The 72089-nt window shown below is 43.8% G+C and overlaps 4 protein-coding genes across 5 annotated transcripts; 2 read left to right on the top strand and 2 right to left on the bottom strand.

Annotated features, from left to right (window-relative positions):
- Positions 1-1880: 1880 nt before the first annotated feature.
- Positions 1881-7962, bottom strand: LOC124683378 (exonuclease 1). The gene is made up of 11 exons (XM_047217899.1): positions 7793-7962; positions 7491-7702; positions 6879-6957; positions 5762-5806; positions 5539-5688; positions 5352-5466; positions 5011-5111; positions 3554-3651; positions 3362-3454; positions 2728-2945; positions 1881-2510 (listed from the first exon to the last, which is right to left on the bottom strand). The coding sequence occupies exons 1-11, from the start codon at positions 7868-7870 to the stop codon at positions 2041-2043; spliced, it is 1659 nt and encodes a 552-aa protein (XP_047073855.1). The 5' UTR covers positions 7871-7962; the 3' UTR covers positions 1881-2040.
- Positions 7963-20620: 12658 nt separating this feature from the next.
- On the top strand, positions 20621-32562 carry LOC124691772 (mitogen-activated protein kinase 11). The gene is made up of 9 exons (XM_047225047.1): positions 20621-20932; positions 23708-24116; positions 24625-24752; positions 25597-25656; positions 28008-28157; positions 28248-28403; positions 28500-28711; positions 28789-28890; positions 31608-32562. The coding sequence occupies exons 1-9, from the start codon at positions 20906-20908 to the stop codon at positions 31627-31629; spliced, it is 1266 nt and encodes a 421-aa protein (XP_047081003.1). The 5' UTR covers positions 20621-20905; the 3' UTR covers positions 31630-32562.
- An 8239-nt stretch (positions 32563-40801) lies between these two features.
- Positions 40802-42694, top strand: LOC124691758 (copper transport protein ATX1-like). Of its 2 annotated transcripts, none has more exons than XM_047225040.1 (3): positions 40802-40840; positions 41499-41574; positions 42343-42694. In XM_047225040.1, the coding sequence occupies exons 1-3, from the start codon at positions 40814-40816 to the stop codon at positions 42507-42509; spliced, it is 270 nt and encodes an 89-aa protein (XP_047080996.1). In that variant the 5' UTR covers positions 40802-40813; the 3' UTR covers positions 42510-42694. The 2 variants fall into 2 exon arrangements, with proteins under 2 accessions (XP_047080996.1, XP_047080991.1); XM_047225035.1 differs by having other exon boundaries at positions 40822-40840; positions 41496-41574.
- A 6392-nt stretch (positions 42695-49086) lies between these two features.
- On the bottom strand, positions 49087-49794 carry LOC124656583 (protein MAIN-LIKE 1-like; the record flags this gene model as incomplete). The annotated part of the gene is made up of 1 exon (XM_047195302.1): positions 49087-49794. A coding segment is annotated over one exon (708 nt), but the record flags the coding sequence as incomplete, so codon positions are not given.
- Between the last annotated feature and the right edge of the window lie 22295 nt (positions 49795-72089).

Below are 72089 nucleotides of genomic sequence, written 5' to 3'. Positions count from 1 at the left end.
AGCTTGTTTGTGACAAACCCCAAAATGTTTTAAGAGTAGAAATCCTTAACATATACTCTGTATATATGTTGATGGACTTGATTTGTCTTTTTACTGATGTACATTAAATGAGAACGTGAATACCTTTTAGGGAATTAAACCATGTATGCACTTATTATGGTGTGCTAGCCTCTACAAATTAGCATCAGAAAAAGGGATGAAACCTGACTGCCTTCCATAACATTAGGAGGGAAAAATAAACCTCCATTCAAGCACCAGGTGTAATCAAAACAATAGTTTCCATATAAAAAATTATATGTTCGGAATTAAATTCCATACAAATCCACCACAATTATAGGTTATTTTCATTACTACTGCTAAAAACACGAGGTATACCAAAGAAGAAGGAAAATGATGTGTTTAACAGAGTGATATACCAAGAAAGATTTAATGTGGTTGGTCATGCCGCTCTCCCTCCTTTGAAGCCATCCAACACGATGCAAGTCATGGATGCACCAGAAATACTTATTCTGTAGGCAATACCTGCAATAAGAACTCGGTAAGGTTATGCATCAAATTGTCAAGGAAAATCCAGAAGGGAGATGTCCAAATTATCAGAAGCTCGCAACAACCTATACAAAATTCTAGAGCATCAATCCCATATCTTCTCTCCGTCCCCAAGGAGGTGCAACGCCACGTGCTGAAGTGTGTTCTGACCAAGAACTGTGAGGCCTTCCGCGGAAGCTCCTACCATGGCACAGAGGAGGGAAATACGGAGCGTGGATGATGCGAGCAGCAGCCTAGATACCTTCTTGTGCGGTGAGGACATCAGGAGAGCAAGATATTTGGGGCCACTAGGAACCAATTCGACACCCTCACATGCTGCCTTCTCGTGTCGTGCGACAGCAGCCCTTGCTCCCATGATGCACCTGCCGAGCAGCGGAGATGAACGAGGAAGCTGTTGGACGGAAGAGATGCTCGTCGAAAGGCACCACCATAGACGCTCCTCCTTCATGTGCAGCCGACGATGCTGGGGAGGTGGAGGCCCGCACGCTGAAGGCGAAGACGACGACGGCTTCAATGGATCTATGGCTCGAGCGCAAAGGGACAAGGACAACGGCCTTCTCCTCAATCCCGCTAGGGTTCCCTCCATGGATCCCCTTGCGCCGGCGAGCTAGGATGGCGAGGAGAAACGGCGGAGGTCGCCGATGATGGTCGGGCCGGCCGATTGGAGGTAGGATGAGAAGGAGATGAATGGAATTGGGGAGAGAACGCCAAGGATTGGGTGACCGCGGCTCGGCAGGGGATTGGAGAGAGGCGGCTAGGTTTCCCTCCGCCGGATCCCCTTTTATACTGCTACGGTAATAAATTGACGGACGAGATTCATGGATGTAAGATCCTAGGGACAGTCAGATCTGATTTACCGGATAGCTCGGTGAGGATGCGTCTATTATACTTTTAGATGGCAATAGAAGCATAGTTGACATTATCCACCTCTCAAAAAAAAAAGGTTGACACTATCCAACTGTACACGTACTTGGTGATTTTTTGTCAATTTTACCCTTCAAACTTTGAAGTTCAAATTATCAGATTGCATGTGCAGATCGGTAGATTAAAATCTCAAAACCATGTGAAAAGACAGACCCTTCAAAACTCCGCCTCGTAATTATGTTAGCCAGTCTCATGTTGTAAAAACGAATTTTTAGCCAGTCTCATTATCTACCTCTGGAGTTTAGACATTTATCTCAAGAAGAGCTTGGCTTCAAATAAATGAAACCAAAAAGCGAGGTTAACACCGCTCACCTTTGGATTTCAAATGTTGATTTGGATGATTTTTTGCAGGATCACATGGTATATCACGCAGGACCACCATGTTTATTGCAAAATTACTTGTACAACTTTATGCAGTGAATATCTGTTTGAAATAAAACCATATCTGATTCAATTTTGAGCAATGAACTCGTGCTTTGATACATTCAAAACTTTTTCCCACTACAATGTGCTAATTAATTTCTCAACAAAATGGAATTGGAGAAGGGGAAGATGGAACTTGGATCAGAATTACAGCGGCATGAAAAATTTCAATATTCCGCTCCTCTCGGTAACCTTCTTGTTAGTTTTATCCCTGAAAGCCTTCAGGTGATTTTCCCTCTTAGACGATCTCCCATTCGGCCCAGATTCCACACTTCCTTGTGACAATGGCCGGCACAATCCAGCTGAAACTTCATTTCTATCTTGAGATTCTGCTCGGCCAACACTCTCTGGTGACAATGATGAACATAATACAACTGGTTCTTCATCATCCAGATCGATCAGCAACTCGCTTTGATCTGGTGCTTGACCTCTATCAGTGGGTAATTTCCTCTTCTTGAATGGGTTGTTCTCAGGGGTGTTTTTCTGCTCCACTTTGTTGCGTTCCAACGCCGGAGAGGAATGCTTCTTTGTTGCACTTGGCAATAGAAATTTGCCAAGGGCAAGGGCTCCTTTGTTGCCCTTCCTTTCACCACTAGTAATCTTATCAGTAGCAAATCCTGTTGAAGAAAGCAAGAAACAGTTCTGAGAAATCCTGGAGTAGAGTTATTTCATTGCAGTACAGAGCAGCAAAGTAAAGGGCAAAAACGCCACTCCTTTTTTCAATAAAAATAAGGAAAAACTAGTAAAACCCCTTGAGCAACAAAGTAACTAATGCATAGCTTAACAGTGGTTTAGACTTGGCATACATTTTAGAGCGTAAAATAGAACACTTGCCTACGGTGTCATCTTTGCTTTCCTGGGATGAGCAGATTGTGATAGAACTCTCTTGTGTCAAAATTTCCTGAGAGCCATACTGATTAATAACACTGAGATTCGATGTATCAATAAACTCGATGGGGCTAATGGTTCTGGAGAATTTATCAAATGTCTCCATTGTAACAGGATTCAAGCGTCCCTCTGCAATCGCTCTTGCCATTGATGGGGCTAGCTCTCTTTAGATGGTCAAGGAATGCGCACTGGTAAGATAAGGAAATATACAATAGTTCTATGAAACAATATTTGAAACTGTGTTAATGTCACATTTGCCAATTACCACATTTCTGTAAATAAAAGACATCATCCCTAATTCTATGAAACTGTCCTTGGTAATAACTTGTGTCCTGTCTAATTCTGGTTTTGTTTGTGTACCCTTTGCGTCATATTGATGCCTTTTAGTACATAAAGGCACGCATTTGGGTGCATGTTCGAGAGAAAAGGTACCACTAAATGCATGTCTTGAAAATTGGTTGTGCCAAAATCATGTTCCACATTGATGCCATTACTGTCAGAGAAGCATTAGTGCATTAAATTTTTACAGACAGATATCACATGCTCCAGCTCATGAATAAAATGGAACTTTTAAGGATACGGTCCAAGAATATCCAGATCTCCAGCCAAATAGTGAAGATACTGTTCCTCCAAAGGTTTCAAGTGTTTGAGTGACTTGCTTTTGACATCATATCTGGGACAATTAAAGGAAAGCGACTTATCAGATTTGTACAACACAATGTCTATTTAAAATACATAAAGATACACATAGCTAACATAAAGACAATCTTACACTCTAGCATGATTGAATACTGCAAGAGTTTTCCAGAAGGAATCAGTGTAATCATCCGGCACAGAATACCGCTTATCAAGCGTCAAGGTTGATAATACCTGGCAATAATTATATCAGAGATGCTAGAGGGCGTGTTTGTTCACAAGAATGGATAAATTTTGAAAACTTCTACCAGAGGGCACGATTTAATCACTGAGATTGCATTCTGTCGAGAAATTAATTACAGCATGCATCATAATGAATATCGTATAATGATGGAGATTGCACAGTTTATGTATTTAGATGTAATGAGATATCTTGGTAGAAAACTCCAGCAATTGAGGTCATCTTACAGAATGAAAATGCTGCCTATCAGATGCCATGTTATTATATAAAAATATGAGTTCGCCGCAGTTCAATCAGCATATTGCAATTGTTGTAAGAAAAGGTACTGCAACAAAAAAAACTGTGCTAAATGGTTTTCACAAAGATCCCGCTCTCAAATAGGGCCATCTATCTTATTGGACTCGGAATTTACTTCCTAACCTGGCCGGCTGGACTAATAACAGCCAATCTCCATCCAACACCCCTAAATAAACTGAACTGGTCTGCCAGTACTACACGCCGTCAGACTAGTGCTGTGCTGCCACAGCCTTACAACCAGCCACTCTTTTTTTCCCTGACTAGCTGAAAAAGTTGCACATTGCTATCGAACTAATAAAAATAAAACCAATTGTGTGGCATATGAGTCTATATACAAATCTATATCTATGACCACACAAACTTGACTTGGAGTTGGAAAAAAAGGCAATTTAGAAATATCAAACAGTACACTGGTGGAAATCATGGAGAAGAGAGGTGGGATGGCAGCAGTGTTCAATTAACTGGCCGATTAATCCCTGCTTGGAGGGTCACCGAGCAGCCAATTAACTGATTAATTGGCAAATTAACTGGCCGATGTACCTACTAATCCTCTACTCACCAGCTTAACAGTTAACGATTGCCTCAACATTGGATGGCAGACAAACCATCACCAAGTCCAATGTTTATAGAAGTAAGATCAAGTAAGTCTTGCCAAAATAGAAGTCCACAACAGTGTTGCGTTGTAAATATATAGTTAGCAAACAGGATGCATCTCAAAATCCTGATACTGTACTACATCATATAATTCCCAGCCTCCTTTCTCTGATTCATCTTGCCCCAATATGAGTTTACGACAATGCTGCATTCTAGATATAAAATTCGCTGATAGTACATATCTCAAATTACCCAATAGTGTACTGTGCCACTTCAATGAGCAAATAGCCCTTGTGAAATTACACCCAATAGTGTACTGCACCACTTTGATGAGAAAATAGCCCGTGGTCTCTAGTTTAGTAAGTAATGAAAAATTTGCAAATAATATCCACAGAGTACTTGATATTTTCTTTTCTGAACAGCATGAGATCAATAGAGAGTAGTCATTCTTAGTTTCTTACACTGTCTATATTTTTATGTTTTGAGATGAGAGAATATGCTCTTTTAGTACCAATGCCAGAAATTGAGGGAAGAAAATCGCATCCTGCAAGGACACACATACCTGTCCAAATAAAATTTAAAATTCAATAGAAGGAAATACTTCAGTGCATAGTGCATACAGCTGGGAAAATATTGAAAAAGGGAGGCCAAAATATGAACAGAGGCAAAGTTAGACTAGCAACTCCACAATATGAACAGAAGCAAGAAAAAAAAAGGTGATTCTTCAACAAGTGTCCAAATCAGTCAACTTTGCATCATGGTGCTTTAGTTCAAATCTTCAAGATGTAGAAATGACATTTACCAGTAAATAGGTTTTTATCAAAATCCTGAAAGGAAAGACCATCTTTGACAGTCATCAAGGTTTTATCCATTATGAATTCTTCGCCCTTCCCGAAGCGATCCATCTTAAATATAATCTACAACTTAACGTGTGTTAGAGAAAATAGAGGAATAAAAAACATTAAATTTAGACCAAAGTGAATTCTCACGGCGGTGCAACCATATGCTATTAAGTCACTGTCTTCTGTTATAACTGCAGCTATGCCCCCTTGATCAGCATCTAGAGTAGCTAGATATGCCAGCTGTGCATCTGCTTCATATGGAGCAACCACGAACTCAACATTTTCTGACCTTAAAAGCTGGGTTTAGAAACATTAGATTTCGCTACATCAGGTGAAGAATGGTTACATGGAATAACTTTCAAAGAAGCACCTGAATCAGTTGATAAGCCATTGATGGAGTAATTTGCACAGCTTTCTGCAGATGAATAAATATTAGGATGCTTTTGTAACAAACATAATGAAATCTGCACTCAAAATTTAGAAACATCAAAGCATATTTCCTTTAAGATGCAAGAAAATCAAGTCACTGGCTCAAGGAAATTTTGTGCTGATTTTTTTATATTGTTAAACACAGTGCAAAGGGTCTAGATGGCAAGGGTTGACTGAAGGATACTAAGAGAATAAAAACGTTGAACAACAGGGGAAGGGTCCCTCCCTTGGCTATACGCTGTTGGATACTAAGAGAATGATGAGGCCATTGACTGAAATTGTGAAATTTAAGAGATAAAAACAGTTCATCCTTCTTGCTAAATCAAGAAAGATAAAACTGTCTCGTTATTTACAATAAGCTCCTAACAAGTTAGATCAAGAGACTTATTTATGCCACTAGGCTGAACACATGAATTTATGGGCAAGCATAGTTCCACGTTTCTACTTCAACCTATTGAAATCAATATGATAAAAGGAAAGAGAATCTGATGAAAATGTATTGAAACAAAAGGGCAAAACTCCAAAGATCAAGTGCATGTTAAATTCTTAACCACTTCCTCCATTCTCTTTACTTGACACCCTACAATGCGTATACTCAACTTCTATTGACCACATATGTGTGTACCACATGGAAATGATATTAGTCGATTTTTTATTCAAAAGTATTTCCATCTCATTATAATCTAACATTTTTTTCTGACATCAGTCACATTTAAAACCTTGGACAAGGAATATACATAAAGATATTATATTTCTCTCAAAAAAATATATTAGATTTTTCCTTAAAAAAATTCTACTCCGTTATATTTTTTAAGGGTCCTCTCTAACATACTTCTAGCAAAGAACTAACATAGTCAAAGTAGTATATGGAAGATCATGTGAATATCCAAAATGACAAGTAAAAGAGAACAGGGACTGTACTGGTTCAATGTTCAAAATGATGAAGCGAAGAGAATGGAGGTGGTCATTCTTATGTGCACTGAGTGACAGACTACATCCGATGTTCAGCAATTTTCTTGGTCTGGTAAATACTACAAGAAGGAAAATTAGATGCTTACCCGGAAAAAGTCAATGGCAGCAGCTGTATTTCCTTGCTTAAGCTTTTCTTTCCCCAATACCAAACTGAGCTCCCTCTTCCTGAATTTTAGTAACCAAGTGACTTATAAAGTTATATAATTTTTACGTATTAGGAAATGGGCAGTAACAGTATTATCATTGCAACTGAATCCATTAAAGAAATATCTACAACAGGGCAATATTGTATTGCTATCACTGGATGAGCTGTGAATATAACGATGTTTTGTTAAGAGGTACTTTGGTAAAGTTTTTTTTCAACAACCAGAACCAATCTTCAAGGAACATATATAACAATCGTTAATGGTAAATTGTGCTTTCTAAACATTACTCCCTCCGTCCCAAATAGGTGGAGTATAAATTAACTCAAAAGTCAATCTTTATAAGTACTCCCAGCTCCATTGGTGACTTTAAATCAAAGCTGTAATGGAGCTAGACATAATGCTAACGCTGCAGAGACTTAACATACTAACAAACCGTGCAATCTCAAATCATCGTGCCAAGTTAGTACCCAACAGGTGCAACTACACATAAAGAAGGGGCGAAAAGGAACTGCATTTCTTAGCCAAGTGGTCTGACAGTTGGAAGTGGCGTACTTGTGCCGGTCTTTATCCGTGGCGGCCTTGCAAGGCATGCTGCCGCCGTCAAAGACGACGACGGGCACGACCTTGTGGTGGCGCAGGAGGTTGACATGGTGCATGAAGTAGCTGATGTAGCGCCTGGCGCCGGCGCTCTTGGGGTTCATGCACAGCTCCATGCTGCAGGAGTAGGCCCCTTTGTGGAGCCACGAGTAGGCGTCGATGCCGACCTGCCAGAGCGATGGACAGATTCCAGTAAGGAAGAAACATAGCAGGAACTGCAGGCGCAAGGTGGGGTATTGGGGATCTGTTCAATTTACCCGTTGGCCGGCGTACTTCTTGATGTGCACGGGCTCGATGAATGGCTTCATGAAGCGGAGAAGGTTGGGGATTCCCATCAGTGCGGTGCGCCGCCACAAACCAGCTGGTTTCGGGGAGGATTGGATTGGGAAGTTGGGATTCGGAAGAGAGCAGGGAGATGACGCTCAAAGCTCCGAGTGGGCGAGACGGGCTGCCAGGTCACTGACAGATCTAGCGGGATGTGGGTCCCAGGATTAGTTAGGTCAGTGTTGGACTGGGAACTTGACTAGCGAACATCTCTGTTTCGCGCGCACCGGATTACTTTCCCGCGCTTCCCCGCGTCTCAATTCTCAAATCTACTCAGCGCCGAGTTACAATTTCCAAGGTTTTCACTGTGGAGATACTAGCCAATACTCCCTCTGTTCCTTTCTATAATGCCTATTGTTTTTTCACTTTTGTTTCAGAATATAAGGGTAAAGCTAAGTTTTTTTGCAAAGAACCCCTTCCACCGATCTGTTCCCGTCCAGAAAATCTGGAAACGAATCTGTTCCGTCGAGAAAATCTGGAAACTAATCTATTCCTGTCCACAAAATATGGAAACCAATCTATTCCCGTCCAGAAAATGTGGAAACCAATCTGATTATGGAAAGAATAGCGGGAGAGAGGGAGTACATGATGCGATCGGTTATGGAAACAGGATTATTTTCTGAGATCTGATTTCAGTTTTCTATTTTGTCTCTAAGATCGCTAGGGGGTTTTGTGTCAAAAAATGGCTTGCGCTAATTTCCGTGCCAAAATACAATAGGCACTATATAAAGGAACGGAGGGAGTATTGTTTTTCCATTAACAATATCGTATCGTAGGATCGTGCCGTAATATCACGATACTATGAGATCTATATTTTTCAAAGAGTAAAGTCTGTTATAAGGACCAAAATGACATCTTAGACCGGGAATACGAAGTTCAGTGTGCTGATTTCCAGGATTAGAAGTTGAGGGTTAGACGCCTACTATGAATTTTAAGGTTTATTTCAGACTTTATTTTTTTCTAAAAAAAAATTTAATTTTGTGCTAAATAAAATTGTTACCTAGCATATATTTCTGAAAAAACATAGTGCTATATCATATTGTTCTTGTAAGTGAGTGGTATATCATATTCTAGACTTGGAGCATGTAGGCCAACAACACATGAGGGATGCAGAGGCGGTAAATAATATGTTTAGTCCACTACATGAAACCAATGAAGCAATTATTTGCTTATAAGACTCGTTAATGTTAGAATGTGAACTAATTCTTTGATTAGTTTTGATGTGTGGTATCACCTGTTGTACAAGTATCGGGATAGTGCCGATTCAAGGCATGGTATCACATCTCGACGACAACGATACCACCCGATTAGGATGCACAGTGTGATATGTATCGTTTCAGTTCAGTAGTATCTTAGTATCGTAAGATACTAGGATCTGTATAGCTAATAACCATGATAATTTCCCCTCTCTTGCATTCTCTCTTGGCTCACTCGGGCCCGAGAAGGTAGGAGACGTCGGCAGATATAGGAATTTATCCATGCATATGTAAACCATAAATACAAACGTATAGCGTGTACACTTTGACAAATCTCTACTATATAAAAAGGAGGAACGTGTTCTGTTTCCTCCGCTAAAAGGTTTCGTCAAGCATATTTTCGATAAGACATTTTTACCCTCCCACCGAGGTAAATAAGGCATATCTCCACGTTCCGTGTTCCGCCTCTCTCCCTATGTTCCGCTCGTCTCTTCGTCCACCCCTACCGAGAATATACTCCGCACTGACAGGCGGGGCCATTCTCCCAGCAGCCGTCGCCTCCAATGCACCCTCTCACCTCTCGACAGGAAACGGATCTGGCGCATGCCAATACCGCCGTCGCCCTATGCCTGCTGAGCTCGAGCACCGAATCCGCCATTGTCCTCCGCCGCCATCTTGCATCGCGGAGCCCCCTAAAATATCATGGACGTTGATCCCTCCTCTCACTCGGGCCCTTCGTCGCCCTTTCCGTGCCGAGATCCTCCCCCCTCCTTCCCAGAACGCCGGTGGCCTCCCCCTTTCTCTGCCGTAGGAAGGGCAACCCAGAGGAGGGCGGGCAAGATGATCGGCGTGGGGAAGGCGAAGTAGTACGCAAACGTACTCGACAAGCCCCTCAGCCATGGCATACAGTAGGTACGTGTCTTCCCCACAGCAAAATCCCTTCAGACCTGCACGCACACACGTCATTTGGGATCTGCACGCACACACGTCATTTGGGGCGTGCTAATTTCTTAAGAGATTTGTTGCTTGATGGCCTCTGTTAGTAAGGTACATGTTTAGGTAACTGAGGCAGGTTCGCAGGTGGAGAGTAGTTCGACGGTTGAGGACAAATTGATGAACTTTTTGTTGCCTGTAGTATACAGTTGGTGGTTTGAATTTAGTTGAAACTGACTGTATGGTGGTAGTGGTAGCTTTCATGAAATCTAAGCGCATTATTCTAGCCTTTTAGAAATTAAACTGAATCTTTTAATATCAGCTACCTGTATTTGTGTCAATGTCTTTTGTATCATACTATAACCATCACAGAAGTACAAATCCTAAAATCAAGCACCCACCCTTGCATGCACATTAGTATAAGCTAGGATCATGAACAATGGCCTAATACATTTGACAACTGTGTCTCTTCCATTAGTTCAAGTGGTTAAATAAATGACTATGTTTTAGGGGATCCAATCCACACACTCTTGGAGAATGAGGGTCAATTGGATTTCTTTTCTACGTTAAGAAATGGTAGACAGAGGGAACTGAAGCACATACTTTGTTGAGTTTGATGGACTGGTGGAGATATTAGGAGACAAGGAAAATGGATAAGTAAAGGTGTTAGATTTCAATGTCTTCTGTTCGATAGATCTTGTGTGATGTCATCTTTGATTGGTTCAGTAGTGGATGAAATTCTGCTATGTGTGGGACTGTGCAGTGTCTTTCTTGATTTGGTGGATAGTGCAGATTAAGGATTAGCCGGTTCTGCAAATTTAATTTCGGTATATAGATATACACCACAAGTGAAAGTTAGAGAATTAACAAAACAGTAACTTTTTAGGAGATAATGTTGAAATATTATTGGAAAAATATTTTGTAAAAGGTAACACATTTTCGGTTTCTTAGGATGCACACTAATACAACTCACCTTCGATTTCTAAAGTCTGTCCATTCTATTTATTTTTACTGATGCTTTATGGGATAAACATGGATTTTTGGCGCCTTTTAATTTACAAGTTATACTAATGATACTTTCTTTTATCATAATACATGCTAATCGATTTTGCAGTGCGTGGAATCGGCACCGCTACCATCAGCCATCAGCCTGACTACACCATCAGAGGCAGCACGATGGTACAGTGGTGGGAGATGTCAGTCGTCGCCGGATTTATCAGCAACGGATTTCACAGTGGCGCGGTCCATCTCTCCAAACAACTTTTGCCATGGATGCCCCACCTATGGGTTTGACAGATCAAAACATCACATATTTTTCAACAAACCTTACTAGCCTGTTTGTATTGCTGCCTCTCTAGATATGGGTCGTTCTAAGGTAAGCCTCTGTTTTTTCGAACATTATTTCGGATTAATTTTCTTAATGTGTGCCTATGATTTTTGTGTATGCTAAAATGCTGAATGTAGACTTATGAGATCTACGTACATGTGATGCCCTGTGTGCAAATAAAAGGCATTTCTGAGACATGAAATGCAGCAGCAAAAACCAGTTAGAGTGAACAGGAATAAGGACCATATAGAACACATGTATATGTACATCTATGAGCACATATAGAACCCAAAGGTGGGGCATCCATGGCAGTATCAGATTTAAGTGACAGTCTTAACATTACTATCCTGCAACTGATCAATGTTCAGGGCTACTGTTAAGGGCTTTTAGTATTTGGACGGAGGAGGACAAAATGTGGGGCGGCTGGGAAGGATGGAGGAGGAGAAGCCGGACTGAGAACAGGCCAAGATGCAGGCGGGTGACCAGGTCCTTCTCTACATTTTTTTTCAATTTAGATTTTCTCATCCTAGATGTTCACACCTGATTGTATTCTGTAGATGTTTTCACCTGAGATTGTGTATTAGAAATTTCACACGTTTCCCGCCCTCCGCCTCGCCCTGCAAGCCGCCCCTCCTCGCACCTGCCTGCACGCCTGCTGTCATGGGATCGTGAGGCTCCCACCATGGGAACCTGCACCCGGTTGTCATGAGATCCTGAGGCCACCGCCACGGGAGCCTGCACGCCGCCGACACTGCAGCCTGAGGCCGCCCATCCCCTTGTTCGGCTGTTCCCTTGTGCATCATCCGCCCCTGCTATCTTGTGCACCGCAACACCGTCTACTTCATGGGAGGAGCATGCCACCGTTGAGACCTTCCTCGCACCTGAAGATGCCACCGAGTCCAGAGCCATGGACATCGATGTTGTGTCGCCGCAGATGCTGTCGGGGACGGAGCCGCTGCTGACAACACATACTCACAAAAAGTTTCTGCCCAACGCTTAGCTTCATTCAATCCGAGACGATTCAGTGGTAATTTTCTCAATGCATCTGCTTGTTCACTTTTCTTGTTTGGTTATGGTCTTTCTGTCTTGCAAGAAGGAGAGGATCATAACACTCAGGAGGCGTGAGATGAGGGGATAAGTTCCACTGAATTCCGCATACCCGCTTTCAATTCGTCTGATATATGTCAAATCAATTTTCTGTGTGTAGCTTTTGTTCATCTTCTCTTTTTTCAGAGTAAATTTCTCACTGGTTGTCTAAATCCATATTTTGCGGCAACATAAACCTGATGACGACTCAGAGAAGGAAGGGCATCGAAATGAGAGGTACGTTAGCTCGTAAGTATATCAGAATACAATCATCCGAGTGTGTAATTTGTCAATTATGTATGCTATCCATTGCCCAGTTTCTGGAAACTTTGAGTTCATTATTTAAGGTACCACATTGGTTTTCTTATGCTGATTGTGCATGCGTGTCATTAGCTTCTCTTTCACTTCAATTCTTCAATTGGCTATAAATAAAAATACAACATTTCCCTTTTTTGTGTCAAAAATATGGTAGAACAATGAACAGCTGACTCCATTTATCTTTTAATCTTCTTTTTCTGGTAATATGGCTAGATTGTTTCATCTTGAATTACACTTAACTCCAAACTATGGCACCAAATACTAATAGTGCTCTTGTATTATCTTGGAAGTCAGACTCCAGTGTTTTTTGGCTACTGGCAACTACTATTTCTAGGCCTGCTTAATTTCTTCTTTTCCTGTTTCTGCATATTAGAAGTTGAGGACCGTGATAATCAATCTTTTCGAAAACCATCACAAGAGGTTCCGATGTTCTCAAAAGGAGACACCTCAACACTGGCTAGGTGTTCAGCTGTCCCCCACACATTTATGTTAAAGAAGTAACGTCTTAAATTTTGTGTTGTTACATGTTAGAGAGAGAAAATTGTGTTTCAACCAAAATATCAGGGATTTCAATTGAACCTCAATTCTTATAAAAAACAATTAGTAAGATATGTTGAGTTGCATTGTTACACCAACACTGTACCTGCAAGCTGATTCAAGTTGTTCTTTTTATAACATAGCAATTTTTGTGTTGTAGATTTAGCCTAATATGTGTAGTGATTGCTTGAGGTTTGCATAACTTAAGTTGGGTGAATTTACTCATTACAACCACTTCGCCAGGCCAAAGACCCACATCCTGGCATCAGTTGATGATCTATAAATTTTGTAGGTGGGGATGCCACACTTTTCTTCTTCTTTAATTATCTTGAAATCAAGTACCTGCATTTTTACATATTAACCGTGTATAGTTTTACATTAATTAAAAATAAAAAAATCTAGCTCGAAATTTGAAGTATAGAAAATGTGAATTCCATCTTGATATATGGTTCCACAATATGGCCCAGTTAGAAAATATGGTTCATGTTGTTGTAGCAGGTTGGATACATTGTTCATGTATGATCACTTATAGGTCATGCACTGCACTACATCAAATCATTTACAAAAGATAAACATTTCTGGTTGTTACTTTACAACGATAAACATATTACTAGGAGCTGCACATAATCGTTTTTAGGAAGCATTTTTAAGGAGTGCTCATTTACTATTTGTGCATGTATGGTTCCCTCATCAATACAGACTACAGAGATTTATATAAGCCCTTCATACTTATGGCGCACACAATGCTATCAAGATAATTAATGGTTGTTTACATATACAACAACAAAAAAAATTAACTTCTTTTGACTCAAGTTACATTCTTCAGCGTGTCAGTTTAACACATGTGCATATCAGACCCATGTAGCTACAGATTTGCATACCCATGCTTTCAGTTGTATAGATGAAGTTGTCTCACTAGCTATGAGATATATATACTTTACTCTGCATGATATCTTTTATATCTAACCAATTTTCTTCATACGTAAATCTTCCTTTCAGTGATTAATGCTTAGAGACAATTTTGTTCATGCCCGTAATGTATGTACTGCATATATTTTTAGGAAATAGTTATTGTCAACTCAATTCTCCAACTGTGGTAAATTCTTTGTGGAAAATCATGGTGTGAATCAATTTCTTAATAGTTAATTTGAGGCTCCAAGTGATGGAGAGTTGTATGCTGAGGAAGTAGAATAAAACCTTGACCTGACTGAAATTTGTGCATAGTGTATTTAATAAATCTTAGGTCTTAAATGCCTTTGAGTAGTACAATTATTTGATGGGTGTACCATTGGCTGAGAAGCATTATATGATTTTAATTTGGTTCAGTTAGTTGCCGGGATCATCTGATTTATTTGTAGACTTGCTCTATCCTGGTGTTTGATCAATGACTAAAAGGTATATAGGAATTCGCCCGTTTGAGATACATGGGATATTTTGAAGTTGCATTTGTATTATTTCAGTTTTATAAACTTGGGATATTTTGAAGTTGCACTTGTATTATTTCAGTTTTATAATAGTTGGTGAAGTTTTTGGACGTATACATTAGTGCGACGTGTCTTGCATGTAGCTGGTGGAGCTACCGTCATAGTGGTGACATGGAGGGTGAGGGCTCGATAAAGTGTTGAAGATTGTTTGTGGTCATCAAGGAGTGCCATGTTTGATTCGAGCTGCTCGAGAAGGTCCTCACCATGTGACTGGGGTGTTAATTGTAGTTTCGAATGATATTACACATATATTTGTTATGGTTATGTCAATGTACACTTATTTTCACCGGCAAATGTGTGTTTCTTGATTCCTTGGTTTGATAAAAGGAAAGATATTCTCGGGTTATTCAAAATTGTTGCATGTGACTTAGTAGCATCATAACAATAGAAAAATAATAATCTGACTAACGTATGATTAAAGAGACATTCATTCTTGGTGCTTTTATAGGCGGTCACAATTTGAAGAGGATAAATCATGGGATGAGCTCTACAGTTTAACTCATGGACACAATTTAAATTTTACGGTTGCAATGTATTTGGCATATTAGACGTACATCTTTACTCAGCCTCAACCTAAATGTGCATGTGTTATGGTCATCCTCTTTTGAAGTGGTCAAAGAATCGATGTCTAAAAAAATTAGCACCCGCACCACCATCCTGCCGATGGAGTTTTTTTTACCCCAACCATTATTGAAGATTTACAAAGCTCATTTTGTATGTTTGACACAGAAGGTTATGATCCAAAGTTGTCTCCTGATATTTATGAATATCAAAGTGATGTTTGGACTAATCAGAAAAGAAGTATTCTTTCAGTTGTACCTATGTTAGTAGCACATATGTTTTGTGAGACAATAACACATCCAAAAAGAGAGGTTGTTAAGCTGACAGTTATAATAGCTCAAAACACAAGTGTGAAACTTACCGCGGAAGAGACAGATGCACAACAATACTGTTTGTTATTGTGTTCGGTATTATCACACGGTAGTACATTATGATATCCCTGATTTATTTTAAAAAATTATAGTGAGTTGTGAATTATGTATATCTACTGAGAAATGAAATTTGAGTACCCGTTGCAACGCACGGGCATTTGTACTAGTATAAGTATCAGGTAAAAACCTTTGTTTTGAAACGTGATCCTTTTTGAAAAGCAAATAGACCGTAAATGCAACTTATATCGTACACTTATCTTCCCAGCAACCATGAGAAAAAAAACAAAATCAATCTAATGAAGCACGATCTGAAAAAGCATATCTATAGAAACTCAATCATTCAACACCATTATTGATGTTGAAAAGAAATTTTTGTCATATAACGAAGGGCCAAATAGCAGTTATTGAAAAATCTACCGTCTTCATTGACATAATGTTTAGTAGGAATGACCAATGAATGGAAGAGATCAAGGGGGTGGTGGATCTTTCTCGAATAGTTATACAACAATAGTTTTTCTCGTTCTTCCGGGATGCAACATAATGGTTAACGAATTAGCTAAAGGAAAATGATCTGGGTAGCGGTTGGCTCTCCCTCATTTGTTCGCTCCTTTCATTTTGGGCCATCCCTTTTTTGCTCCCCCATTATGGTCCAACTAGGCACGAGCGTGAGCCTAGTAGCCCAACATGCATGGGTTTGGAGCCCACCTTCTACTTGCCAGCAGGCATATGTATGTTTCTACAAAAAAAAATCTTAACACGAGATCTTGCATACGTCTTCGTGACAAAGTCGCACAAGTTTTATTGAGAAAGCACACAAAAGATATTGCAATATTTCCTAGGTGTTCAACAGCAAGTTCATTTTTTTCTAGGATTTTTTTCAAATGTTGCTCCCGTGCTTCCAAATTGTAACAAAAGCATTTGCAATTTTTAGAAAATAGTTGGTGGTTTTTGTTGCAAATCAATATGTAGCAAAATATTTGTTGCTTACATAGTTTTTAATTTGCTACAAAGACATGGTTTTTGTTGTAATTGTTTGTGTTCTTTTGTTAAAATTGTTGGCAATTTTTATTGTCAATCAGTTTACGGCAAAAAGAAGTATTACTTAACCACTTCTGTGACATAATTTTTTTAAAGATGTTGCGACATTTTTGTTGTAAAAGTATATGTTTTTTTTTGTTTGGGAGAGAGATAATATTTGTTGCAATACTATCAACCTTATGGTTAAATCAACATAGTGACATATTTTTTTTGTAAATATCGCGAAGATCGAGGCCAAAGCGACATACCGTTTTGTTTATAATGGATAAGCCCAATACCGCATGGTGATTCATACAAATCAAGAGGTAAATGAAAAACTACATTTTACTCCCTCAATGTTAGTTTATGAGCCTGTTACGTTTTTTCATATAAAATTGTGCAACTAGTTTGATCAAATATATCTAATATTTTGTTTAAATATGTTTCTTGAAATATGTAATGCTCTTGCATACCGATATCGAGTGAGAGCTAGAATGACTGAATTACACCCGATTTTTTGGCCGATCGACGCCTAACACGCCCCGAAGTTAACATCTCAGTTGCGTCCAACCCACGAGATAATAGTAATGTCGGATTTCAAAGAATGTTTGGTTCCTAGCCATAATTTATACCAAGCTAAAGTGTGGTTAGCTATAAAAGTGTGGCTTAAAATAATGAAAATAAACTTTAGCAAGAGTTGATAAAATAGTTGAGTCTACGACAATAAAACGTCGAAAATGCTTCACACACGACAATCTTTATCCGATCTACGTACGATACTCCTATCTCCTGGTGCTAATTATTTCTGTCCTAGTGAACAAGTCCAACTCAAACCCAAACCGCAGTAAGGCCATCTCATCTCGCGTTTGTGTGTCCGGATGGGTCGTGGTGGACAAAAACGCGGCTCAATGCAGCGACGCATTCCAAATGCGGACGTCCGCGGTGTCCGGGACAACCGAAACCCGGCCCAAATCTGGGCCAGATTTGCGTGGTCGCGGATGGCACGCGTTGTCCTCACGCGTTCGCCTGGTCCGCGTGTCTGGCCCACCTGTCGGTGCCCGCGAGTCCTATTAAATGTGGACTGGGGAGGGGGATTGTCCCTATCCAGTCCTCACTCCCCAATCCACTCCACACGCACGAGCTCGAGCTCGAGCTTCCGCGCCGCCATGGCCCCGAAGCGCGAGTTCTCACCATCGGCGAACGACCACGAGGCCGGCAGCAGCCGGCGAGCCGCGCCAACGGCTTTTGACATGGGGCTGCCGGCGGCCATCCTCGACCGGATCTACGTCACCTTCGTGGTGGTGTAGATCTTCTGGGAGGCCGGCGCCCCAATGCCGTGGGGCGACGTGCATCTCCCCTACAGCGACACGAGTCACTACTGGGACTTGTGGTTCGAGGAGGCGACGCGGCTGGCACGCTTGCGCAGGCCAGCGAGCCCTCCGGACTCGCACTCCGCCAACGCATCCGATTTGGGTCATAGCGTTGGAGATGCCCTAATACCTTTGGCTCCGACAATGGTACAAGCAACGGAGGGGTGGCAAGGGACGAAGCTCGCAACGACGACAACATGGAGGTTGCGTTGTTGGCGGAGAGAGCCCGCTGGCACGCCGCCATGTCGAAGTGGCAGGCGTGCCTGGGGTGGGAGGAGGGGCGCCAGTTTCCAGCGCCGCACGCGCATTAGGAGCTCGAGGTCACGCTAGGTCTGGACTAGCCGCCTTCGTTGCTGCCTCTGCCCTCGTGGGCACCAGCGACCGCTCCACCTCCACCACCGGTCGCAGCGACATATGCTCCGCTGCATCTGAACGGCCATTAGCGATCCCAGACGTTGTCGACCTGATCCAACTGCCCAGCGACGGTGAGGAGTAGGCTAGGCTTACGGTTTTAGCAGGCCATAGTCTTTTTATGTATTTATGTTTTATACTTTTAACGCTATGTAAATTATTTTATTTAAATGAAAAAATGTGGGAAGTGTGAAATGCATCTTGCCGTTGGGGTCACCTCTAGGCGCAAATGGTCAGTCCTAGTCCAAAGGCCAATTTCGCGTCCACGGGCGATGCAAATGGACACGCGCGGCCCCTTTTGCATCCGAAATGCGTCGAGCCGCTGAAGATGTCTTTATAGTGTCGTTTGCATATTTTGTCAGTTTTACATAAGTCAGATACAATGGTATGTTTTCTGGGGAATTGGCACTAAGTATCAAGTTAATATGTACATGCAAATATTTTTTTCAAAAAAATTAAAAACTTTTAAATAACATTTTTTCAAATTTTAAATAAACGGATAAGAATACACCTATTTTTACTAGCTCTTTCCGGAAAGCCTAGGGCTATTTGAGATATGTTTATACGCGGAGTGGAGGGGGTCTATCTTGCCGATCCAATCTCACAGTTCCAGTTCAAAACCAAACCGGTCATTGCTCTGCGTGTGATAAATTCGATCGTACAGAGATCGGATGAATTTTGTCGTGTGTATAGCAGCACTCATAAAACGTGGCAAGGAAAAGTGTAGGAAAAACCACTATGGTAGCACGCCCCCGGAGTTAGAGCATCCCCAGCCGTTGGGGCTCCCCAGGCCGAAATCCGGCGTTATTTAGCGCCGGATGGATGAAGTTTTTGGCCTGGGGATGCCCATTTTTCCAGCCGCGAGCCCATGGACGCGCACCCACCGCGTGCATAGCGACGGCGCGAGTCACCGGGAAGGGCAATCGTCGGAGTTCCCTCGACGCATTGAACCGTCGCGAAGTGGACTGGAGAGCCGAAACGACTCGTCGGGAACGGTCGAAGTGGCCTCGATGCGAGAACCGCCGTAATGGAGCACGAATTCCGCGGAAGAGCAACCGCCGCTCTCTTTCATCGAGAGACCTACATATACGGTTTCCGACGGCCGACGCCATTCATCTGTTCTCTCGTCGATCACCATCCTCCGTCAACCATGAGCGATCTCTCTTGGCCATCGAACACCGACGGCCGAGGGAAGCCGCCCGGATGGCGACATTGGTGGGATAAAGCTGCATCGTCCGAGCAGCGACGATTCCCCTCCGCCGGCCAGCGAGGACGACGACGAGGAGGACGAGGAGGAGGCCGAAGAGGCCAAGGAGCAGGCCGAGGAAGAGGCCGAGGAAAAGGAGGAGGAAGAGGCCGAGGAAAAGAAGGAGGACAACGAAGAGGCTGAGGACACTGACGAGGAGGAGGAGTCAACTTCCTCCGACGAGGAGGTGACGAGCCGGAAGCGTCGCCGCGACGACGATGAGGCGGGGCCTTCTAAGAAGAAGAAGTAGTTTAAGTTAGTTTTAAAGTTTTTATATGTAATTTTTATGTTTATTCGAATTATATTCGAAATATATATAATCTATCTATGTTGCAGCACTTGAGAGTTGAAAGCTTTCGTTCGACGAGGGTATTGCCGTAGATCGGGAAGACGAGGGTTTTGCCGTAGATCGGAGGCCATTGTCGCCGACAAGTTGGGGCCACGCGCGCTTTCGTTTCGTCCGGAGTCCCCGAGCGCTCCCCGGGGGGCCGGGAATGGGATCGCCGGATGAATTTAGGCCCAAATCCGGACGAAAACGAGGAACCGGGGGCGCAACTGGGCCGAATTACGCCGTCCGGATGGAAAAAACGCTCGCCGAGGGCCTCGTCGGGGGGACGAGTGGAGATGCTCTTAAAGCTCATCTGCGTCCAGCCCACGAGATAATACCGGATTTACCGGCGGCGCACGCGGAGCTCACCGTGCCACGCGGAGAAAACGGAGCAGAAAATATCCCTCCCTCGTCTCTCTCATTCCACTCGCCCTGCCATCCCGGTCACCCAAGCTTCGCCCGCTGCCGCACGACAGCAGCACGCCGTCGAAAGTCGAAACGCCCCCTCCGCCGGCCTCTCCCCCATCCCCTCCCGCGCGCGACGCCTCCTCCACCCCTCTCCCCAGATCCGAAGCGGCTGCCGGCTCCTCCCCATCTTCCCTGAACCCTGCAAGAACCTGGCCGTGGCGGCGGCCGCGGCAGCGACGTGCGTCGGCGGCGAGGGGTGCATGAGGAGCAAGAGGTGGGGCAGGGACGACTGCGGGATCGGTATTCGGAGGAGGAGCCGGTGGGGAAAGTGCGGCTGACCTGCGCCTGCTGAGCGAGAGGCATCCAGGTGGAAGGCCGGTGGGATCCTGGGAAGAGGGAAAAGAAAGAAGGAAGAAAGGTTCATCTTGGGAAGCTTCCGCTACCGGCTCCAAGATGCAGAACAGCGATCTGCGCAAGAAGGTTCAAGCTCTTGGGTTCTTTGTTTTTTCTTGCTTAGATTAGATGAGTTTAGTGAAAATGCTAGGAATGGTGACAAACACTAGATTTAAGAGGCTCGAACTGGCCATGATTAGTCTAGGCTGCGGAAATGCCATGGTTCCAAACAAAAAATTCGTTGCCTTCCACCTCAACAGCAATCTTGCACATCATGCCTCAGTGTGCCCTGGCGATGCACCACATCCATAACTTCGTCAGGCTTTTTGTTTCCGTGAAAATGCACTTTTTATATGATGCAAGGATTCCTCGCGAGATGCAGTCTATTATGACATGACCAAGGCTGTAAGTTGTAGGGATGCTCCTGTGTTATAAACAGATGGTTCTACAAGGGCCAAAGGTCCCTTAGAGCATCTCCACCGGCGCGCCCACTGGCAGGTGCGCCGGCAGTGCCCTATTGGGGGTGCCGGCACCTGCTCCCGAATTTGGGGAGAGGTTGCACACACCGGCCACCCGGATAAGAATCTCTAAAAAAAAATTGAACAAACAAATGTAAACAAACTGCAAAATTTCATTCAAATTTAGGTTCCTTTACAAAAGTTTTAATGAAATTTGAACTAAACTAAAATAAACCCTAGTCTATTGGCCGTCGGTTGGGGCGCGCGATGGATCTGCCTCATTGTCGTTCTTCCCCTTTGCCGCGGCCTCCCGCGCCCGCCTCTTTGCCCTTGCTTTGTGTATGTGGCGGTGCAGCATCGCCCTCATCGGAGCTTGCCGTCGGTGCTGAAGGCCAGCGCCGCCCGCCACTGGCGAGACTCCTTGTTCTTGGTGAGCCTCTCTTCCTCGCGGGCGGCCGCCTCGGCCTGACGCCGAGTGTTGAGCTCAAGCAGCCTCAGCCGCTCGGCCACCATGAAGAAGTGACCAGCCTCCTCTGTGGGCGCCCGCTCGCGCCGGATCTCGACGGCGCGCTCAAAGGTGGCGGCGTTGGTCTCCTTGCGCACTTGATCCCGGATTTTCCCGTCGTGTTGCACGTTTAAGGAGGTCAGGATCGCCGCCTGCTCAGCGTCACCCTCGAACTGCTCCTCGGCGCCCCACTCCGCCCGCTCCTCCGTGACCTTGCCTCCGCGTTTGCTATGAACACCTTGTTCCACTCGTCGAACTCGGAGTCGTCGGAGAAGCGGTCGTAGTCAAAGTTGAAGTCCGCCAGCTCGAGCTCGGTTGTCGGACTGCGGTGGGGCCACAGGCTCTGGCTGTGGCTCCGCTGGCGGCGTGTGGCCGTTCCGGCCTAACATCAAGTAGGTGGTGGCGAGCCAGCGCGACATTGTGGTGTGGAGGCGAGTGCGGCGGTGGTGTGGAGGTCAGTGCGGCGATGGTGTGGAGGTCAGTGCAGCGGTGGTGTAGAGACGAGTGCGGTGAGGTGAGCGGAGAGGGTGCACTGAATAGAACGGTCTCTAGTCGGTGTGCGCATTACGGCGGCATCTCTGCATGAGGAACCGGTGGGTTCATTAAAGACGGCGATCCGAGCATCCAAGGCGTCGCATTTAAAGATAGAGCCGGCCGTGGAGTCGCTGACATGATGGCCCCACACGCGGAATCCTAGGTGTCGCGAGGCGCCGGCGTGCCCGTTTCATGCCTTCCGCGTAGGGGCCGACACGGGGTTGCTGGCACATTTATTGGCCTCCAAGTTGCGCAGCGCTTTATGGGCGTGCCGGTGTGAGCCCAAAACGTAGCCGGCCCCCAAATCGCTGTTAGGGTCGCTATTGGGGCCGCCCGATGGAGATGCTCTTATGGGTTCAGAGGGTTATTTGTGTGGATACTAGCACTACATCTCCAGTGTCCTAGACTGGACTAATATGTATCTTTTGTCCCTCAAAAACTATTGGCTTAGTGTAGATTTGGCCCCTCAATCAGATATTTTTGCCCTTCAACTGTTATTACCGTACCTTTGGCCCTCAAAGGTGGTTTGACCATTTCCAAAGAAGTTTTGGCTGACCTGGTGCCTACATGTAGGCTACTGCACCACCCCCACATCACCAATTTCATTCTGAAAATTCCATAAATCTATTTAAAAAGCAGAGAGAAAAGATAAAAAAAGATATTTCATATTCTGTATGTACGAGAAATTTTGAGAGAAGGAAAAGGGAAAACCGAAAATTGTAAAGAATTGAGAAAAATAACAGGAAAAACAAATTTGGAATGAAGTCTCAGTTTCATTTTTTTTCTTTCTAATTACCCTTTTTAGTAGTTTTTCTTATCTTTTGCCCTTCTTTTGAAATTCTGTAAATAGGAAATTTAATTTTTTGAGATTATTTTATTTTCCCATTTTACTGCTTATATTTTTACTTTTTATGATAGTTTTCTTTTCCCCATTTTCTTGAAACTCATGTGTCTTCAATAGATTTGTAGATATCCTGTTTGAATACATGCCATATTTTTTTCACTTTTTTTAATAAATGTGTAGAATTGTCAGGAAGAAATTGGCGATGTTGCAAGTATGTAGAGGACTAGAGGTGATGTAGCCTACATGTAGGCACCACGTTGATAACCATTTTGAAATAGTAAAAACCCCCGGAGACCGAAAGTACACGGTATTAAGTGTTGAAGGGCAAACAAAAGCACAATTGTAAGAGTTCAGAAATCAAATTTACACTAACCCAATAGTTGAGGTGTCAAAATTATACATATTCCTTTTGATTATAGGGTAACCAAGTCATGGTACCATCATGAATGATCATCTTCTTCTGCATTCCGTATGTTTATGTGTATACTGTATTGATTGTCTGATTACTCTCCCTAATTCAGAGTGCAGCGGAGATGGATTTCTTTACTGAATATGGCGATGTTAATCGATACAAAGTGCTGGAAGTCATAGGCAAAGGTAGTTATGGACTTGTATGTTCTGCAAATGATACGCAAACAGGAGAGAAGGTTGCAATAAAGAAGATACACAACATTTTTGAGCATATATCGGATGCTGCACGCATACTCCGCGAAATCAAGCTTCTCAGGCTTCTTAGGCACCCTGATGTAGTAGAGATAAAGCATATCTTGCTTCCCCCATCTAAAAAGGATTTCAAAGATATATATGTTGTCTTTGAACTTATGGAGTCGGATCTTCATCAAGTCATAAAGGCTAATGATGATTTAACAAGGGAGCATTATCAGTTTTTCTTATATCAGATGCTTCGAGCTTTAAAATATATGCACACAGGTATTGACTCCGCCACAGTTTTTAGTTTATGAAGATCAGTGTGACATGTGCAGATGTGCTTCTCTTCGTATGGAACACCCCATGTAGCATTTGATTCTTGTTTCATTTCCTGCACCTGCACACATGCTATTTATTTGCATGTGAATAAAACTTTTAACCATTTGACAAATTGATCCCCCTTGATATTTTCTTTTATTGAGATGATATTGGAAGAATTATAGATTTTTTTACGTCGGTGATAGTAATTTATTTTTGAATTTGCTGATGTTTTTTCCTAGTTCTACTCTTATGGCATGCATGGTCATTTTTTTTGTTATGGTCAGGTCCTGAAGTATCTTAGCAAACAGTGGTATTAGTGCTTAATCTGTCAAACTTGGTTGTCACTGTTAGCATACCTTCTTGATACTGCTGCATGATTTTGCGTTTATTAGCTTTGAGACGTTACATAACATTGTCAGTTTCTATGTATGATCGGAGCTGGCTAAATATTGTTTGTGATTTGATGCAGCAAATGTCTACCATCGAGATTTGAAGCCCAAGAACGTGCTTGCTAATGCAAATTGCAAACTCAAAATATGTGACTTTGGCTTGGCTCGAGTTGCATTCAATGATGCACCTACGACAGTCTTCTGGACAGTAAGCATTACTCTTATTTTATCTTAATAGCCCTACCATATATTACTGGTTTATGTTATAGTACTCGAAGTTTGTTACTTGATTGTTTTAAGTTTCAACTGCTGGTTCAATCGGTTACTGTAATTCGTAATCGATTGAATTGTCATGTGCCATCGCATTACGTGATGCAGCAAGCAAATAGCCGTTGGCGTATTTACTCCAACATTATCCTTGTGACACGCACCGTTTGTCATGTTATGAACTTAGAATAGGAGTTCCCTTAGCACCTAACCATGCAAGTTGAACTTCAGATAGCCTCATTCGAGATACAATGATTGAAAGAAAAGGGAAGTGAAGATGTAAATGATTAATGCACTATCACATCACATGTAAGTTAAAACAAGATGACATCTAGTTTCACTTTTAAGTGGATCTAGGGTGTGTTTGCTCTGAGCCTAGGTTTGCCTAAACAGCCAAATTTTTGGTGAAGGCTCTTGCTTGCCCTCGAGTTGGCCAACATCGGCAGAAAATTGAACTAGAGTAGCAAAAGGGGCATTGGCTTGCCAAAAGATTGGCCACGATCCAAACAATGACCAACTTTTTAGGCATGACCAAAATTTTGGTAAGATACATATTGGGTACAATTGAGACGTACCCCTAATGCCTGAGAATTTAGTGGTCACGAGGCTGTTTTCTCATTCTTTGGTTTTAGGGTTGGACTGGGGGTTGATGGTCATGAAGCTACCTGATATTAGGGCTTGGGGCTGCTCATGGATCTTCCATTGTTCATCCACTGTTTCTTATTATGTACTCATTTTACTACTGTGAAATTAACCTCTAAATTAAAATAAATAATATTTTGCAGGACTATGTGGCAACGAGATGGTATAGAGCACCTGAACTTTGTGGGTCATTCTATTCTAAGGTAAGGGTTGTTTGCGATTGATCAGAAGTTAGAGAGACTGACGTGTATACATATTGACGATGCAAACCTAATAGGCTGCATTTTTTTTGCGGTGGTACTGGTAGTGGTAAATGACATTATTGGAATGCTGTCCTGGAACTGAATATCCCGTGCCCGGTCAGTTGCCTCACCTTGTAGTGAGTATGAGGCAATTGTCCATATAAGGACTTTTGACTTCTATATTAAAATTTGGGTTAGTATATCTATACACATATATTCCTTTAACACCAAAAGAAACATATACTCCCTCTGATTCATATTAATTGACTTCAATATGGATGTATCTAGAACTAAAATGTGTCTAGATACATCCATATTAGAGTCAATTAATATGAACCGGAGGGAGTAGTACATCTTTTGCACCTGTATTCGTGAACTTGAGCAAACAAATGATGTCACCAACTCATCATACAGTTATAAGTCAGCAAATGCACCATGGCGAAGTTGCAATGAAGAAGTAAAGCTCATGATTCATAATTCCATATTATATGCTGTTCCAACTTCTAACTATGCCATCATATGGCCGCAAACAATAGAATGATTAAGGATAGCAGTGCATGCTTAGAACTCCACATTGTATACCAAGGAGCACTGCAGCTTTAGATCTAGATCACGAGATTACAAATACTCTAGTAGCGGAAATGGAGTCAATGTAGCATGCCGACTTGATCGGCTAGTCATAGCTGTACTAGTAATGTAGTAGCTCCTCGTGGTCCGGCCGCTACACCTCTGGGCCATCACAAAGCTGTTTATCATCATTGCAAGTTGCATGACAGTCTCGGAACAATGCCTCCCAAGGTATCCACGCGTATAGGGTAGGAAAACTGGGGTGCTAGCACTGACACACATGGCTAAAGTTTCATCAGTGGGGAGTGACGGCTAGGGTTTTTGGAGTTCCACAAATTTGTGTCCCTAATGCCATGACACCTCCCTTTGGATATACGCCAATGGAAGGTCTCTACATTGGAGGCCTATTAAGCCCACTAGGTACCGAAGTAACTGGGACACTAACCAAAACCTGTATTACACATAAAAAACTTGAAATGGAACTAAAATATGTGAATAGAAATACTATATTCATATATGATGCGGCAACTATCTTGCCATAATAAGCCTTAAAAAGTATGAAGAACTGACATGCTGACATACTCTTGCAGTAGGGAGTTTTAAGATCTTGCACCCAAGGTAGCGTATATTTGAGAAAACAAAGCAGTAAATACTTTAATCAAATTTGTTCAAGAGCCAACTGCTTCAGGTGCTTCTTCTTTGTGTTGTCCTGTTGTTCCTTACTGACCTTAAGGGTGTCCATTTTATATGGTATCCACGATTCACAACTGAATGGTAATTAGTAGACATAACCGCATTTCCACCATAAATATAACTCTAATTTATCTGTTTTCCCCAATATAAGTGTGAACATTATATACACATGGGGTTTGAATTGTTCGCAGCTTATCAGGGCCTATAAGCTTAGATTTACCCAGACAACTTGAGCTTGTAAGTAGATACCTTATTTGACTCATGAGTCACAAACTATAGATATGTCATTCAGTAAACTGACTTGGTCTAAGTCAGGCTAAATAAGCCTGTATATAGCTGGATGACCTTTCCAGGAATTTCTATTGTTTGCCTCATTAATTATTTTCTGCACAACGTACCTGTTTTTACACCCTCTTGATAATCCGTAGAAAAGGTAGACATAACAACTGTTACTAGCAATCTTTTGCAAGTAAATGGTAACATCATATGGGATTGCCCACCTTCTTTCCATAAGTTCGGACCTTTGGTTCTACTGGTTGGGGTGTGAAACTTAACATAGTATCAGAGCAGAGGTCTTGAGTCCAAGTCTCGGCTTTCACAATTTTTTTTAAAATGCTCACGTCCTCTTTCTGTCCACGAATAGGCCTTATCAAGTCATACGTGCGTGCAAGCCTCATTGAGTCACACGTGAGAGGGGGTGTTACAGTATGTGGATTGCCCTCCTTTCCAGCAGTTCGGACTCTTGGTTCTACTGGCTGGTGCATGAAACTTCACAAATGAATCCCTCCGGCACTGGCTCGTGCTGCTTATTGCAAAGTTAGAAACATATCTATTACTTGTGCAAATGAATGGTGCGTATCATTAGTTATCTTAAGAAACTGTCCCAATTTGAAGTTGACTGTCCCAGTTACACGCGTTGGTATTGACGACGCAGCTGTGAAATTTATTTCCTATTCTATTTCTTCTGTAAATAAGATATTCCACTGGTCCTAATTTGAGTTGGCATGGCCTATCGTTTGTGTCACTGAAGTTTACCATCTTCTTGAATGCAGTATACACCCGCAATCGATATATGGAGTATAGGGTGCATTTTCGCGGAGGTTCTGATTGGGAAGCCTCTATTTCCTGGTAAAAATGTTGTTCACCAGCTGGATTTGATAACTGATGTTCTAGGGACACCATCTTTAGATGCTATTTCTAAGGTAAAATAGCTTCTCTCTGAAAGTTTGTTGTCAAAGGTACAGTTTGTGTCTGCTTCTAAAACTCCCCACTGTTTTCTTACATCTGCCAAGGTGCGGAATGACAAGGCAAGGAAATATCTGACATCCATGCGGAAGAAACAGCCTACTTCGTTCTCACAGAAATTTCCAAAGGCTGATCCATTAGCGTTGCAATTGCTTAGGAGGCTTCTAGCTTTTGATCCAAAGGATCGCCCATCTGCTGAAGAGGTATGTCATAGAACTAAACTTTTAACTGATCCTGTGATCTGCTTCTGACATTGCCCAGAAATTATGATCTTGATATATATAATATGCTAATTGTAGGCATTGGCAGATCCATACTTTAATGGTCTAGCAAAGGTAGAGCGAGAACCATCTTCTCAACCAATACCAAAAATTGAATTTGAATTTGAAGGCCGTAGAGTAACAAAGGATGACATTAAGGAACTGATATTTAAAGAAATTTTGGAGTATCATCCTCAGTTACTGAATGAGCATATCAGTGGGACAGAAAGGCCAAACTTTGTTCATTTAAGGTCAGATATTGAATGCTTGTTTATCTTCTCTTAGTCATAATCCATGTCTGATACGCTAGCATCTTCTGGTCTTGCAGCGCTGTTGACAAATGTAAGAAACGCTTTGCTGAACTCGAGGAAAATGACAGCGGAAGTGGATCAGCTGTTTCATCACAGAGGAAGCATTCTTCTTTGCCAAGGTATCTTCTAATCTAATCTGTTATACAAGGGATGCTCCAACAATATATGTATTGGTAGCCAATGGCGTAACATGAAAAATAAAGCATCCATTATCAAACTTGTTTCTTGTTCGGTTGCACCCTTTCTCTTGTCAAGCTTCAAAGTTCTACCGAGCATGAAACATCCAGTCCTAATTAGAACAGAGTTTGTTTCTCTTCATTAGTTATAATATTTTTAATTGTCCAGTAGGTCTATCTATAGATAGAATCGTTGAAGGCCTCTTCCAAATTAAAGCATCTTGCTTGTGAACCTCAGTAAATGAAAGTAGTGGGAAAAGTTCAAAGTCTTTCTACAAATTTTCTATCACTAGTAGTTCAAATACACATTTTTTTCGAAATAGAGGATGAGACCTCTGGCCTCTGCATCTAAGAGATGCCTACGGTCTTTATTTGCATTTTATTGAACAAAGAACTGGTAAGAGCATACATCAAAATGACCTGAAGCCGCCACACAACACCTACAAACCCGACAATTGGAGATGAAAATGCCATCACGGCCTTATGCCCTAAAAACACAAACAACATCCCATCAGCTAGGTACCGGGGGCATTACCGAGTCACCCTATGGCAAAACAGGAGCACACATCCAGACCAGGAGACCCTTAGTGAGCACCTCATGTCCTCGCTACAAAAGCAGCGGCCTCCGTCGAACCTCTGAGCCATCTCCTGGGCAGAAATCCGCATAACCCTTGCCAAGTCTGCCATCGACGCCACCACGGCGCCATACAGCGCCTCCACCCTGCATGAGTCCCTTGGCACGCCTGTCACGGAAACCCCTGCATCATGCCGCCAGGACTCGCGTCGTTGATGTGGTAGATGCAACACCGCTACATGACAAGACCCCTCCAGCCAGAACCTGTTCCAAAACGGTGCCCCCAAGAGGGAGAACAGCACCGAACGTGTTGCAATCGTCCTATCCGGGAGACCCAGATGTAGGGTTTCCCCTGGAATATCTGTGCGGGGGTAGTTGATTCGCAGCGATGACGCCTTCAACAAGGTAACGACGCCCACGGCGCCACCATTGTCAGCCCTGACCGAACGGAACCTCGCTTCCTAGATGATCCGCCACGAGCAGCCCCAGAGGAGCCAATCCGCCACACTGGAGGGAGCTGCCTCCATGCCAAGTACCGCCGCTCTGCCAAGATGAGGTCGACCAGACGAGGTTGACCACCACCGCCAACCCGCAGATCCTCGCCAGAAACACTGCCTGCTTTCCACCAGTGCGACCCCAGTGATGGCCCGCCTCCGCACGTAGGGGTCTGTTGGAGTCCACCCGCCCATTACCGTCTGACTTTGTCGGCAGGGCGTGGCCGCCACTGCCGGCGGCAGCGGCCATTGGAAGGGGATCCGGCAGAGGCTCGCTAGGTTTCAGACAGGGGCCTCCGGAGTCGCCCCGCGCGAGGCCACCCGGGAGGAGAGGGAACTGGTGGCGGGGGGAAGGCTAGCTTGGCTGGCCGGCGGCGGCAGGGGTGGAGGGGAGGGTTAGGTCGCGGGGAGGGTCATCAGTAGTTCTAATACACATATTGCCTGACAATGATTGACATGTCTCAAGTATGTTACATCTTTTTCTTTTCTTCTTTTGATGCTTATATAAGAAAAATTAATATGCAAAACCGCCTTTTAGTTAAGATGATCCTAGTTAGACCCTGGAAGATTTAGTTTCTTGTGATGCCTTCCTGTCAAATGAGTCTTTGCTTGAACTTCTGAGAATCGATGACTTACGACAAGTCGACAAGATGAGGCTGACCCATGCTGCCAACCCGCTGATCCGCGCCAGCCGCCATCCTTGCCAAAAACGCTGCCCGCTTTCTACCAGCGCGACCCCAGCGATCACCCTCCGACCATTTGCTGGCAGGGCATGGCCACCACCGCCCGGCGCCGGCAGCAACTGCCATTTGAAGGGGATCCGGCGGAGGCTCGCTAGGTTTTTGACGGGGGCCCTTCAGAGTCGCCCCGCGCGAGGCCACCCGGGAGGAGAGGGATCTGGCGGCAGGGGGATGGCTAGTTGGCAGGCCGGCTGGCGGAGGTGGCAGGGGTGGAGGGGAGGGTCATGAGTAGTTTTAATACACAAATTACCTGACAATGATTGACATGTCTCAAGTATGTTACATCAGTTTTTTTTTCCGTTGATGCTTATATAAGCAAAATTAATATGCAGAACGACCTTTTAGTTAAGATGATCCTAGTGAGACCCAGGAAGATTTAGTTTCTTGTGATGCCTCCCCATCAAGTGAGTCTTTGCTTGAACTTCTGAGAATCGATGACCTACAACAAGTGGTCTAGTTTGTCCATTTAGCTGGTGGGATATTTAGCGCCAGCCTTTTGAGATGTAATACTGACATATAACTCCATACTGTCTTCACGCCATGGGATTTCTTTTATTATCTATTTTTTAATTGTAGACAAACATGGGCCAACAGCACTGCACCCTGTTGCAATGCCTTCAATGGACCATAAACATATGGCATTATCTAGTAGAAAGCATCCTTTAGATGTGTCTTGGAATTCTCAAATTCAGAGATCACTTGGAAATATAGCTGGTTTCACTATGTTGCATTGCTCAAAAATACGGTGTTCTGCTTTTGCCAAGTTATCTTTTTTTTTTGTTTCACTAGCCATCAAAGTTTAAAAAAATCCGAATGATGATGTGGGGTACTAAAGCCTTTCTTCTTTTGCAGGCAATCCTTCAACCATCGTTAGAGGACGTGTGACGTCCTCTTGACAGCTGAGCTCAAAGGATATGAGTGATCCAATGAGCTTACCATCCATACTTCTTTGGCAACAAAGTATCCTGTGCTCTCCGGATGAAGGACTGAACTCAGAACCCAGCAGTTAGGGGACACCCGCTTTTGTGCAACTGGCCCAACACAATATGTGCCTGGAGGAGTCTGTAGACTCCAGATTAGGGAACTTGTATTTCTATCTGCATCATGATGGTATCAGGACTGATATACAAGTGACAGAATCATGCAAGCAGTTGCTGCTTCTCATGGCCCAGTTCCAGATGTACACTACAGCATGCCAGGGATTTATTGAATGACTAAGTGCCACAACTCGCATTACCCTGTTGAACGAAGAGGTCTGGCTTTCTATCCGCCAATCATCAAGGTGTGAATATACTTTTGCAATGAAAGCTGGAAGAAGTACAGATTGTACTCATGGATGTTCTGCTAGCTTTCCAGTGAACCAAAGTACCACAGCAGTTGGATCTAGCTGTGCTCCTTCGCAAAGGTAATCCATGAAGAAGCTGTGACGTGCCAAGGTCAAACAGCTTGGTTGTCGCGATTTACTCCCATCACTTGTTTGAGGAATACCGCCAGGGACCTCAGCCGTGTTTTGCGGTGTCATAAAAGGAACTTGAGCATCAATCTGAACCGTTTCCAACAGTAGATGTGAGAAATGTGCAAAGGTGGAAATGCCGAAGACCAAAGCGAACTGTTGTGGTGTGTGCAGGGTATATAAGTCGTTCCTTTTGCTGGTTTTGATGTTAGAGTCTTCAGTTTTGTGTTCTTCAGATGCATGGAAAATTGTAAATTGCTTATGCCACGTGCATGATTATGTCAATAAGCCTGTCAGAGTTGATTTGCCAGATCTGCCTGTTCTGGGCAAGCTATAGAATCAACCCAGTCACAACCGTTTCTTCTATATTTTGTTCTTGTGAGGACTTATTGTTTTTGTGTGTTTTTAAGACAATGCACATTTCTCTGTGTGTGTACAACAAAATGGTTTTTAAGACTGGCAGCGGAGACAGACACGATGGCTGCTGGTCTTAGGCCATGTTTACTTCTCTTGTAATTTTCTTCCCAATAGGTATGGGGATGGGAGGGGATTTGGTGTTCATCCAATCCCCTCAAATACCCTTCCCCAAAAAAACACTACTATACTACTATGATGGAGAGTTTTTGATTTAGGCAAAAAATGTGGGGATGGGAGGGGATATCTCGGGATTATGTTGTTCAAAACCGAAGAAGTAAACGAACTAGTGGGGATTTTCCGGGATACGAAATAATCTCCTCCCATCCCCATAAATACCCTAGAAGTAAACAAGGTCTTAGTTGGATGGCTAGGGCGGGTCCAGGATCGGTGGAGGAGGAGATTGAGGCAGGGTGGGGCGGCAAGGCGTCGTAGCAGCGCGTGGGCCGCGGGTAGGGAGTCCGGTGTTTGGGCCGGTGCTGGTGGAGATGGAGGTGGCGGCTGTGGTGCTCTCCATTCTCCTTTTTCCTAGCAGCGTTGGCGGCGGTCGTCTCTATCCCTCTCTTCTGCGGTGACAGCCTTCTTTATCTTTGATTGTGCACTTTTAGACGTTGCATGCGTCTTTAGCATGACTTTATCACTTCTCGGGAGAAACAGTACATATGTAAGAAAAAAAAAATACTGGCACGTTTTTCGCGTGCCCGCGAAAAAAAAAAACTTAACTGTTTTCTCCACCAGCCGCCTGAATGAGTCCTGGCAGTCGATGTCGTTCTTGTTAGATAACTTAATTCTTCCAGAACACTCTAGAGGATTCCAGGATTCTTAAGTTTTTATTCTTGAACTTAAGATTCTGAAGTGAACAAAGTCAAAAAACGTCCCACGTCATTGCTTGGTTCCACACGGGGTCCTGACTCACTGAATATGGTCGGTTTTTTCGTGGGAAGTGTGTGTTCCGTTGATAAACCTTCGACATGTATCGTGGGACGGAGGGAGTATCATACTCCGTATTAGAATACCTTATAATGTATGGTATCATATACTACCTCTGCCCACAAAAAAGTATGTAAGTTTGTTTAAATATAAATACATCTTGATACTTTTTAATGTATAGATACATTTGAATTTAGACAAATATGCGACGTCCTTTTATGAACAGAGTGAGTAGTTGTGTTAACATTTTTTTCTTATTTGTTGATTTGTAGAATCTTAATGTAAATATATGTAAAACATTTATTTGATATTTACATTTATAGTTTTAGTCGTGCTATGATGCTACTATGATCTCTCACATCATTAGTAGTAGGGTATGAAATGCATGATACTACCTATAATAAGAGAGTGGATAAATAGAGGCCGAGCTATATGTAGCTCTTTATTTTGAAAAATTTAGAAATTATGTTTTAAGTTTCAAAAAATTCTAAAAAAAATCTTGGATGTAGCCAATGATGGTATCTACAAACATGTAAAATATCAATGTGAAATTCTTAGTGGTTTATGCTACACAAAAATGACAAATTTGTGGATCTGAGAATAGTGAATAGTGCATAATTCAAAACTATAAAACAGCCATATTTTTTCATTTTTGTGTAGTCTACAATACAAAGAAATTCACATTAAGATTTTGCACTATTGTAGATTTTATTATTTTGTACATCTAGGATATATTTTTAGTTTTTTTTTCTCTATCTCTACTACTTAAAAAGAAGGAACGTGTTCCCCCTTCTCCCCTACTTTCATCGTACGTTTCGTCGTACTTCATCGAGCGTCTCTTTTCCGCACGGGCTCAACTGGGCCGAAGCCCAGCTACCCCGTCGTGATGGAACACGAACACAACACCCGAAACCCTCGCTCCCGAGCTCGTCATCCTCCTCCCCCTGCTCCACGACCCGAGCCGCCGCACTGCACGAGCTTGCCCGCCGCCGTCGTGCTGCACGAGCTCGCCCACCGCCGTCGCTCGAGTCTCCCTGGCGCAGCCGCTTCAATCCTGCACGATCCGACGCGACTCACACAGCGCATCCGGATCCGCGCTCGGACACAGGGAGACCCACTGCCCTCCCCAGATCGAGGCATGGATTTGGGCGGAGACGGAGACCTCGCCGGACGTTCGGCGGCCGTGGGGATCAACCAGCGATCGCTAGCGTCAGCGGAGACCTGCCGGGTCTTCGTACCTCCGCGATCGCTAGCGTCGGCGGTGACATCGCCCGACGTTCGGCGGTGATGGGGATCAACCGGTTGCCATGGCGGCGGTTATCGACGGCGCGGAGGCGATGCAGCAGGTCTGGGCCTGATTTTGCAAGCCCTCCAAGATGGAGTCCTCGACACCTGCCGGGTCCTTTGGCCGGCTAGATTTTGAAGAAAGTGCATGTGCCGGCGGTGAGGACTGAGGAGCAAGAGCTTCAAGAAGAGCAGGCTCCTTCGTGCAGACTCTCCCTACTGCTTCTTATTGCGGTGGTTCAGTTCCAGGTGATTGGTACGTGTGTTCTTCTGTCTGTACCATGCTTATACATCGTATTGATTTTTTTTTCAGACATATATTTCTTCAGTTCATGTTTGATTCACTGACTCATCATTTGCGCATCAATGAACATTGGTTTATCGCTCTTGATAGGTAGCATGCGAGTATTCAGTGCCGCAGGTAATAAGAATGGACACCTTTTCAATCTTCTACAATGTGGTTGTTTGTTTCCTTAAGCCACGGAAAGAACCATAGTTTATGATGTCAATTTGTGAAATGCAGAGGAGGGCAAAAGCCACACCTGAGCTACGAATTTAATGGCACGAGGTCAGACAGCTGCGAGCTAGCAGCAGGTCCTTGACGGGAATTACTCATCCAAGATCATATCAATCAATAATGGGCCCGGTAACCAGCCTGGTTTGTACAACGCATGTTCGTTCATAGATATCCAGCTTTGTATATCACAGGATCATCCATTGTCTTTTGTGAATACAATAATCACGTGTGTTGTTGTTAAATTGCTGATTTTGAGAGCAGATCTGGTGCACCCAGGTGTCAGTGCTCCTGACTTTTGTAATATTTAAAAATTATATTTATGTGTTTCAAAAAATCATAAATTTTGTTCCACAAATACATACACATGTTCTGAATACTCGTGTAAATTTTTGGTGGAAATTGTCTTGTATTTTGAGCTAGGAAAAATAACAAATTTATAGGGATGAAAACTTTAAATTTTTGTCTGAAATTTGTCTTTTTCGTATGGCTCAAAATACAACATATTTTCATCTGAAATTTACAGCATACCTTCGGAATGTTTATAAATATGTAGGCATTTAATTTCAGATTTTTTGGAATTACAGAAATATGTTTTTGAAATACTGGTATCACTGGAGCTCATGTGCCAAAGAGACTTTTCGGCTGATTTTGCGTTATTCAATTAAATGAGATTTCACTGCATGTGTTCTCTTTTTCATGCTGATTATTTAGAAGCACATATGGTGGTATCTTCAAGACCGCTGACACTCATATTCAGAAGCTTTAAGGTAACTCTTACTTTGAAAGCTTCCAAGTACGTAGATATTTATTCCTTCATAAGTAGATATCCCAAGTATGATACATACTACTCAATTTTGATGCTCATTTGTTTCCCTAATTTTGGTTGACTCTCAACCTAACCAGCATATGCATTCATACAAAGTCACCACCAATTACATTAGATGGGATATTAATTATACTACTCTTCTCAAAACTCTGATCTTATAGAAGATTCCCAGAAAATGTACACTAAATAATTATTTAGAAACCACAAAGAGTTCTGGCGAATTCGGCGGAACGAGATTACAGCGAAGCAGCCATAACAATGAAACAGCGGCGAATACATGGTGAGACGGCGGGGTTCCGACGAGGTCGGTGGAACAGCGGCAGAGTCATGGCGAGACGGCGTTGGTCGTATTCCGCGATTTCCCTGCGATTTTGATCCATATTTGCATGTTAGTTCTATTGGAGACAGTTGAGCCCTATGGATTTGCGGCTCTTTTTTGTTGTGGTTTGTACTGAAACTGTCATGAATCTGAGTTAGGCTAGGGTGTTGCTGGCGCGTGGGCATTTTCCTTGCACATATTATTTGTCATTTCATTCTTCGGAAGGTGTTTTCCCGATGTGCAAAACCAGTGGCTTCCAAGATAACTGATGAGATTCACAGAGACAAGCACTAAAAAGGATCATCTACCTGGACATACTTTAAATCCTGCTGCTACATAATTACAAATTGTATTGCGTGACTTGTATCCATGGAAATTTCTGGAGGGCATCTCTTACATGATACATATACTTGATGACACAATTTCTTATGGTGCAACACGCCTGATAACATGATAACAGATGAAATGGATTACGCCTTCGATAACTATCATTCCAGCTGTATGATCAAATGTATCATACTTGGTACGGCATTTTCTCGTGGAGACAGGTATCTTGAATTTACTCATCGATTACGCCTTCGATAATTATCATCCCAGCCGTATGATCAGAGGAATCATACTTGGTACGGCATTTGCTCGTGGATACATGTACCTTGAATTTACTCATCGATATGTCAGTTCTTTAATGTCTGTCAAATTTGTGAACCACACGCTGAATAATTTTTTAACCGTACTGCACTTTATTGGTGTGGTACTTTATGAAAAATTATGTTTTGATATTCTTTGAATTTGGTTACTGCAGTTCCAAGGTAGAAACAACATTTCTGGGATCTCATGATTCCAAGGTAGAGGATCTTAGAAAACCCAAATTATAGGTGATCTTTTTGCAAGTATAATGAAAACCCTGGACCATAAAGCAATGAAGAAGTGAGGGCCTTTCTGGGCCTAGAGTGCAAAAATCATGGTATGTTTGGATATCTAGGCCTAGAGCGCAGAAAAGCATGGTATGTATTTCGTTAAATCTGCCTATCGCCTATTAGATTTTAGGCGAGAATGATGAGCTTCATAAAAACAACACTGTAAACACAGGCATTTTACTATATCCATTAATGTCCCAGATAAATTTTATGTGCTAGCAATGTGGAAGTTCACCTCATTATCCTTTTTACACCAGCAGGAGCTTATGAGAAAAATATAAGACTCTTATTTAAGTAGGCATACAAAACTACCCTCTTAATTGTATTTATATGTGCCGTTCTACAAGATTTCTGTGCTGGAACTTGGGTTTATCTTATGCAATTTGGATCTCTGCACTATAATTTGCAAGCTCTATCTATGCATGTGAAGTTTGATGTCACACCGTTGTACTTATCAGCAGTTTGAATCTTGTCCAAGTCATATGGGGTGTGAGACTCCTGCAGCTGAATGTATACTGCTTTAAAGAAGATATGTTGTTGATGAATATCCTAAACCAATCATACTGTCTAAAGTTCTGATTCATATTTTCATCAACTTTCTGGCTATTGTTTCTCGCAAAATGCGGCTCAAGAAGTTTCGCGTCCCCTGCAACCAGGTGTGTCTCCTCCCTTCCCTGTTCTGGACACTCCTTTGATTTAGTTCTTGTGTTATTTGTAGTTTCATAGAAGTCTTGTGTGGTTGATGGCTATGTTAGTTTCTGCTTCTTCTATTCCATGTTAATAGTTTTTTTCTTCTAATTGCTTCAGGCTGGCATTTTTCTCACAGAAGAAAAATGAGAACAAAATGAGGTTACGTTGAACTGGTCTGCACTTCTTTACCCATCTTATATAGTTAATGGTTGTGAATATAATTTTTCAGTAAGCAATGAAAGCACCACTCTACAGACTTTCCAGCACAATAGGAAAGATAGTTTTTCTGCACGTTGGGTGTTCTGTATGAACTAAAGATGCAGTTAGTAAATGGATAACTAATTTGGACGTTTTTCAAAATGATTTGAAAGACTGTCCCATGCGCCTTTGTTTCAATTTCTTCTCCAGCTTCGATTTTCGATGTTTGGCCTCATCAATTTGCTGTTGTAAATGAATAATCTAGGTATCTCTATTCTGGATCAACGACTGGAACCAAGCGTGAATCTTATGGTGATGTTGCTATTGGTTTAGGATTTTTTTTCTCTCTATAAGTATGCTTCGAGTTATGAAAGCCTCGTGAGGTCATCTGTGACAAGCTTATTAGCAGTGTGAATCTTGTCCAGGTCATATGGGGTGTGAGACTCCTGCAGCTGAATGTATACTGCTTTAAAGAATGGGATAGAGTTAGCTCTAGATTTTGCAATAAAAGAATGATATTACAGCCACATGCTTTAGTGGTGGTGTCATATACTTGGGATATATTTTACCAGACAAACACTTTGGGTTGTGTCCCACTCCCAACTATACCAGTCTGTATTTAGACCTGGTGTGAATACTTTTGTAAAGCGCGCTGCTTCATTGTTGAAACAAGTACACATTGAGACATTGAAAGAGCGCGTCGCGACCCTCCCTGGCCAGCGCAGGTGGTGGTGGTGGCGCCTGGCCGCCAAAGGCGGTGGGCTGTGTGGCATACCCCTATGAAATCCCTTCACGCGGAGGGGTGTTGTCGCGCGCGCCCAGAGACGGCGCGCTGATGGAGCGGTGGATGATGGTCTGGCGGCGTGAGAAGGCGATGCTAGAGGCTATGTGACGGTAGTGTTGACAGTTAAGTAACTAAACTTATCTCCACTACTTACAAAAAAAGCAAACTAAGCAAGCCAATTAAATCTTAATCGTCCATACGCATCCATCCCATGCTTCCGGCCTGGCTCGGTAATTTTTTTTTTCTTTTCTTGCTTTGCTTTTTATTTTATTATACTTATCTTTCTTGCCAGTTGTGATTATATGTGTATTGAGAAATGAAATTTGCGGACCCGTGGCAACGCACGGACATTTGTACTAGTTGAAACTTAAACTAGGATTTCCGATTTTTTGAAAATAAAGGGTTACATGTAGCTTGGCCTCCGTTTGCAGTTTTCCCCTATAATACCTCATTTGTGGGTAGTACAAAAAAAAGCAGCTACGCTAACAATGGTTAATAAAACTACCTTATATATTATACTATCTCTGACCATAAATAGGTGTCGAAAATTTGACTAGATTTGTATGTATCTAGACACTCTTTAGCATATAGATACATTCAAATTTGGAAAAATCTTTGATATGTTTTTATGGACGGAGGGTGTATATGATTAGAGATGACGAAGTAATATATTGTGAAGTAGACTATCTCTTACCACTATCTCCTATAATTATGGCTTGTATACTCCTTAAATTATGGCATGATCAAAATATAAATTAGAAAACATGTATAAGATTCGACAACTCGTAGAATGAAGAAAATCATCTTTTCTTCCTTGCCAAGAGATGTGCTCTTAGTTAAGAGAAGATGAATTTTTTTCTCTCTCTATTTCCTTCTCAATTTATCAATTATCATATGTGGCACCACTAAGATATGACTATTGTACTGAATATGTCCTTAGAACCATTTGGGTAAGAGAAAATAGTTTTTGTTGCAACAACTGAACGCGTCAGAATAGTCACGTAAGTTGCGGATAATTGCATGACGGTCAATCGTTCGGTTTGAAATCAAATTACTTTTTCCTAAAAAAATGTCGGAAATTTATTTAAATTTGGATTTATCCATACACTAAAATGTGTTATATCTAAATTTAAACAAACCTCCAACGTGAGTGCAGTAGCGAAGGGAGAGTAGATGATATAACCTAGTCCTTCCAGGTTGCTCTGGATCATTCCAAGGTTCCCGAAGCGAAACAAGTCAGGAAGGTCGCGCTGGTAGCAAAATCTTTCCCACCGTCCCAGTTTTCGCAGTAAAAATGACGAAGAATTTCACTATCCGTTGCAAACCCAACCCATCACGGCACGGCGCCTAAAAAAAGATAAAAAAATACCGGTCGTCGTGACGTCGTCTTTGAAGGTTGAACGCACCCACTGGTGACGCACGCCTCGCTGGTTGCCCGACCCCGACCTGTTCCACATCTCCAGCTCGTCAGCGCGTCCGTCCGCACACCAACGCCGTGGCCCCACCTGACAGTACCGCGACCCCAAAGCCAAAAGTAAAGTAAAAGGGCCCACCCAGAGCGTCACGATTCAGGCCGCCGGTGCGCGTATTTATTGACCCCCTCCTCACCGCTCCCAGAGGAAGCCGTCGTCCACCCGCTCCCCGCCTGATCTCCCCGACCGCGCCGCGCCTCGCCGTCCGCCGATCTCGCGCGCGCCTCGCCGTCCGCCGATCTCGCGCGCGCGCCATGTCTCAGCCCGATCTCCCCATACAGGTATCGTCCGTCACAGCCCCTATTCGACTCCCCGTCTCGATCCGCTACCCTATTTAGCTAGGTTCCGCCCCCTTGGCCTTTCCTGGGGGAAGAACTGTACGTGTACGACGGGATCTGACGGCCCAGCAGATCCATTCCTCCGGGGGCATGCAGCGATCGTTCGGTCCCGGTAGGGTTAACCGTCCTCCCGAATTTCACAGCTGTGGAACCGAAACAGAGCTAGGAAAGCTGTTTTGGGTCTCACTTACTTTGATTCTAATCTGTTCAACTTACTTCTGCGGCAATTCATATACTACTACGGTTAGTCGACCGTGGGGAATTTGTTGATGTGCACACGGTTTAGAGGAGAGCCAGTACTGAATTGCGCTCTTTGGTTTGCTGAAAGAGTGAAAGCTACTATATATAAGAATTGAACCGAACTGAACTCCAAAGTTACAAAACTTGCTCTGCTAAGCATGCTATCTACGTATGCCCGGTAGTAGGAAGCAAGAATTTTACAGATGCTCTCAGCTTATCGTGTTCATTTAAGATGTGCGCGCGAGTCGTAAGAGAAAAAAAGCCCCGAATTCTGCTCTTTTACATACTAGCTCAAAATTACTGTTAGAACGTCACGTAATGCTTGATCCGGAACTACAAAATTTGCTCTGTGATGCAGCAGACTGTTGAACTCAAGGTGGGCATGTCGTGCCAAGGTTGTGTTGGAGCTGTCAAGCGGGTACTCGGCAAAATGGAAGGTATTTTATAGCTCTCTCGTTATTGATATTCCTTTTCCTCCTTTTTTACGATTAATGTATGCAACTGAAATTGATACACCATTTTATTCAACAACCAATCTGAATATGAATGAACCCTGGTAAAGCTTCGCATTGGTTATTGGTTGAGTCTGTTTTAAATACCTTCCGGAGGTGGACATTGCTATGGTTTCCCATGTTTTATTGATGACAGCTAGTTGCCAGATAGTACATGATTGGACGAATCTGTCATTAAGGCCCTGTTTAGCACCCAGTTGATTTTATTTAAAGCACTTCTCTGTCTCTGCTTGTGGTCGGGTGTAACAGAATGATGATTCTAGAAAACTTGATTCCAAAGGGGAACCTCCCTGCAGGCATTCACCTTTCATATATTTTATTGGTCTAAAGAAGATTGTTTCAATATATCATCCTGAACCTAACGACAGTTAACTCATACTTCCTGCACCCCCACTGCATAGATTTGTTTGGTAGCAAATACATGTATGCATGTCTTAAGCAGTGTTCTGAATGAAACGGCTCCCATGTAAACATGGGAATTTCGCACCCATTTTCTGATGTGTGATTTTTATTTTTGTGTGCAAGTCGAATTATTTCCAATGGAATTCATTTGTCCAGTGGGTTCTGCACGGTGTCCAATTCTGTATGGATTCCTATGAGAATTGGTTGTCCCAAGGAAGGGGAAATTATTGTTTTTCAATAGATCTTGATCTTTAAATCTAACCATATTCATTTTACTTGTGGTTGCTTCAGGTGTTGAGTCCTTCGATGTAGACATCGAGCAGCAGAAGGTCACTGTGAAGGGTAATGTGACGCCAGATGCTGTTCTTCAGACTGTTTCAAAGACAGGCAAGAAGACTGAATTCTGGGAGGCTGCCCCTGCAAACAACGAACCCGTGGCATCTGCAGTCTCGTCCTAAAAACCATATATATGAACCATAGTATGTGAATTGTGGAATTCGATGTAACGAACCTGTGGCATCTGCCATGAATTTACTACAAATAATAACAAACTGCTGGTAGTTGTATGTGTACATCTTGTATGATTGGTGTTTCTGCACTGTACTGGTTTGATAATTTGTGAACATGTACTCTTTTGTGTTAACTAGTAGGCCGATGTTTGGCGCTTAGGCTTGTCAGGTATCGTTATCATATCATCTCTATTTTTGCAAATGGTTTTTTTTCCCCATTGGTTTTGACTTTCGATTTTTTGAGAATGTGACAATAGAGCGCATGAATCAATTAAGCTCTCCGAAGTGTTCTACGATAGGTTACAGGTTCGTAGAACTTGTTCATGCTCGAGTTATGGAAACAAAGAAATGATACTAAATCTAGTTGTTAACTGAATTTAGAATAGAGAGATTCCAAATGAAAACAAAGAAATATCGGACTCACGGAACAAATTACATATAAATACTTCGGAAAAACATAAAGAAGACATATAAAAACTTTGAAAAAAAACTACTTCTTCCATGATGGCCCCGCGTCATCATCCTCACGCTGGCGCTTCCGCCTCGTCATCTCCTCCGAAGAGGCGGTGTCGGTCGATGCGTCGGAGGAACTCCTATCCTCCTCATCGTCGAAGGTGCACGCCGGTTGCGCCTTCGCCTTCGCCTTCGCGTCCGCGTCCGCCTTCGCCCGGGCCACCGCTTCCTCCTCTTCCTCCTCCTCCTCCTCCTCCTCCTCCTCCTCCTCCTCCTCCTCCTCCTCCTCCTCCTCCTCCTCCTCAGCCTCTTCCTCGTCCTGCTCCTCAGCCTCTTCCTCGTTCTCGCTGTTCGGCGGCAGGGAATCGTCGCTTTCCGGCGGCGGGGAATCATCGCTTTCCGGCGGCGGGGAATTGTCGCTGCTAGACGTTGCAGCTCAGTCCCACCAATGGCGCCATCCAGATGATTTCCCCTCGTTGTCTGTGTCCGATGGCAAAGAGAGACTGCTCATGCTGAAGTATCCGACGACAGAGGATGGTGAAGAGATGAATGGCGTCGGCCGGTAGATCGCATAACGTTTATGTAGTGGTCTGTCGAGGAAGAGAGTGGCGGTTTCTCTTCGGCGGAGTTAGTGCTCCGGCGGTTCGCGCCTCGTGGCCACTTCGCGGTCCATTACGGCGGTTCAATACGGCGATGGACGCGGTTGCCACCGGACGGTTCCCTTCCCGGCGACTGCACCGTCGGTTTTTACGAGGTGGTTAAGCGTCAGCACGCGACCCTGGGCTTGCCGCTGGAAAATGGGTCTCCCTAAGCCAAAAATTACATCCATCCGGTGCTAAATGGCGCCAGATTTCGGCCTGGGGAGCCCAACGGCTGGAGATGCTCTTAGTTCCAATACATGCTGCAAGGCAGGACCTAAGGTAGCTCTTTTTAAGCACCAAATTTTGTCTTTTTGTAAAAGACATAAAAAATGTTGGTTTTCAGCGACCCGATTATATGAGCACATAGAATGTGGACATGTATGTGTCAATTTTTCGGTTTAAATTTTCTGACATTTTAAACTGCATTTAGAAGTCATTTCAAAAACCGAAGAATATGCTTTCGGGTGAAAAATTCCTCGTTCAATAAATAATCGAGAATTGTGGAATAGTTTGCTAGGCGACAATTATTTATGCAATACGCATTCTCAATCTGGAGAGAGATCCATAACGATGGCTACATGGAATCTACAATTGGCCGTAGATGGACTTTGTAGTCAATTGATGCTTGTTGATAGACTTGTGTGACTTTGAAAACGTGGATTGACTATAGCTTGGTCTTTTCCTTGCAGATACCTCATAAGAGCAAGTACAATAGAGTCCAGTCAGCTGACTATAAAACATTAAATAATATATTTTAGATGAGTTGGAGGAGAGAGAAGAGGAGAGAGAAGGGAGGTGGGCTACTATGCAATAGCCAGCTCTTGCACGTGCTCCTAGGCACCTTGTGAGAGTGAAAGGTGGGCCATATATTAGTAAAGTACTACATTCTTATAGCCAACTATTGTACATGTTAGCTATATGATGACTACAAATGATATGACATCTTGTTATAGCCAACAATTGGCTATACTATTGGAATTGCTCTAATTGCCTATATCAAAACTGACTCATTCTGCTTAACCTCAGCATTTTGGATACTGTTCACGGTGACTTTTTAGCCAATTAGACTTTGAAGCGTCGGTATATTTACCGTGGATGGAGATCGTGTAGATCCTTCTCTTTGGGATGCCGTGGATCGTGCACTCATAAGGCTAGCCATAGTGCTAGTATCATAGCTAGTATCATGCATATTGGGCCCACAAAAATGCTGATGTGTCAGCTAATTAAAAATGAGAGAAGAGATTAGAGTAACATAGGTGGATACTGTATCATAGCGCATGTCACGAGAAAAGTTAATGCCAAACAAATCTTGTGCACAAATTTGCATTGAGATTCTAAAAAGCAATAAATATAGCATGACTATGATATTACTTCATGATACTAACAGAAACTCAATTCGGCTCCCGGGTGCGTATGATCCCTCTACCATAAAAACATATTTTTAAGTGTTAAAAATTTTTGACAAAAAAATTTACATGTACATCTTCATAATATATGTGTATTCGTCAAGTTTCACGAAAAAATGATATTTTTTATAGTCTAAGCGAAAAAGAGAAAATTTATCTTGTGACAAGTCTTTGTTTCAGCACTGAATTTTATCTTTTTTTACACACGCCACATGACATGTCAATTTTTTATGAAACGACTTTGTGAGCGCGTAGCACATGAAGATGTACGTGCGAAATTTTTGTTTCAATTTTTTTAACATTTTAAAATATGTCTACATCTATTTCAAAATAAAGGAAGCATACGCTCCCATGTGCCAAAACACCACTCCCATGATACTAACCACTATAAAAATAGTACCATAAATAAGTATCATATGCATGATACTACAACATGAATACTTACCACTATGGCTAGCCTAAACAGCGGCGGTCAAAGCGGTGTTTCCAAACCGACCTTGACCAATTCAGAACCAAATCTTGCCTCCATGGCTCCGGACGTCCCCCATTCTCTTCTCTCTCACCTCATTGTTTTTCCTAGGCGATTTACACAAAAATAACCCAAAAGTGAAAGAAAAGCACAGACTGATCCTCCGGCGAAACTATTTCACCCATCTAATCCTTTTGTGTGGCGCCCCTCCCATCGGCGCCACACATGCCAGTGTGGCGCCCCCCTGCCGGCGCCACTCTCCCAGCCCGACGTGGCGCCCTCGACGCCGAGCCGGTGCGCCGATCCGAGCGTGGCAGCATGTGTGGCGCCCCTCCCATCGGCGCCACACATGCACTTATAATTGCCCAAAACATACTGTGAGACAAATCGTCTGGGACTTAGCCGTTTTGGCGAGGCTCTATGTGTGGCGCCGATGCCACGGACGCCAAACCTCACAGTGTGGCGCCGATGCCACGGGCGCCGCACAAAGAGGGTCGCCAAAACGGCTAAGGACTTATCGTCCGGAGCCCCTGGATGTTTTCGACCCAAAAGTTGATATAAGTTGGCACGTGTGGCGCCGACGATACGGGCGCCACACAGTGCAGTGTGGCGCCAGTGTGAATGGGCGCCACACATTGACTTGTGTTAAAGCCATGAAAAATCCTACCATATTCCAACAGTTTTGAGTGCAACATTGGACACAACAAGTAGCAATTTGAGAACATACACATATAACATTTCATAGCTCACATCGTAGCACGTAGATTCAAACAACAAGTAGCATTACAGACATGGTTCGAAATGACATAGGGTTCACAATACGATACTTATGAAGATAGAGTTCACAATAACACGTAGCAAATCCTAGTTTCGTCCTCGACGTGCCGTCCTCACGGGCTGCTTCCGGACGGCCATCCTTTTCGTCCGCTGCCGTGGCTCTTGTTGCTGCTGCTCCTCCTGCTCCTCCTCCTCTGAAGATAACGGCTCGTCGTTCCTCATCCTCGACAAAGATGATCTCCGCGGCGGCCCCTCATCCTCCTCAATGACAACCTTCTTTCCTCGGTTGACATAATCTTCCGGAGTGTACCGGTTTGGAGCCTTGCCCCTTGGCTTCAACTGGTAAGCTGACCGTGGGGCTTGCTTCTTGCCGCGACTAATGCTTTGACTCAAAATTTCGCCGTCGTCAGGAATCTTCACGAACATGAACACATGAGATTACAAAAGTTGAAATTAGTAAGAACATGTTTGACAGCAACAAAATAGTCCATACCTCCGGCTCTTCAGAAGAGGAGGATGTAGGAATTTCGCCTTCGCGGCAACCTAGCAAGTTGGCTAACCGCCACATCTTTCGTGCAGTGTTCTGCGTCATGGAACTCATGGTTACAAAGCCACCAGAACATAATAGCGTACATTCAAAGTTGGTGATCATACCTTAATGAAATGCCGCAATGGTCCGACATGCTTTTCATCTCTCCCGCTCTGGTCCCACATAATCTCGCACTCGTCAGCTGTTTTTTGGATCTCCGACCGCTGTGACAAACATATCATACACAATTTAAGAGAGCACATGGCAATCTAGATGATGTACTAGTTAGTGAGAGAATCCATTACCACGAAGTTCAGCTCGGAAGCAATAGAAGTCGATCTCCCTCTGCGAGCAAAGGTGTCGTGCTGGCTTTGCGCAACCTCATCGAACTCGATGGGGTCGTCCAAGATGTCCTCAGCATACGTGTGCTTCACTAACTCGATACGCCGCGACGTGGTTCGAAATGACATAGAGTTGACAATACGATACTTATGAAGATAGAGTTCACAACAACACGTAGCAAATCCTAGTTTCGTCCTCGACGTGTCGTCCTCACGGGCTGCTTCCGGACGGCCATCCTTTTCGTCCGCTGCCGTGGCTCTTGTTGCTGTTGCTCCTCCTGCTCCTCCTCCTCTGAAGATAACGGCTCGTCGTTCCTCATCCTCGACAAAGATGATCTCCGCGGCGGCCCCTCATCCTCCTCAATGACAACCTTCTTTCCTCGGTTGACATAATCTTCCGGAGTGTACCGGTTTGGAGCCTTGCCCCTTGGCTTCAAGCTGGTAAGCTGACCGTGGGGCTTGCTTCTTGCCGCGACTAATGCTTTGACTCAAAATTTCGCCTTCGTCGAGAATCTTCACAAACATGAACACATGAGATTACAAAAGTTGAAATTAGTAAGAACATGTTTGACCAGCAACAAAATAGTCCATACCTCCGGCTCTTCAGAAGAGGAGGATGTAGGAATTTCGCCTTCGCGGCAACCTAGCAAGTTGGCTAACCGCCACATCTTTCGTGCAGTGTTCTGCGTCATGGAACTCATGGTTACAAAGCCACCAGAACATAATAGCGTACATTCAAAGTTGGTGATCATACCTTAATGAAATGCCGCAATGGTCCGACAGGCTTTTCATCTCTCCCGCTCTGGTCCCACATAATCTCGCACTCGTCAGCTGTTTTTTGGATCTCCGACCGCTGTGACAAACATAGCATACACAATTGAAGTGAGCACATGGCAATCTAGATGATGTACTAGTTAGTGAGAGAATCCATTACCACGAAGTTCAGCTCGGAAGCAATAGAAGTCGATCTCCCTCTGCGAGCAAAGGTGTCGTGCTGGCTTTGCGCAACCTCATCGAACTCGATGGGGTCGTCCAAGATGTCCTCAGCATACGCGTGCTTCACTAACTCGATACACGTGTTTTCATGGAACCACTAGAGGTAGTTGTTGAAAGCGGCCAAGTCGTGAGGCACAATCTCCACAGGGGCAGCAGTCCGTGTCGCTTCCAAACAGTGTTGGAACGCTGCGACGTGGCCGCTATGATGGACTGGCCAATTTGTGATCTTCCTCTGCCGCTGCCTATCAAGCCTGCAAGAATCAAGAAGTTAGATTCTACCTCTTCTATCAAGAATCTTCCATCGCATGATTCCGAAGTTTACCTATGAAGCGCCTTGTCCGTGTCTTGCCACCGAGGTGGGCACTCCTGATACAGCCCAAACTGTCTCATCACTCTGTGCGGCTGGTGGTACTCAACAAGCCACATGCATATGAGTGGGCAGCGCATACGCCAGAACCGCGCCTCCTCCGTGCACTTCTGGTTGAGGTCAGGCATCCCCGCGCCAATACGGTAGTAGGTACCATATGGCTCCCAATCCACCTACAGCATACAAATATTTCAGAATTTACAACATGCCAGTAGAATTTATGAATTCGGATTGCAAAAGAGTGATCGGTTACCTGCTCAGCGGTAAGAGTGTCCAACTCCTTAGTGTACCGCATGTACATGATCTTTGGATCACTCGTCATCTCCGAGACATTGTCCCAAAGATATGCCCAAGTCGGCTCCCGATCAAGGTTCTCATGGTGATGAGGCCATGGCCTCTCGTTGAGTGTCCTAGGCCGCCCAACTGATAGGCGGTCCCAGCTCCATACGAAAAGTAGGAGCAAGCATCCACCAATACCGCCGCTCCCAGTCCTGCGACAAGCTTCGTCCAACTGCGTACATAAGACATTTGGTTAATACTTTGTCTATCACACTATTATAGAAAAATAGAACATAGAACAAATCATCACCTGCCGGTAGAGGTAGGCAAGTGCCGCTGTTCCCCAACTCCACCGGTGCTCCAACACCGTAAGCGCCTTCAGCCAACACCAATGGGCCAGCTTCCCCCCACTGTCAGGAAAGAGAGTCCTCAAAATCATGTACCATAAGTACACGCAGGTGTACGTCCTCAGAGTGTCCCTGTTGGCCCCTTCCGGGCATTGTCCAAAGTTAAGCCTAATCCAAGAGAAAGATGCGCCGGCGGGAGCCCTCGCCTTTGGTTGTGCTGGCAGCGGAGGAGCCCTGCCAATAAGCGCCTCCATCTGCTGGCCCCACCCATCAGAAGCTGTGTTCATACACAGTGGCTCGCCCTGAATAGGTAGTCCAAGGATCATGGAAACATCCTGAAGAGTAGAGGTCATCTCGCCGGCCCTCAAGTGGAAGGTGTGCGTCTCTGGCCTCCACCGGTCGACAAGAGCGGTGAGTGCCGCGGCGTTCATGTTCGGCCCCCCACGGCATACAAGGGATATGAACGGGAGAAGACCGGTAGGCTCGATGAACTCCGTGTACCTCTCGTCATACGGTATATCCACTGTGCCATGGTAACGAATCTTCAAAGGGTGAAGATCCGTTGTCCTCTCCGTCATATGAAAAGCCCGGTGATCCCTGTCATACTCTTGATCTAGGAGCCACACCATCCTACATGTTTACACAAATACACCATATTATGAGGCATTTCTAACAAATATGAGCACCACATACATGACAACATATCCAAAAAAGCCATCACACATACATCATATACATACATATACATTCATATCTACGGATAGAACACCATATTATGAACCATTCCTAACAAATATGAGTTATTGCATCACAAATACTAGGCATACATAACACATTTCAATGCATTTGCTAGGCAAATATTAGACATTTGAACACATACATACATAGGGTTTGAACACATACATGTAAAATTTCATATCTAGGGTTCAAACTAATCTTTGGTTCAAACACATAGACTACAATGTAGATTCCACCAACATTAATTTCCATATCAATGGTTCATATCCAAATCCACCAACATAAATTTCCATGTCTAGGGTTCATATCCAAATCTACCAAATCCACCAACACTAGTGGATGAATCGGAGGGAATCGAAGGGGAATACCTTGAGGAATGGATGAGGAAGGAGTTGGCCGGCTAGATCTGACGAATCCTTGGTGGATTTGGTGGGGGGGCGAAGGGGAGGCGGGCGGCGGTGGCGGTTTCCTGTGAGCAGAGAAGAAAGAAGAGAGAAGAAGAGGTGTGGTCGGGCTGGGGCGGGCGCGGGCGCCACACTTAAGTGGATGTGTGGCGCCCTTCCGAGCGGCGCCACATGTTACACAGTGTGGCGCCGATTGGAGGGGCGCCACACATGCTGCCACGTCGGATCGGCGCACCAACTCAGCGTCGGGGGCGCCACGTCGGCTGGGAGAGTGGCGCCGACAGGAGGGGCGCCACACTGGCATGTGTGGCGCCGATGGAAGGGACGCCGCACAAAAGGGTTAGATGGGTGAAATAGTTTCGCCGAAGGATCAGTCTGTATTTTTCTTTCACTTTTGTGTTATTTTTGTGCAAATCGTCCTTTTCCTAACCAGTCCGGTAACGGAGGACCTCCTAATCAGCATCGGCGGTGGCGGCGGAACGGCAGCGCTCCATATCTATCCCATACCCAAATACCCAAAATGGTGCCACCCTCATCTCTCTCGCCGGCGGAAGGGAGCTTCCACTTTCCCGTCTCACATCCTCTCGAGATGGCTGAGTGTACAGCAGATGCGACGTCCTCGGCAGGCTCAGCAGTGCTGCTGCTGGCCTGCTCGTTCCATGCCTCACCGTTCTGACCCCGACAGTCCTGACACCTATCCGGCAGAGTCGAACCGGTCTCTGGCATCGAGGAGTTCTCCATCCAGAGGTACATCTTAATTAGAGGGTATATAAAGGCACCCCTTCCCGGAAAGTGTCGTGCTCCATACACTTTCAGATTTTTGAATTTTCTAAAACCTCACACTTTATGTCTCTGAAAATTATGGTGTTGAATATATAGATCGATAGGATGTATGCAAACAAGTCCCGTTAAAATTAAAAAAAAAATTCTGACAGTCTTTACTATTAAATGGGAGTTGGTCGTTTGACACTCAACGCACTTTGGTGGTCGTCATTAAAACAATCTGGACCCTCTAATCTATTCTCCCTATCTCAGCTTCGTCCGTTCAAGTTACACCTCAAATATCTCCACACACAAATTAAGTATGGTATAAAAATCAGTCACGATATCTCTGGCTATTGTCAACGCAGAATAATTATGGTAATTATTTGTTGTCACACCCCAAATCTGACAGGCGAATTAATAAGGAAACAATCCGACACGTGAATTAATAAGGAAACATCTTTAGCGCTCATGTTGTCAATCAATCACGATACAAATAATTAGGAAACAAAATCAAGGGCATTTCCTTACTTGGTTTTCTTAGGAATTCCTTACCTGAAAAAAAATTGTTTTTAGGAACGTTGCATTCAATCATAGTATCGTACATCGTCCTATCTTTACTATTAAATGGGAGTTGGTCGTTTGACACTCAACGCACTTTGGTGGTCGTCATTAAAACAATCTGGACCCTCTAATCTATTCTCCCTATCTCAGCTTCGTCCATTCAAGTTACACCTCAAATATCTCCACACACAAATTAAGTATGGTATAAAAATCAGTCACGATATCTCTGGCTGTTGTCAACGCAGAATAATTATGGTAATTATTTGTTGTCACACCCCAAATCTGACAGGCGAATTAATAAGGAAACAATCCGACATGTGAATTAATAAGGAAACATCTTTAGCGCTCATGTTGTCAATCAATCACGATACAAATAATTAGGAAACAAAATCATGGGCATTTTCTTACTTGGTTTTCTTAGGAATTCCTTACCTGAAAAAAAAATTGTTTTTAGGAACGTTGCATTCAATCATAGTATCGTACATCATCCTACCTCGCAGCATTACGAGTTGCCTCGCGTTATGACCTCCTTAGCAAACAAATCCTAATTTCTTGCCTCGGTTGATCTACATCCGACGATACACAGGTTCCACTTTGCACTTTGCAGTTTGCACTTTGCATTTTGTCTTTATCCGGTCCGTCCGATTTACAACCGACGACACATAGATTCCATGAAGGAAAGGTAAGTTTTTACCGCATAACCTAAAAATCAGGAAATTATGTGCAATTAATTACATACTCCCTGCATCCGAGCTAGAGTTATTTTTGCGGGGACCATCAGCGCTAGAGTTCTCCTCTCCATAAATTACGTTTATGAGCGTGCAACAAAAGATGGAATTTCTAAACGAAGGATATGCTACCAAATTTCATGTACGCGTATATCATGGCATGCCCAACGACCAGTTTCCTAAACAGAGAAGATGTAAACATATTTTATACTTCGTGCATGTCAACGATCATTTTCATAGTGATAGGAGATGTTATACACAAAGAGATGGTATACATAACACACGTATCATATGATCATCTCTGAAAAAACAGACATACCTCATCTCCAAGGCAAGCAAGGGAGGGCCGTCGGACTGGCCGACACGCCTGAAGTATATCGATGACGACAAAAACACGGGCGAGTTTCACGAAGGCGACGTTCTTTCGCCAGATCGTGCCGGTGTTGTTCTCTCGCAGGATCAAGTCGAAGGTGTGGAAGATTTTCCAGAGTCCGTTGAGACCCTTGGTACGTGACCAACACCTATGCAGAAGATACAGAGGTACCGGATTCCCTAGAACATGAACAAAATGATATTTTTGCCGGAGTGAACCAACCTCATGGGTGCCGGCGGTAGGGAGAAGGAGGAGGATGGGGTGTCGGTGGCGCGCACGGTGCTGCCGATGCTACTGGTGCTGGACATGCGTTGCATCTCCCACTGCATCCCCGCCGCCTCTCCCGACGATCCTATCCCTATGGTCGCCGAACTCGGCAAGGCCTACCTGTCGAGGCCCTCCTCGTTGTCTACCGCCGGATGGGCCTCCGACGCTCAAGTGCCCCTCCTCTTGAGACGCTTGGGAGAAAACATGCCTATGTTTAGACGCCATGCTCGTGATCGCTCTGGTGGCTGGCCGTGCCACGGCGAGCATCCAAGGGAGGATTAGGAGGCGAAGCTCCAGTGGAAGCCAATGTTTCTGACGGAGACGACCAAGACGGGTGGGGAGATAGCGCTTGGTGACATGCTAACCAGCGTGAGGGGAACTGACGGAAGGTGCCCGTCGAAGTGAAGACATGGCGGCTGGGAGGCACATAGGAAAAGATGGTAGTTGCTTTCTCATGGTACTATTGCCGGCGTCATCCCGAAGTTGTTGCCCGCAACGAACGCATCAATTTCCTGCCGTCCGCTCACCTGTGAAGGTCTATGTGGATCATGTTAAGATTTTCTCGCTCAATCTCATCTGGTTTTATTTCTAGGATTAATTTCAAATGTTGATCGATCCAGCTGACGACATCCTTGCTGAATACACCATTCCTCGCCTGAGGCAACCAGAAGTCACGATGTTGCGTAGGTCGGGGACGGAGAAGATAACACGCTACCGGTTGAGGATAAAATTATGTGGCTAAGACATGGGTAGCTTCATTCAGTTTGAGGTTATTGATGTGGTAATTTTTCTCAATGCTTGTCCATACCTGAAAATGTTTAAGCAGATTTTGTCTTTATTTGCCCTTAAGATTAACGTGTTTTAATTTAAAGCTATTATCAATTTTAGGGATAAAAGTTCAGAATATTTCGTCTGACATCTCTGAAAAAAAGGAAGATTCTTGCAAAATTTATTATTGTTGTATAACACATATGTATACAGCTTCAAGACATTACAAAAGGAAATTTTTTACCAGGAAAAGGAAGTAAATAGTTGAATTAACCATTTTGTAAGTTATATTCTTCTCATGTTTTTAGGACATCCTGCAATCTTGTGCATTACTTGTAATTTTCCAAATCTCTTTTCGCTAAAGAATATTCTACCATATATTTATGATATCGTAAATTATTATTGGTTGGGAAATTCAGTCAAATCTTTCCATTCAGATACTTATGTGAGGTCTTTGACCTTTAAGTTGTCGTCTCAAACATTTGTTGGAAAAATATTTTGAGGGCATGAACTTGACAAAGATATTGCCGCTTCCTTGACATGTATCATTAGTAGAAATATAATGTGATTTTAATCTGTGTATTACTTGGGCATGCAATGTGTGTGCAAGATTACTAAGGTGAAACAATGTCCACTTACTTGAGAGATGGCAACTGCTTTATACCTAAATACAAAGGTTAGTAGGTACGTTTTCATACTCCATGTTTCCATTGTAAGAATATATACATCCTACTTATGCAGATTATTAATTATTTCCCTGCTAAATCCACCTTGTAGTTCTTCTATTTTTATTTTATTAATCATTTTAAACCTTCAAATCAGTCTGCTTGGGTCTATGCTTTGAAATCATTCTGACGGAGTATATGGGAGCACAATTAGGAGTATGGTATCGATGACAAACCCGTCGGCGCCTATTTGGGAGCGCCGGTGAAGATGCTCTTGCCAGCTATTAAAGATTTTGTGCAAATCTAACCGAAATGGACTACTACTCACTTGATATGGCATTATTAGGACACCAGTGCAGTGCATGGTTGGAATGAGAAATTACTCCGATATGCGAACATTTTTTTATTAAAATGGGTATAACTTAATCTATTGTGCCTTTCATTTGCCAAAGGGAGCAAATGCTTCCCATCTTGCACCTCTTGATGTTAAGAAGATAAGATAAGATGGTAACACAAGTAAATGAAATTGCATTGTTCTGCCCATTAGGGAAAAGGAGAAAAAATCCACAAAAGATTCAATAATCATGTGTGAATTAAAATGGCAGAGTATTTCAAGCATGCCGAAATCATAATATTTTTAGCGTTATATATGTATATGTCGCGGGTAAAAAGGATTGACCGTAGCAACGCACGGGCATTCAACTAGTAAATGGTAGTACAACAGTATTAAATTCTGACAGTGGAGTAGTATATATTTTTTGTCAGAATTTTGTTTTTTTGTATTTCTCGAAATACAAAGAATTTTTTAGTGTAGTCTCCTCCTTTACATATCTATCTATATATTTAACGCCATAATTTTTAGAGACATAGAGATGTGAGATTTTAAATTTTTCGAAAATCTGATTTTTTTGGAGACATAGAGACATAGAGATGTGCACCAAATCCACTCTCCACCCCTTCCCCACCACTTAAAAATGTAGATCCTCATAGTATTGTGCTTTTGTAAAATCAGCTGGATGCTATGTTCAAGTCCGTAGCAGGTTTAACGTTCTTGAGCTCTTTTTAGACAGAGAGATACCTACCTGAAAATACAGGTCATAATGAACATCTCTTTTTTAGAATTATCCATCTTATGCTATACGATTCCATTGTTCAGCTAGCACAGCCAAGTGTATATATAAATGACTTTCTAGCTTACCTAGATCTGCTTTGATTAGAAGCTTGCATGCTATAGATCTTTTACGTTATTTTGTACAATTTCTTTTTATCTTCTCGACAACTTAGAACTAACCAGGAGAAAGGGAAGGAAAACGCATGAGAAAACCTCATTATTTTTTATCTGCTTTTATTCTTTCATGAGTAGCTGAAGTCTTTATTTTTGTCGTTGGTACAATTAATCAGTATTATGTATTCTGCTTTTTCCAGAGCTTCAATGGCGTGGTGGTGTGGTACCTCTGTGATTCACAATTGGCATCATGTTTGTTAGTTCAGAACTTGCTGTTTCCACTTCATGTGCTCGAAGGAAGACTGAACATTCAGTAAGTTAGCTTAATATCTTTTTGCTGACTCACCATATTAATATAATATCAGTGTCTGACATTGTAAGAGTGCATTCAACTATTTTTTATGTCGCATGAAACATGAAATATACATAATTTGTTCCATGGTTGGTAGGCACTGCTTTTCTTGCACTTCAGCGACTACAAAGTGGAGAGCTTCGAGAGATGGATGCATGAAGCAACCAGGCAGCATGGTGGTAATAACATAAGCTTTCTAATTGGTGATGTTTCAGCAGCTGAACCTTCCTTCCAGATCATTTACTAGTGTCTTCTCATCATTTATTTGAGGATTCTACAACTAATCCAATGATTAGAGCATCTCCAGCCGCGTCCCCCAAAGCGTCCCCTAAACCGCGTCGGATTGAGCGTTTGGGGGACGTGTTTTGTTCGTGCCGCCTTTGGGGGACGTCGCTCCCCAGCCGCGTCCCCCAAACGCCTCCCCCAAACATTTAAAATACTTTTTTTTATTTTTTCATTTCAATTTCCACAAACTAATACATAATTTGGAACGTGGTTTACACGAAAACACAGTTAGGCACATGGTTTTCCACAAACTAATACATAGTTTGAACCGTCGTGGACACAAATATAAAATTGAGCGTGGAAGGCGACGGCGAGCGTTCAGCTCTGCCGCGGCCACGACCACGACCACGGCCGCGAGGTCGGCCTCCGCCTCTACCGGACATAGCGTCGAGTCTTGTTGAGATGGTGGCGGCTAGGGTTTGGGAGAGAGGCGCTAGGGTTTGTGTGTGAGAGGGACGATGAGAGGCGGCCCTTTTATAGGCCGGAGAGAGGCGGAGGAGCCGTGGCGCGCATTAACGCCGGCACGCAGAGCTAGGCGCGACGGGACGCGTCGCTGCGGGAACTGCATCGTCGCTGCGGGAACTGCACCGTCGCTGCGTTGCTGCGGGAACTGCACCGCCAATAACTTCCGTCGCGAGGTAGGCGACGGTTAGGTTAAAAATTTATTGTGCCGCTGACGAGTCGGCCCCGCCACTCCCCGCCTCGCGTTTCGTTGTGTCCGGCGTCCCCGGTGCGTCCCCTGTGGGACGGGGACGGGCTCGGGCTCGGGGCGCCGGACACCGTATCGGGGCGCGCCGGACAAAAATGGGCTTTGGGGGACGCGGCTGGAACGGTTTTTTTGTCCGGCGCGCCCCAAATCCCTTTGGGGGACGCTTTGGGGGACGCGGCTGGAGATGCTCTTAGTACGCCACGCCGGCGTCGGCGCCCACCTAGCCCACCTCCCTGCCGGCCATGGCCGCTCCCCCACCTTCCCCCACCCCCTCCCTGTCCCCCGCTCCCTCCCCGTCCCCGGCAGCGAGCCTGCGCAGACGTGAGGACCGATGGCGCGGCGGAAGGGGCTCCAATTCGGAGCGGCGGCGCGTGCCAAGGCGCCGGAAGCTTCTCGCGAGAAGAGGGAGGTGATGACCCACAAGTATAGGGGATCGCAACAGTCTTCGAGGGAAGTAAAACCCAAATTTATTGATTCGACACAAGGGGAGGTAAAGAATACTTATAAGCCTTAACAACTGAGTTGTCAATTCAGCTGCACCTGGAAAAGCACTAGCAACAGGGGTGATGTGAAAGTAGCGATGATATGAGAGCAGTAGTAACAGTAACACAGCAGCAGTAATAGTAATATGAGAGCAATGGCACCAGAAGACAGTTGATACTACTTCCAATGACATGTAGAACGAGTATATGATGATGAAATATGGACCGGGGTTCCCAGCTATCTACACTAGTGGTAACTCTCCAATAACAAGTGTTGGGTGAACAAATTACAGTCGGGCAATTGATAGGATTGAAATAGCATTAAGACAGAATATCAAGATCATTAATCATGTAGGCATGTTTTCCAATAATAGTCGTACGTGCTCGCAATGAGAAACTTGCACAACATCTTTTGTCCTACCAGCCGGTGGCAGCCGAGCCTCAAGGGAAACTACTCGGATATTAAGGTACTCCTTTTAATAGAGCACCGGAGCAAAGCATTAACACTCCGTGAAAACATGTGTCCCTCACATCACCGCCATCCCCTCCGGTTGTCCCGATTTCGTCACTTCGGGGCCATTGGTTCCGGACGGTGACATGTGCATACAACTTGTAGATACAATCTAAGCAATAATTATAGAGCTCAAATCTAAGATCATGCCACTCGGGCCCTAGTGACAAGCATTAAACACAACAAGATTGCAGCAACAATAACTTCATAAACTTTGTAGATAGACAATCATAACGTAACAATCCATCGGATCCCGACAAACACAACACCGATTACATCGGATGAATCTCAATCATGTAAGGCAGCTCATGAGATCATTGTATTGAAGTACATGGGGGAGAGAATACCAACTAGCTACAGCTAGAACCCGTAGTCCATGGGGGAACTACTCACGGAGCATGATGGAGGCGATGGCGTTGATGGAGATGGCTTCCGGGGGCACTTCCCCGTCCCGGCAGGGTGCCGGGACAGAGACTTCTGTCCCCCGAACTGGAGTTTCGCGATGGTGGCGGCGCCCCTGGAGTCTTTCTGGAGTTTTGTCAAGAGTTACGGTGTTTTTAGGTCGAAAGGGATTTTATAGGCGAAGAGGCGGCGCAGGGGGCACCTGGGGCTCCCCACCACGGGCCGGCGCGGGCCCGGGCCGGGCCGCGCCGCCCTATGGTGTGGTGGCCCTCCGGCCCCTCTCCGACTCTTCTTCGGTGTTCTGGACGCTTCCGGGAAAAATAGGAGGTTTGGTCTTCGTTTCGTCGAATTCCGAGAATATTGCCCGAACAGCCTTTCGGAACCAAAAACAGCAGAAAACGAGAACCGGCACCTGTGGCATCTTGTTAATAGGTTAGTTCCGGAAAACGCATAAAAACATTATAAAGTGCAAGCAAAACATGTAAGTATTGTCATAAAACAAGCGTGGAACGACAGAAATTATGGATACGTTGGAGACGTATCAGCATCCCCAAGCTTAGTTCCTGCTCGTCCCGAGCAGGTAAACGATAAAAAAGAATAATTTCTGTAGTGACATGCTACTTACATAACCTTGATCATACTATTACAAAGCATATGAAATGAATGAAGTGACTCAAGGCAATGATCTATAGTTGCTAACAAATAGATAACATATAGCAAAACTTTTCATGAAGAGTACTTTCAAGACAAGTATCAAAATTCTTGCACAAGAGTTAACTCATAAAGCAATAAGTTCAAAGTAAAGGCATCGAAGCAACACAAAGGAAGATATAAGTTTCAGCGGTTGCTTTCAACTTGTAACATGCATATCTCATGGATAATTGTCAACACAAAGTAATATGATGAATGCAAATATGCAAGTATGTAAGAATCAATGCACAGTTGACACAAGTGTTTGCTTCTAAGATGGAAGGAAGTAGGTAAACTGACTCAACATAAAGTAAAAGAATGGCCCTTTAAAGAGGAAAGCATCGATTGCTATATTTGTGCTAGAGCTTTGGTTTTGAAAACATAAAGAGAGCATAAAAGTAAAGTTTTGAGAGGTGTTTGTTGTTGTCAACGAATGGTAGCGGGTACTCTAACCCCCTCGCCAGACAAACCTTCAAAGAGCGGCTCCCATGCATTATTTTTATTTTTGGGTGGCACTCCTTCCAACCTTTCTTTCACAAACCATGGCTAACCGAATCCTCGGGTGCCTGCCAACAATCTCATACCATGAAGGAGTGCCTTTTTAATTTAGTTTTATTATGATGACGACACTCCCCCAAACCTTTGCTTACACAAGCCATGGCTAACCGAATCCTTCGGGTGCCGTCCAACAATCACATACCATGGAGGAGTGTCTATTTTTGTTAATTAATTTGGGACTGGGAATCCCATTGCCAGCTCTTTTTGCAAAATTATTGGATAAGCGGATGAAGCCACTAGTCCATTGGTGAAAGTTGCCCAACAAGATTGAAAGATAAACACCACATACTTCCTCATGAGCTATAAAACATTGACACAAATTGAGAAGCATTTTGAATTGTTTAAAGGTAGCACTCAAGCAATTTACTTTGGAATGGCAGGAAATACCACATAGTAGGTAGGTATGGTGGACACAAATGGCATAGGTTTTGGCTCAAAGTTTTGGATGCACGAGAAGCATTTCCTCTCAGTACAAGGCTTAGGCTAGCAAGGTTATTTGAAGCAAACACAAGTATGAACCGGTACAGCAAGACTTACATAAGAACATATTGCAAGCATTATAATACTCTACACTGTCTTCCTTGTTGCTCAAACACTTTTACCAGAAAATATCTAGACCTTAAGAGAGATCAATTATGCAAACCAATTTCAACAAGCTCTACAGTAGTTCTCCATTAATAGGCTTAGACTACATGAAAAAACTTAATCATGATCTACTTGAGAGCTCAAAACAATTGCCAAGTGTCAAATTATCCAAGACATGATGAGGCATTTTCCTTTTCCAACCAAATATAAATAAGTGCAATAGCTTCCAACTTTTATCATTGAACATTAAAAGTAAAACGAAGAACACGAGTGTTCATATGAAAAAGCGGAGCGTGTATCTCTCCCAAACAAGGATTGCTAGGATCCGAATTTATTCAAACATAAACAAAACGGAAATAAACACACAGACGCTCCAAGTAAAGCACATATGATGTGACCGAATAAAAATATAGTTTCAGGGGAGGAACCTGATAAGTTGATGAAGAAGGGGATGCCTTGGGCATCCCAAGCTTAGACGCTTGAGTCTTCTTGAAATATGCAGGGATGAACCACGGGGGCATCCCCAAGCTTAGACTTTTCACTCTTTTTGATCATATATCATCCTCCTCTCTTGACCCTTGAAAACTTCTTTCACACCAAACTTCTTATAAACTTCATTAGAGGGGTTAGTACTCAAAAAATTTGAATCCACCTTGGTCCTATAGTGGCACATTGCAAGAACTCAATAAAACATTAGCTACAGATCTCCACGTCTAGAAAACCTCGCTTAAAGTCCACAAGAGACAATGCAAAAAACAGAGACAGAATCTGCCAAAACAGAACAGCCAGTAAAGACGAATTTTAATAAAATACTTCCGTTGCTCAAATCAGAAAACTCAAAACTAACGAAAGTTGCGTACATATCTGAGGAACACGCACGTAAATTGGCATATTTTTCTGAGTTACCTACAGAGAGAACAGCCCAGATTCGTGACAGATAGAAATCTGTTTCTGCGCAGAAATCCAAATCTAGTATCAACCTTCGATTAGAGGCTTCACTTGGCACAACAAAACACAAAACTAAGATAAGGAGAGGTTGCTACAGTAGTAAACAACTTCCAAGACACAAATATAAAACAAAGTACTGTAGCAAAATAACACATGGGTTATCTCCCAAGAAGTTCTTTCTTTACAGCCATTAAGATGGGCTCAGCAGTTTTAATGATGCACTCGCAAGAAATAGTATTCGAAGCAAAAGAGAGCATCAAGAGGCAAATCCAAAACACATTTAAGTCTAACATGCTTCCTATGCATAGGAATCTTGTACACAAATAAATTCATGCAGAACAAAGTGACAAGCATAAGAAGATAAAACAAGAATAACTTCAAAAATTTCAGCATATAGAGAGGTGTATTAGTACCATGAAAATTTCTACAACCATATTTTCCTCTCTCATAATAATTTTCAGTAGCTTCATGAACAAACTCAACAATATAGCTATACTTTTCATGATTTCCAAACACATAATTTTTATCAAGTTCAAGAATAGTGGAATTAAAACTTTCAAACTTACTTTTATTAATAATATAACAAGGTAGTTGATCAATCTCAAGAGATATGGGACTCCTAAATAAAGTCAATACTTCTCCAATCCCATTTTCATTAGTAGTACAATTAATATTATCAAGCAACATAGGACCATCATCAAGAGCTTTATCATAAACATTTGCCAAGCAAAATTCTTTAGTACCATGCATTTCGACATCAGGCACAAACAAAGCATTATCATAAGATTTATCAAAGTAGCATGGATTATCATATATAACAGTAACATAATTATTCTCACAAGTTTTACTCATAGGTAATATTTCAAGAGAATCCACAGGAACATAACATTCAACCTCTTTCGGTAAGCATGGAGGACAATCAAATAATGTAAGAGATAAAGAGTTACTCTCATTAGAAGGTTGGCATGGGTAGCTAATCCATTCTTCCTCCTTTTGTTCGTCGCTCTCCTCTTCTTTTTCATCCAATGAGCTTTCGAGGTTCATCAATTTCCTCCTCTTTTTATCCAATGAGCTTTCGAGGTTCATCAATTCCTTCTTCCACAGGTTCCTGCAAATTGTGAGTGCATTCTTGTGCATTAATGTGTCTCTCTTTATAATCAAGGATATAAGGATTCCTACTGTAGCATTCTATGCAAGAATTAAGGATAGTAGAGACATAATCTTTAAGGTCCTTAAAAACAACACAAGTTTCATAATTCTCAACCATGAAGGATTCTATCTCGGAGGCTCCCATAAATAAGACAAATTGTTCTACCTCTTCGAACCCATAATGAATATAGCAATTCCGATTATAGTTCTTAATTAAAAATTCCTCACTAAAGCCACATTGAAATTTAAGATGTTTAGTATCCTGTTGAGAGCAACAGTTTATATCATGGCATTTAAGCAAGATTTTAGCAATTGTATTCAATTTTTCTATCATAGCACTCATTATTTTACCAGTTCTTGATTCTCTATAATTATTATAACATTCTATAAGCTCCAAGTAGGTTGTTGGTTCTCCCATAACAGCAGTTTTTAATTTTTTGGTTTTTCAAATTTTTATGGATTTTTGGGTATATGAGACAAATAAAACAAGACAAAAAGTAACTAGGCAAAAGTAAACTAAGCAAAATAATACTAGACAGAAATAAACTAAGCACAAATAAACTAGACAAAAGTAAACTAAGCAAAACAAAATAAAATGAAATAGAGAGAGAGGTGGAGTGTACTCCCCGAGTGAACTTATGAGTAGAGCTATGCCTCCCCGGCAACGGTGCCGGAAAATAGTCTTGATGACCCACAAGTATAGGGGATCGCAACGAGTCTTCGAGGGAAGTAAAACCCAAATTTATTGATTCGACACAAGGGGAGGTAAAGAATACTTATAAGCCTTAACAACTGAGTTGTCAATTCAGCTGCACCTGGAAAAGCACTAGCAACAGGGGTGATGTGAAAGTAGCAGTGATATGAGAGCAATAGTAACAGTAACATAGCAGCAGTAATAGTAATATGAGAGCAATGGCACCAGAAGACAGTTGATACTACTTCCAATGACATGTAGAACGAGTATATGATGATGAAATATGGACCGGGGTTCCCAGCTATCTACACTAGTGGTAACTCTCCAATAACAAGTGTTGGGTGAACAAATTACAGTCGGGCAATTGATAGGATTGAAATAGCATTAAGACAGAATATCAAGATCATTAATCATGTAGGCATGTTTTCCAATAATAGTCGTACGTGCTCGCAATGAGAAACTTGCACAACATCTTTTGTCCTACCAGCCGGTGGCAGCCGGGCCTCAAGGGAAACTACTGGATATTAAGGTACTCCTTTTAATAGAGCACCGGAGCAAAGCATTAACACTCCGTGAAAACATGTGTCCCTCACATCACCGACATCCCCTCCGGTTGTCCCGATTTCTGTCACTTCGAGGCCATTGGTTCCGGACAGTGACATGTGCATACAACTTGTAGATACAATCTAAGCAATAATTATAGAGCTCAAATCTAAGATCATGCCACTCGGGCCCTAGTGACAAGCATTAAACACAACAAGATTGCAGCAACAATAACTTCATAAACTTTGTAGATAGACAATCATAACGTAACAATCCATCGGATCCCGACAAACACAACACCGATTACATCAGATGAATCTCAATCATGTAAGGCAGCTCATGAGATCATTGTATTGAATTACATGGGGGAGAGAATACCAACTAGCTACAGCTAGAACCCGTAGTCCATGGGGGAACTACTCACGGAGCATGATGGAGGCGATGGCGTTGATGGAGATGGCTTCCGGGGGCACTTCCCCGTCCCGGCAGGGTGCCGGGACAGAGACTTCTGTCCCCCCAATTGGAGTTTCGCGATGGTGGCGGCGCCCCTGGAGTCTTTCTGGAGTTTCGTCAAGAGTTACGGTGTTTTTAGGTCGAAAGGGATTTTATAGGCGAAGAGGCGGCGCAGGGGGGCACCTGGGGGCTCCCCACCACAGGCCGGCGCGGGCCCAAGCCAGGCCGCGCCGCCCTATGGTGTGGTGGCCCTCTGGCCCCTCTCCGACTCTTCTTCGGTGTTCTCGACGCTTCCGGGAAAAATAGGAGGTTTGGTCTTCGTTTCGTCGAATTCCGAGAATATTGCCCGAACAACCTTTCTGGAACCAAAAACAGCAGAAAACAGGAACTGGCACTGTGGCATCTTGTTAATAGGTTAGTTCCAGAAAACGCATAAAAACATTATAAAGTGCAAGCAAAACATGTAAGTATTGTCATAAAACAAGCGTGGAACGACAGAAATTATGGATACGTTGGAGACGTATCAGGAGGTCAGGTCGGAGGTTTCCCGGGAGGTTGTGCGCACCGCCATTGATGAGCTCGACAACTCCGACGACCCGCTCGAGGAGGACGACGGCGCGCCTTGGGAGGAGCCTGCGCACGTTGTCCGCAAGCACGCCAGAGGCCACCCGTGGCGGCAAGAAAGTGGCGGCGAGGGCGGCGCTGCAGGGATGTGAAGGTGCCCCCTTTGCGGAGAGGACGACGAGGGCGGCGCTGCAAGATCGTGACGGCCGTCCCTTTGCCGAATTCCAGGGCTTGTGCCTCCTATGTGCACAACCAGGACACCACGCGACCGACTGCACGATCGGGCCGGTGTGCCTCCGATGCGGCGAGGTCGGTCACATGTCCAGGGAGTGCCCTCTGCCCCGCCCTCCGCGGCCACGCTCGCCCATGGACGTCGATGTAGAACCATCAAGGAAGCGCGTGTACGATGACGGGCGAGGTCGTCGCGCGGATGTTGGCGCCAGCGGCCACCGCGCGCATGCGCCGGTGGAGCGCCAGGCTACCGTTGGACCGTGTGCCGGGGCGCCGGCGTCGGTGACCATGGGTGAGAGGAGGATGGCTGCGATGACGCGCCGCAACGAAGCTCCACCCAGGGCTGCTGTTGTTGCGCGACGACGCGATGATGCGCCGCCAAGGACCTCCGCTGGGCGCCAGGCGGTGCAGGTGCTGCACAGGGATGGGCAGGACCATGTTGCTGCCCGCGCGGTGGCTCCGGTGCCCGTCGGCGGGGATCGCATGGTGGCTCCTGTCCTGCCGAAGGTGCGGCGCGCGGTGGAGGTGTCGCGCCCTCGCCGGGGCGCGGACGAGCAGGTGGTGCCGCTGGGGCTGCGGTCCGAACAGCGCGCTACGGCGGACGGTGGCGAGCTCGCAACGCGCCCTGCTCGCGCGGTGTGCGTTCTGCCGCGCACGCCTGAGATGGATGAGGCTGAGGTGGCGCTGTCCAAGGCGCTTCTGGCGGTGATCGTTGGAGTGCGCCGGGCGGTGACCACGGAGGAGGTGGCCATGGCGCTTGAGACGGTGCACGGGCAACCCTAACATCCAACCAAATCCAAATCCACCCTCAAATCAACCTAGAGTTTCACATCTAGGGTTTCACATGTAGATCCAACCAAATACACAAAATCAATGGATGAAAAGTAGGGGAACGGAGGAGATTACCTCAAGGAACGGGTTGGAAACGATCTCCACGGGCAGATCTGACGAAATCCAAGAGATTTGAGTAGGGATTTGAGGGGGGAGAGAGAGAGATCCGGCCACCTTGTTCTTGAGGGAGGAAGAAACAGAGAAGAGAATGGCTGGGTCGGGCTGGGGCGAGCTCGCGCGGCCACACATAAGTGGATGTGTGGCGCCCTTCAGAGCGGCGCCACACTTTCAATGGGAGCGGCGCCACACATCCTGCCACGTCAGACTCGAGCACACATCAGCGTCGACCGCGCCACGTCGGATGGGCGAGTGGCGCCGCCCGCATGGGCGCCACACAGTGAGGTGTGGCGTCGATGGGAGGGGCGCCACACAAAAAGGTTAGATGGGTGAAATAGTTTCGCCGGCTTGCACAAAAGGGTTATTTTTGTGTAAATCGCCGATTATTTTGATCATGAGGTCATCTTATCTAAATTACCACTTTTTTATTCAGTTTTTAATTACCACACATCAATATTAAGTAACTGAATGTTTCTCCCATTTGGATTCCTTATCTGCAGTACTAAAGAACCCAACAGCTTCTCGCCGATGGTTGCTCCTGATCATGCCGGTGGTCTGCCACCGCTAGGTGATTGCTACACGACCAGCAGTGCTGATGCCTACGTCAGATCAGGAAGTTACCCCTGCTGCCACCCAAATAACAACCAGACCGTCAACAACGCAGTCGGCAAGGCGGTGCGCCGAGTACTGGACCAGCAGAGGAAGCCCGCAGTAGGAGATGGTACCTTTCTTTGGCCCTTTCTCATTCTATTGTGATATGCATGGAATAGTTTCTGTTTTCATAACCACCAGTTCTTTATTTCATTTATAGGCTCAAAAAGGCATTGGTTCTAAATATGTATTTGCTTAGTTCTGTTGCAGAGATGAAATTATGTTCTCTCACCAGTTCATTCATGTGAACCATTTATTTAGTTGTATGTAATTATGCAAGAAAACCTATTTGACTGATTATATTTTGATGTGTCCTTTCCTTCCTTTTCACAGTAAACTTTATTTGCAAATACCTTACGTGTGGTTAATGGCCACGGAATTAGATTCGCTCTTTGTTTCCTAAATCTTCCATTTATTTTCCTGTACATACCATACTACATACTATCTAATTAATCATAGAAACAACCTGCCCACATTTAGGAGACGTAAGTAAATACACCAAACAATTAATTTCCTGAAATTTTCCGCAAGAACCTTATCTAGGTGGTGAACTATAATACTATATCTTGAGAATGTTAATCTGTATATGCAGTGTTCTCATGTCTATAATATCAATGAAAATAAGTATCTAGGTTCTCTGGCAGGACTATGGTGTACAACTTCAGGTATGTACAAATGTAATCTTCGGGATGTGATTTTCATAATTATAAACAACAAAATTATGCTCTTTCATATAATATATGCACTACCATTTAAGTAATGATTAAAGTCTAATTTCATTTCTCTTTCATAAACAATTTGCAACGTCTTTTTCAGGTGGTAGTAAGCTTCGATTAGTCAAAGCTGCAACTGAGTAATTAATTAAGATACTTTATATCACTCCCTAACCAGTACAACCAGACCAACTTAATATACTGCTCCCTATCACTTTCTCCATCACCATCATATTTTCTTTTAAATTTGATCTATAAAAGGTGTTACATTATTATTATTTAGGGTTTTGCAAAATTATCTGAACCATATATACATGCATTTTCATATAGTACTGATATGATTGTGCTGCATGTTTGTGTATTCGTGGTCAGGTTGCCATCATATTTTTTACCTACAGACAAAAGATTCAATGGTCAATGATGCACCAAGTGTACTTTTTATATGCAAATCATATGAGGTTTTCATCTCCAGAACCATCATGCAGCTGAAAGTTTATCTAATGGCATTATTTTGGATGCATTTGCCGTGATGTTTCTTAGTACTAAGGATTCTTCTAATTTTCCTACATAGGGACTCATTTCTTAGTATGCATTTTCTTGACTTCTAAAGCAGTTGTATTTTTTATTGCCAAACCATCAGTTACATTTTACTAAATTTAACTTCATATGTGAATATGTAGTTCGTTACATTATTATGTATAACAATGGTTTGAACATATATCGTGGCCTGTAATTACATGTTGGGCCCTTCCTTCCATTTGTGGAAGAGACCTTCAATTTTTTATATGTAAGTAGTAACCATCCTATAGCATAAATCCATCCTACCCATAATAGGATCCCTATGCCAGAAAGGATTAAGCAAGTTAGAGAGTACACACACTCAATTTTGTGTGCTCCGTATAAATTGATCCTGCTAATGTTTGGTCACTTTATGCTGAAAGAATGTATGACTTATTTTATTTATAGCTTACAAAGACTGTAGATACTTCTTTTTGCAGCAAGATTATTAATTCGGATTTGGTAACCACGGGAATCAACGGTCCATGGAGTTTGGTATTAGCCACTGCAAGAGTAATGTATGGTATTTGTGTGATGCTAGGAATGCATCATAATTTCTTACGGTGGATAATATTTGGGCAATTGCTTTGCCACTTTGGATTTCAAGGAATGCTGCTATTTTCTTAGGGACGAGTAGTAATTCAACACTTACTAATTCTTTAAGAGCTGTGGCTTTCTTATGGCAGTCGAAGATCATGTAGTCGGACAAGCATAGAGGGATCCTGATCCTGAATGTTTGGTACAGAAGGTGTTTCTCTTAGCTAGGAATCTGCAAGTTTGTGGTGTTGGTGTCCGAAGAAGTAAGGCTTGATTGCATCCTTACTTACATTTTGCAGTTTGCTCACACGTAAGCTTTTGTGATGTTTCTGCCTAGGTGTCTTGGATTGCTCATGTGTGGACATTTGTGTTTCACAATCTATACTCGATCCGGAGATGCTTTACATAATGTTTTCTTTTCACTTTTAAATTACCACTGATTTGCCACCAACTGCTACTGTTACTTTTCGAGATTTTTTTAGGTACTATCATATTTTACTCTTCACCACACACTAACCTCTTCTACTATTGCTCACGCAATAACTCCACGGCAAACTTCCTAGTTTTCTTTATTCCCACATGCTAAATGCCTCATGGGAACAATTTTCTTGCCAGTAAATGGCAGGTTTCGAACTACAGCTTGATTAGCTCAGTTGACGTTGGTAATGGCGGTGATTGCTTATTATACGGGCATACACTCCTACAATCCTCAATATTCTCCCAGCAATGTCTCCCAGGCCACATCGTTGCACAACACCAACATGTGTTGCCGTCACATTTATTCCTCACACACAAGATTATCGGAGGGCCAGTATACGCGTCAGTACCTTTGATCCCGTCTAACTGGCGAGCACCTGACCACTCAATCAAAAGAAAACACATATAAAATAATATTAGAAACTAATCTAACAGATTATGTCACTGCAATTCTTGTTGTAAAGATATTGGTCGATGTAATATGCTACAGATAGATATATATAGGTTAACTTACAGTGCACAGCGAACGCATGGCATCCGAGGAGCACGAACAACAGAATTGTTGTTAACTTCATATTCATATTTCCCCAAAGCTGTATGTAGTTTTGATCGATGATCTGGACACACTAGCACACGTCCGTGAGATGTCATGGACTCGAGGCCTTGTGCTATTTATAGGACGCCAAGGTGCATATAAAAAGAATAGGGATTTCTATTTCTGTGCCCTCGGGTCCTTAGTTGTGCTCAGTTTTCTCCAGCTTCTTAGTTTTTCCCCAAGTCCTTGTTTGAAACGCGCAGAAGCAGCTCAGACGGCATGATTCCCGTTTAGTTGACCGTTCCGTGCTGACGTGTGGGGCCGCGTCGTGTGGGCCCGTGTCGCGTGGGGCTGGTAGAAAGGGACCGCGTGGGACAGGACGAGATAGCGTTTGGTTGCACGTGAGCAGGAGCTGGGTTTTGTCTCTCTCAGCCTAAATTGGCATTTTCCCTTTTAAGAGTACCTTTTCCGCCTCCTTCTCTGCCTTTTTTCACCTAATTAGTATCAAATCTAGAGAAGCTTCATTTCTGTCTTTCTTCAATTATTATTTGTGCCTTTTGGCCCTCGTTGTTTGCCCAATATGGCAGCAAATCTAGTAGGGAGCCCAATCTAGTACTCCATCTGGTCCATATGTATGTAGTTAAATCTAGAAGCAAATCTACAGGGAATGTACGATAAATTCACACGGTCATATAGTAGAACAGGGATAGATAATAGGGATCCCTCCCTAGATAATAAGCTGCATACATCAGCCAAACATAGTAACAGGTTCGAGGTTCTTCACATCACCATCATATTAACAACATAACAACAAGGGATCCCTAGCTAACAACAAAATAGGAGGCAGCAACAGCACACGTCCAGGATTCTGCCTACCCCATCTACCTCTGCCTCCACTTGTTGCTCCGTTTGGACACCTTGGGCTTGAGCGGAGGCATGCGCCCGGCGGAGATCTCCACCCGCTAGAAGCTGCGGAGGTGCATGCCGAGCGCCATGTGCTTGGCGCGGAAGGAGTGGGGGTTCACCGACGCGCCGACCTTGGGGTTGGTGTTGCCGATGTTCTCGGCATGCGTGAGGAGGCGGTTGAAGTCGGTGCCGCCGAGTCTCCTAGTGCGAAGGGGCACCTGTAGACACCCTTGGCGAAGTAGGAGACGTACTGGCCGACCTGCAGCCTCCGCAGCACCTGGCGAGTCTTGATGTCATGGTGCTCGTCGTCGCTGCCAGACAGCTGATCCATATCAAACGGGAACTATTAGTGAATGAGTTGCAACGATGACTAACGTTCATGGTAAGAAAGTTAGGAAAAACAGAGGCAATCTCAGTTAGAGTGGACACGATTATATGTCTATGATACGTCCAATTAGCATCACTATTTTATACTCCCTCCGTTCCTTTCTATAGTGCCTATTGTTTTTTTGGCACGGAAATTAGCGTGAGCCATTTTTTCACACAAAACCCCCTAGCGATATCACAGACAAAATAGGAAACTGAAAACAGATCTCAGAAATACATGACCAGATCGATTTTCAGATTTTCTGGACTTGACCTGATTGGTGGAAGGGGTTCTTTCCAAAAACAACATATCTTTAATCTTATATTCTGAAACAAATGCGAAAAAACAATAGGCATTATAAAAAGGAACAGAGGGAGTATCATAATTTGCTGTTATTCATTGATATATTTCATATTTGGAGATAATACTTATGTTATTTCATCTATTTTGCATGATTCATGATTATTGGAGGATCGCGCACCGGAGCCAGGATTACTGGCTGGAAAAAGCACCGTCAGAATGCAATATTTCGGAAGATCAACAATTGACGGGAATTACACGGAAAATCCTATTTTTCCAAATGACGAAGGGAGCCAGAAGGGGGAGAAGAGGGGACCCGAGGTGGGCCCACCCCATAGGCCGGCGCGGCCCAAGGCCTGGCCGCGCCGCCCTATGAGGAGGGGGGCCCACAGCCCCTCTCGCCTCCTTTTCTTCGCGTACTCCTTCGTCCCGAAAACCTAAGCCAGAGGGGGTACGTCGCGAAGAGTCACAGCCGCCTCTGCGGGGCGGAGAACACCAGAGAGAAAAGAGCTCTCCGGCGGGCAGGAATCCGCCGGGGAAATTCCCTCCCGGAGGGGGAAATCGACGCCATCGTCACCGCCATCGAGCTGGACATCATCTCCATCACCATCACCATCATCTTCATCATCATCACCGCCGTCTCCACCGCTGCACCTCGTCACCGCTGTAGCAATTTGGGTTTGATCTTGATTGTTTGATAGGGGAAACTCTCCGGTGTTGATTTCTACTTGTTATTGATGCTATTGAGTGAAACCGTTGAACCAAGGTTTATGTTCAGATTGTTATTCATTATCATATCACCTCTGATCATGTTCCATATGATGTCTCGTGAGTAGTTCGTTTAGTTCTTGAGGACATGGGTGAAGTCTAAATGTTAGTAGTGAAGTATGGTTGAGTAGTATTCAATGTTATGATATTTAAGTTGTGGTGTTATTCTTCTAGTGGTGTCGTGTGAACGTCGACTACACGACACTTCACCTTTATGGGCCTAGGGAATGCATCTTGTACTCGTTTGCCAATTGCGGGGTTGCCGGAGTGACGAAACCCGAGCCCCCGTTGGTATATCGATGCGGGGAGGGATCGCGAGGATCTCGGAGTTTAAGGCTGTGGTTAGATTTATCTTAATTACTTTCTTGTAGTTGCGGATGCTTGCAAGGGGTATAATCACAAGTATGTATTAGTCCTAGGAAGGGCGGTGCATTAGCATAGGTTCACCCACACAACACTTATCAAAACAATGAAGATTAATTAGCCGTATGTAGCGAAAGCACTAGACTAAAAT

This window comes from Lolium rigidum, chromosome 1, assembly GCF_022539505.1.
Source record: "Lolium rigidum isolate FL_2022 chromosome 1, APGP_CSIRO_Lrig_0.1, whole genome shotgun sequence".
NCBI classification, from domain to species: domain Eukaryota; kingdom Viridiplantae; phylum Streptophyta; class Magnoliopsida; order Poales; family Poaceae; genus Lolium; species Lolium rigidum.
Note: the sequence above shows the minus strand (reverse complement) of the source record. Positions and strands in the feature narration are given on the sequence as shown.

Excerpts from the sequence above, each read along its gene's own strand:
- LOC124683378 (XM_047217899.1), bottom strand. The coding sequence starts at position 7,870 with ATGGGAATCCCCAACCTTCTCCGCTTCATGAAGCCATTCATCGAGCCC. Across the intron at positions 5,689-5,761 it reads TGGCTTATCAACTGATTCAG|CTTTTAAGGTCAGAAAATGT; the intron begins GTGCTTCTTTGA and ends TTCTAAACCCAG. Across the intron at positions 3,652-5,010 it reads AACATAAAAATATAGACAGT|GTATTATCAACCTTGACGCT; the intron begins GTAAGAAACTAA and ends AATTATTGCCAG.
- LOC124691772 (XM_047225047.1), top strand. The coding sequence starts at position 20,906 with ATGCAGAACAGCGATCTGCGCAAGAAG. Across the intron at positions 28,158-28,247 it reads CTTTAGATGCTATTTCTAAG|GTGCGGAATGACAAGGCAAG; the intron begins GTAAAATAGCTT and ends ACATCTGCCAAG. Across the intron at positions 28,891-31,607 it reads AAGCATTCTTCTTTGCCAAG|GCAATCCTTCAACCATCGTT; the intron begins GTATCTTCTAAT and ends CTTCTTTTGCAG.
- LOC124691758 (XM_047225040.1), top strand. The coding sequence starts at position 40,814 with ATGTCTCAGCCCGATCTCCCCATACAG. Across the intron at positions 40,841-41,498 it reads AGCCCGATCTCCCCATACAG|ACTGTTGAACTCAAGGTGGG; the intron begins GTATCGTCCGTC and ends GTGATGCAGCAG. Across the intron at positions 41,575-42,342 it reads GGTACTCGGCAAAATGGAAG|GTGTTGAGTCCTTCGATGTA; the intron begins GTATTTTATAGC and ends TGGTTGCTTCAG.